This window comes from Cygnus olor, chromosome 12, assembly GCF_009769625.2.
Source record: "Cygnus olor isolate bCygOlo1 chromosome 12, bCygOlo1.pri.v2, whole genome shotgun sequence".
NCBI classification, from domain to species: domain Eukaryota; kingdom Metazoa; phylum Chordata; class Aves; order Anseriformes; family Anatidae; genus Cygnus; species Cygnus olor.
The window spans coordinates 15881542-15937843 of NC_049180.1; the positions used below are offsets into that span (position 1 = coordinate 15881542).

The 56302-nt window shown below is 47.2% G+C and overlaps 1 protein-coding gene and 2 long non-coding RNA genes across 6 annotated transcripts; 2 read left to right on the forward strand and 1 right to left on the reverse strand.

Moving 5' to 3' along the window:
• The first annotated feature begins 4156 nt into the window (after positions 1–4156).
• On the forward strand, positions 4157–5222 carry LOC121076726. Its single transcript, XR_005823686.1, has 2 exons — positions 4157–4408; positions 5060–5222. It is a non-coding gene; the product is annotated as an uncharacterized LOC121076726 (long non-coding RNA).
• Positions 5223–6954: 1732 nt separating this feature from the next.
• On the forward strand, positions 6955–10544 carry IRX3 (iroquois homeobox 3). The gene is made up of 4 exons (XM_040571294.1): positions 6955–7574; positions 7887–9039; positions 9423–9489; positions 10162–10544. Exons 1-4 carry the CDS (start codon positions 7344–7346, stop codon positions 10214–10216), a joined length of 1506 nt encoding a protein of 501 aa, XP_040427228.1. The 5' UTR covers positions 6955–7343; the 3' UTR covers positions 10217–10544.
• LOC121076725 lies at positions 10229–52293 on the reverse strand. Of its 4 annotated transcripts, none has more exons than XR_005823683.1 (5): positions 52173–52293; positions 50269–50378; positions 18722–18894; positions 15073–15152; positions 10229–13410 (listed from the first exon to the last, which is right to left on the reverse strand). It is a non-coding gene; the product is annotated as an uncharacterized LOC121076725 (long non-coding RNA). The 4 variants fall into 4 exon arrangements; XR_005823685.1 differs by having other exon boundaries at positions 10229–12774; positions 13261–15152; XR_005823682.1 differs by having other exon boundaries at positions 10229–15152.
• Between the last annotated feature and the right edge of the window lie 4009 nt (positions 52294–56302).

The window sequence follows — 56302 nt, forward strand, 5'->3', positions numbered from 1 at the left end:
CTGGGCCCTATTTGCGGCTCCACTTCCAGGCTGCACCGGTGCGGACCCCCCCGCACCGCCACGGGCCCCCCCTCCCGGTGAGCCGCCGCCGCTTGGTGCCCCCAGCCCCGGGGGACGCTCCCTGCTCTTTGCAGGGGGGCTCGTCCTCTTTTATTTTTTATTATTTTTTTTCCCCAACATTCGAGGAAATGGTTCAAAATTGCCTGAAAAACACCCTCCCGAAATGCCCCCTCGGCTGGGGGAGGCAGGGCCGAGTCCCCCCAGCTCAGCTCCCCCTGGCTTTGGGATGCCCGCAGCTGCGCAGGGCGAGGCAGCGCAGCCCCGACAGGGTGGCCCGGCCCGGCCCGGCCCGGCTCGGCCCGGCTCGTCCCGGCCCCAGCTTTCTCCCGCGTTATTGCAGAGCCAGCGCCTGCCGCCGAACAACAGATGCAGCCTCTAATGCAAATATTGCCATTTCCCTGCTGAATTAGCCTTGTCACTTAGCCCAGAAGCTGGCAGCGTTAAGCCAGCTTGCATTTTAATTTGGCCCTGAAGTTACTTATTTCATTATTGATCAAACATAATGCTGAATCAATGTTCATCTTGTTACCTGGGCCATTTCCATGTAATACAGTGATAGCACTGCCTGGAGTTACTCATTCCCATCCCAAAGTGACTTTACCATAAAATCAATGCTTGTTTGTTACTGATATAAGGCGGCATCCATGGGATGAAGAGCAAATAAAGCGGTAACGCGCTCCAAAAGTTTGGACGGGCTCCTCTGGCGAGCAAAGACTTGGATATCGAAATGCATTTTATCGGCATCGGCATCGCACTGCCCAGGCCGGTGGGACAGAAAATCTCCGGCTGCGAGGTGATGGGCTTTGATAGCGGAGGTGTTGCCATTTGTAAACGTTACCTGCGAGCTAGTGGGGAAATCGTTCCTAAAGCAGAGCATCATTACACGGCAGCTGTGGGCTGTAAGCTCTTCCGGGCAGGGACTGTTTGGGAAAAATAGTAATTAATACAATAGTAATTAATGATTGTGTCACAAGATTAGACTCCGCGCGGTGTTATCGTCAGTGCAGCTGCTGCTTCTTTTCTCTTCTCGTGTTTTCCCCTCCAGCTAATAACCCGAGTTACAAATTACACGAGGCTGTCCGCAGCCCCGCGTCTCCGAGCGGCGGCCGGAGAGCGTGGAAATACCCGGACCGGGAACTAAAGACATCTCCGGACCGGGAATTACAGACATCCCCGGACCGGGGACCGAATAGATCCCCGGAGCGGGAACTAAATAAGTAACCGGACCGGGAACCATATAAATCCTCGGACCGGGAACCAGATCCCGGGACTGGGAACCAGATCCCCGGACCGGGAACTAGAGCCCGGACCGGCACACAGCCCCGCTGCCGCCGCAGCCGCCCTGCCCGAGTTCTCCTCTCCCGTCCCCGGGTCCCTGCGGCCCCCCCCGCCTCACCCTGGGGCGGTGCCGCCGGGCCGGGGAGGGGGACGGCGGAGCCACCGTCCCGTCCCGTCCCGTCCCGTCCTGTCCCGTCCCGTCCTGTCCCGTCCCATCCCCATCCCCGGGAGCCGTCGGGGGGACGCTGCCGGTGCCGGTGCGGGGGGCGCGGCAGCACCGTGCGGGGTCTCCCCGCACCCCGCGGAGCAGCAGGAGGGCAGCGACCTCCCTGGCAGCCCCTCGGGGAGTCCGGGGGAGCCCTCCCGGGTCGGGGGCAGGCGGCGCACGGAGGCTGCGCCCCCTCTGCGGCACCGGTGGGGAGGGCAAAGGGTGAGGGCACCCTGCGGCAGCCCGGGGGGGGGCTTCACCTCCGGCCCCCCCGCTCCGAGCATCCCCCGTCGGAGGTCGGCGAGAAACAGCCGCACCGCCACCGCCGGGGCACGGCAGCCGCTCGTTGCGCCGGGCTATGGAAAGTCTGAGCGGGTGCGTGAAACATATTGGCATAAAATTAGGGAATTGCGCTAGCAGATTATAAATCACCCAAACGGTCAAACCACAATTATGAATCACGAATTCCTGTAAAGATTAATGTATCCTAAGATTCACAACAATTATGCATTTTTTGGACAAAAGCCTTCTCCCAACCTCTCATTCCCGAGCGCTGTGATTTTATTTATTTATTATTTTTTTCTGAAGTCTTTCCAAGTTTCGGTGGGGTTTCTAATGAACGATTTACCAAAGGAAAGGTTTTATTAACACCTCTGAAAACTCCAGAGTTTAAAGGGAGGGAGAGAGGGAGCGGATAGGAAGTTAGGTAACACAATATACTGACCTACTGGCACCGGTCCGAACGCAAACCAGCAAAGCACCACAATGGTGGGAAAAACTCGGCGAAATGGAAGGGAAAAAATACCTCCCGGGGGCCGGCTTTACCCGAGTGGGGCCGGGGCTGCTTCCCAGAGCTGCCCCCGCAGGCTCCAGCAGCCCCTAATGGCCCTTTTACCTTGGCTTACCCCCTTGCGGCACACGGAGCGGGCTGAGGTGCCTAAAAGGGGAGGAAGAGGACAGGGCTGGAGCAGAAAGGGGACGTTATGGGGAGGAAATAGGCTGGCGGGAGGTGTGCGGGACTTCAGGTCTCTCAGGCACTATTTTTCCCTTCTCGCCTCTGTGCAGAACTGGAGATAATAGTTGGGGCTGCAGGTAACGGAGCCTGTTCTTACTCAATTTCCCTAAATGGCCTGGAGAGCACTTAAAAGCCCGGAGAGCTTCTGGCCAGCATTTTCTTATTAACTAATTTCACTTCGATCCTATTAAAGTGTATGCTTTATAACCTTCAAATGAACCTCTCTCTCCCTCTCCCTCCCTCCCCATCTTCCCTCTCTCTCCTCAAACAAAGCCATTACCTCCTAATGACAGGGCAGAGCAGTTGCAGTGCCTGCCCCGGCCTCCCTGCCGGCCTGCCGGCCCCCAGCCCGGCTCCGCGCCCCCCGAGCGCGCCGCGGCCCGGCGGAGGTGCGCTCCCGTCCGCTTTGGGGGAAATCTCCGCAGTAATGGCTTTTAAATGGATACATATATTTACCATTTCAAACGGGCTCCGCCGTTTCCTGGTAACGCTCACCACAAATGGTAATAATAAAAGATGAAGTATTTTTTCTCACCTTAGGTCATTAGATTTACAGACAAGGTACTAAATCATCTGAGCTCCCCAAACCTTTAAGGGAAGGCGCGCACACACTCCGTCCCCTTCTCCTCTCCTCCCCCTTCTCGAGAAACCTGCAAAGGGAACGGAGACAAAACAGTCGTCGAGGCTCGAGGAATGTCTCCCTTGAGCGGTTTACTACTTCTACTACTACTACCAATAAAAAAGTTGACGTTGGTTGCAGAGCGCAGACTGTCAGTGGCCTCTTCCCAAAGCCCTAACATGAAGGGTCATTAATTGTGTTTTCTTTCCAAATCATATGTCACTGCAATTAACAGATTCTGATCAAGAGACTCCTTTCAGATTGATTCCATATGTGATAAGGAATGTGCAGCTTGTTATCTATCTGTCGCCTTGGAATTATGGAAAAGCTTCAAACGTGTAATTTGAAGAGTCTTTTACCCGGCTCTTTGATCTTTCCCTCTATTTTCCTTAACTCTTTTTGCACCGCAGCCCCTCTTCCAATTCCACTTGTTTGCTGCCCCCCTCCCCGCCGCTCCCACCCGTGCCCGGCCGCGGGGGCTTCCCCCAGCCCCCTGGGAGCCCCCCCCGGCCCCAGCCCCGCCGCTCGCAGCCCGCAGCCTCCGGAGCCCGTCCCCGGGTCCCCTCCGTCTCCGTGCCCCGGGGAGCGGGGGCAGCGGCACCCAGCGCCCGGAGCTGAGCCCCGGGGCCGGGCCGGGGGTTAGCGGGGTGGGGGGGGACACGGCTGGGGCCGGTGCCGCAGCCCCGGAGCTGGCCCCGGCCTCGGGGAAGCCTTGCTCCGGGGCCGGTTTGATCTCGGCGCCCGGCGGAGCGCTCCGGGAAGGGAGGGCGGCGAGGCCGGGGGGAGGGAGGGAAGGAAGGAGGGGAGGGAAGGAGGGGAGGCGGGCGGGGGTGTGTGTGTTTGGGGTAATAAATCAGGAGCCGCTCTCCCGGCTTTGACAGGTCCCGGCCAGAAGACACGTGTCTGTCCGGCCGAGGAGCGCTCCGCCGCCGCGGCTCCCCCCGGGGGCGGCCCCGCTCGCCCCCCGCCCCGCGGCCGTCGGGCCCCGCACGGCTCCTCCCGGCTCCTCCCGGCCTCCCGGAGGACGAGCCGGCCCCGGCCTCCCCGCCGCGGCTCCTTTCGCTTCGAGCCCGGCACAGCGGCTCCCGCTCGGCTTCCCTCTCCCGGCCGCTCGCTCCCTGCCCCCCCGCATCCAGCCCGGTCCTGGCCCCGGAGCCCCCCGCGGGCCGTGCCCGAGCCGTGCGGGACCATCCTCGCCGTGGACATTGCTCCGAGCACCCCCGGCCCGGTACGGCAGCGGGAGGACCGTCCGCTGCCCTCCCTCTCTCGCCCACCGTTTGCTGCTTTTTTCCGCTTCTTCTCTCCCCTTTTCAACCTCTCGGCCGAGCCCCGTGTCTCCGCACGTTGCTGCTCCAGCCCATTCGCTCCGGCGACGTTTCCTGCCCGTTCCTTTCCCATTAATAACCCATCCCTCATCCTCGCCCTGACCTGCATCCATTCGCACCCATAAATTTCTCGCCCGCCGTGCCTCCCTCCCGGCTGGCCTCTGCTCCGTCTCTGCGGCGGGGCCCGCGCCCCACATCACCCCACAACACCCTAACATCACCCCACAACACCCCACATCACCCCAAATCACCCCCCATCGCCCCGCATCCCCCCGCGCCCTGCCCGCCGCTCCGGCGGCTCCCCGGCAGGGTCGGGCTGCGATCGATCGCGCAGGGGATTCAAAACCTCTCCGGGTGACACCAGGCAGCGGGCGAGGAAACCAAACGCTCCTGCGAGCCGCTCAACGCCGTGGCACCGCCGGGCAGCTCCGAAAGGACGGGGCCGGGGCGTGGGGGGCCGCCGGTGTCCCCCAGCCCGCCGGGGGGGTCCTGAGCGCCGCCACCCCGCGGCGGGGGGCTCGCCCCATTGCCCACCTCGTCCCCTTTCCCCCCAGGAGGAGAGTTTTGGAAAGCTGCCGCCTGGCTCCGCCGAGCCCGTCACAGCGCCCGAGCCGAGCGAGCAGGGAAGTTGAAGCAAAATCGGGACGTGGTGCGGTCCCCGAAACGGGTTCGCTGCCCGTTTTCCTTTTGAATTAAAAAGAAATAAACATGTAACCGAATTTGGTGGTGTTATCTCCATTGCATTATGCTATCAAAACCCACTACGGGAGCAAGGTTGGCTAGAAGAAAATAAATTCCTCCAACCCAGACTTGTTTTTGCACTAGATTAGCAGATAAGAAATGCTATAAAGATGAACTTAATACGATTAGAGATGTTTCCTACAGATTTTCATATATTGATTCAGGGAATTTTAATTCTGGAGCTTGCTTTGCTATAATCCGCATTTATTACAAGCTGATACAGTTTTATTATAGCAAGCTATCAAGGTCGATTCCTTTAACTGCGTAATCTGACATGAATTTCATTTTTAAAGAAATGTAGTTATAAAAATCCATACTGTGGGCACAGTGGTTATATTGTACCTAAATCACATTCGAAAGGCAATAAATCCGCAGAGCGCTTCGGAGCAGAGGGGAACACGGCTAAACCGCCCTCCCAACTCCTCAAAGCCCTAAAAAAACTTTTTTAGGATTTAGTTTTAAAGAAACGCCGAGCTTTCCCCGGGGCGGATAAGCTCCCGCTCTCCACCAGCACAGCCCCCCAGGTTGCGGGAGCTTTTCCCCCTCGCCCCAGCCCCGGCCAGCCGCGCAGGGACGGCTCGGGACACATTTGCGCCCTGCCGGGACGCGCTGCGCTCGCAGCAGCCTCGCAGCGCGGCATCGCGGGTTGGGAGAGGCGGGGGGCGAGAGCGAAGGGTAATTTAAAACGTGTTGATCGTAAAAAAAAAAAATAAAAAAAAAAATGTTTATCCAGTAATTAAAACGTGGCCAGGCTCCCTCCCTGTAGCTCCTCATAGCACCGCGCCGCTGCTCCCTTTGCAAATGTTGCACGTACCAGGTACTTCCTTCCAAACCTTGTAGTGCTTCAGAACAGAGGGAATAAGCAAAATGATCATAAATTTCCTAATTAGAGATTTCGCACCAAGACAAAAAGGTGTTAATGAGTTTAATTCCAGTGCCTGTCATTGTCCCTTTTTTCACACCACTTATTTACTAATGGCCCAGAGGGCTGCTCCCGTCTCTCCTTTGTTAAGATTTTAATTTGCCTTCTTTTCTGCCTTTGATGTAAAATTGTGACCTACAACTCTTTGAAGTCCCTTATTAGGAGGAAAATTAACTTAGCTTTTCCACTGTATCTGCTCACTGTTAGCCCAGACAAAATGTAGAGAACTCCTTAAAGATTCAGTACATTAGGAAAAATTTCAAGGTAGCCCCGGAAATGCAAATTTCTTTCAGAATCCGAGAGTCTTTAAATCTGTGCTAGCAGAGGTAACCCTCTCCAGGGCCGGGGGGGTTGGGGGGGCGATGCAGGAATATCTTAATAAAGGAAACAAAATGAGCCCGGGCAAGGGAAGGATGTAAATTGGAAAACCTGAAAAGGGGTGGGTGGTGGTGGAAAGAGCCTTTATTTTTAAATGTCACAACTTTTTCCTGTCCCTCTCGTGTGCCACTCACAGCTGACACCCTGGCTTCCCATGCTCCGGGGGAGGGGGGGGTCCACGAAAGAAATTATATCTAAATCTATCTCTATATAATTAGAATACCGCGAGGCAGGGTTAAACCTTTGTAAAACACACAACTGATTGGCGATTGCTAAAACGAGATTTGAAAGCAACTCAAATAAAAGATCGCGACGTCAGTAAACAGATTTAGGAAAAAAAAAAAAAAGAAAAAAAAAAGAAGCCAGTGACAAACCCGGCGAGAGCGAGCTCTGGGCATGAGAGAGAGAGAGAGAGGCAGAGAGAGAGAGAGAGACTTAAAAGAAATAGGAGGGGCTTGCGAGAGACTAGAAATGTCAATCAGAGCCCGGAGTCCCAATAATCTCAGGCAATCTGTTAGGACCTGACCCGGGTCCACTCAGATCAATAGGAAAAGTGCGAGAAGAAAGAAGCGCTCGGCTCGCTTACCGCGGCGGCCGGAGCAGGAGGGACCCCGCGGCACCCCCGGCCGCCCCCCCGATGCCTGCCGGAGCCCGCGGCCGCCGCTGAAAGTGCGGCCGGGCGGCGAGGGCGAGCGCCGCGGCTCCCTGCTCCGCTGCTCCTTTCTCCCCTTTCTCTCCCTTTTTCCTTTCTTCCCCCCCCTCCTCCTTCCCCCCCCCTCCCCCCGCTGCCCCCCGTCATGGCTTTCCCCCAGCTGGGCTACCAGTACATCAGGCCCATTTACCCCGCCGAGCGCCCGGGGAGCGGCGGCGGCGGCGGCTCCCGGGGCGGCGCGGAGCTGGCCCCGTCCGGGCCCCTTTCCAACGTGCTCTCCTCCATGTACGGCTCGCCCTACGCCGCCGCCGCCGCCGCCCAGGGCTACGGAGCCTTCCTGCCCTACGCCGCCGAGCTGCCTATCTTCCCCCAGCTGGTAAGAAGCCCCCCCGGGGGCATGGGGGGGGGGGGGTTCCCGGGGTGCTGGGGGGGAAAGGGGAGCGCCGGGGATGCGCCCCCCGAAAATTCCGCGCTTAGGGTTTGACGGCTGCGGGGGGCTCCGGAGGGACCGCAGAGACCCGGGGGGGCCGCCGAGGGGGTGCCGAGCGGGGTGTCCCCCCCAAAACCCCGACCCCAACCCCGACCCCAAGCCGGCGGCTCCGCGGTACGGAGGGAGCGGGGCCGATCCGGCGCGGTGCGGAGCGTGGGCGCCGCCTGAGCACGGCCGCCCCTTCCCGTGTCGCTGCAGGGCGCCCAGTACGAGCTGAAGGAGAGCCCGGGGGTGCAGCACGCCGCCTTCCCCCCCCACCACCCCGCCTTCTACCCCTACGGACAGTACCAGTTCGGGGACCCGTCAAGGCCCAAGAACGCCACCCGGGAGAGCACCAGCACCCTCAAGGCCTGGCTCAACGAGCACCGCAAGAACCCCTACCCCACCAAGGGCGAGAAGATCATGCTGGCCATCATCACCAAGATGACCCTCACCCAGGTGTCCACCTGGTTCGCCAACGCGCGGCGGAGGCTCAAGAAGGAGAACAAGATGACCTGGGCCCCCCGCAGCAGGACCGACGAGGAGGGCAACTCCTACGGCAGCGACCACGAGGGGGAAGAGGACAAGAGGGAGGACGAGGAGGAGATCGACCTGGAGAACATCGACACCGAGAACATCGAGAGCACCAAGGACGAGCTGGAGGACGAGCTGCAGGACGCCGACCTCCTGCACTCCGACTCCAAGACGGACTCGGAGGGCTCTGAGGGCTTCGAGGACCTGCCCGCCCCCGAGGAGCGCTACCTCGAGGCCGCCGACGGGGAGCCGCACCGCCTCCGCCACCACCACCTCCGCCACCACCACCACCACCACCACCACCACCACCACCACAAGTGCGAGCTCCCCGCCGCCCCCCCGCCGCCCGCGGGCCTGGAGCCCCTGCAGCCTCCCCTCCGGCCTCCCCTCCAGCCTCCGCCGCGCCTCCACTCGCCGCCGTCCTCCGCCTCGTCCTCCGCCGCCTCCTCCCCGACGGACGGCGCTTTGGCCGGCACCGTGCCCAAGCCCAAAATCTGGTCCCTGGCCGAGACGGCCACCAGCCCGGACAACCCCCGCAAGTCCCCCGGGGGGGGCTCCCCGCCGGCCGCCGCCCCCCAGCCGCTGCCTCTGCCCCCCCCGCCGCCCCCGCCGCACAGACTCGTCCCCTCCTGCCCCTTGGGCAAATTCCCCAACTGGACCAACCGCGCCTTCCCGAGCCACCACCACCACCACCACCCGCCCCCGGCCCCGCACCCCCTGGCCTTACTGAACACTCCCCACCTGCTGGGGCTGGGGGCCGCCCCCGCCGCCCCCCCGGGCGCCGCCGCTTTCCCGCGAGCCGCGGACCAGGCGCAGAGCGCAGAGCCCCCCGGAGCAGGTGACCGCTGAGCGGGGATGCGCGGGGGATGCGCGGATGCTGCGCGGGGGCTGCGCGGGGGCTGCGCGGAGCGGGCGGCGGGCGCCTGCCGCTGGCCCCCGCTCCCCTGCCGGCCGTCGGGGGGCTCCGCGGGGCTGCGGGGGGGCTCCACGGCGGCACCGCGGGGGCTTCACGGCGGCCCGGGGCCGGCCCCGAGGCTTGCTCGCGGCTCGGAGTGTGTTTTTTTAATTTTTTGCTCCCCCGCCCTTTTGACGGTCGGAGCTTTGTCGGGTTCGCTACGGTGAGAGCTGGAGGCTAGTGGCTGAATGCAGGGCTGGAGGGAGGGGGGGATAAATCGGGGGCTAAAAAGGAACGTTTTTTTTTTTTTTTTCTTCTCTTTTTAGATCGATCTAGTGCCTTGGAAGTAGAGAAAAAGTTAATAAAGACAGCTTTCCAGCCAGTGCAGAGGCGGTAAGAGATTGCTTCCTCAGTCTCCTAAGGATATATGGAGGGAGTTGTAAATGGTTAGCCCGGGTCTCCGCTTCTTTGGTGCCCTTTCAGGGCGGCTCCTTGTTCTTGCCCCGAGTGCGCGGTGGGTTGTTCTGATTTTTCCCTTTTATACCCTTTTTTTTCTTTTTCTTTTCCGCTGTTCCTTCGGCCTCTGCGGCTCCCCGGCGCGGAGCGGAGCCGCGCTGGGTTCGCGCAGCCCCGGCCGGGCACGGAGGGAGCGCGGCGAGAGGCGGCCGGGGGGCGAAGGTCGGCCCGGGGGGTACAATCAGGCAGGGAAACGGCAGGGAAACGGCAGGTCCGAGAGGAGCGCAGGGAAATGGCAATTTCGAGAGAAACGCAGGGAAACGGCAAAGCCGAGAGCCGGCAGGAAAACTTCAGGAGCTGAGCCCCGCTGGCCGCAGCTCGGCGCAGCGCTCGCCGAAACCCATCGCGCTTCTCGGGAAGCCCCACGGGGGTTCAGAGCCAGGTCGATTTGCCGTGCCCCCCCTAGAACTTTTCACATTTAGAAATCTATTTTTTAAAATAGCGTCAACGACAAAACTAGCGCTACTCACCTTTAAAAACAGCGTGGCAGCCCAGCCTCTCTCGCAGTATTAAATACCTTTTTTTTTCTGTGTCATTTTGTTTCTCCAGGCCCCAGAACCAGCTCGATGCCGCTATGGTTCTATCAGCGTTGTCATCATCATAGCTAATTTTTTTATTGTGGTTGTAATGATTGTAAAAAGAAATCTCTGTATAGCTACGACTTGTAAGCATGTCCGTATATTAAAACTAAAAGGGGAAAAAAAAAAACACGCAAAAAAACCCCAACCCCGCTTCTGTACTATCATCGGGATTAGCTGAGTTTGTGAGGTTTTTTGGAAGTCCGGTGAGAACTAGGTGTTTCCATTTTTTTTGTTCGTTTGTTTTTGTACATACGGTTAAAAAAAACAAAACCTGTACATACGTGTGAACCAAATTGTACAAGAAAGTATCTATTTTTGGCTAATAAATAAACCGTTGCCACTTTGCCTACACTCTCGCTTGCCGCCTCTGCGGTGCTTTTGCCCGAGGCTGCTGCGGGGCGGGCACCCCCCGGGCCGAACCGAGCCGGGCTGAGCCGAGTCGAGCCGAGCCGAGCCGGGCCGGGCCGAGCCGAGCCGAGCCGGGCCGAGCCGAGCCGGGCCGAGCCGAGCCGGGCCGAGCCGAGCCGGGCCGAGCCGAGCCGAGCCCGGCCGCTCCCCGTGGCTCCAGCCTGGAGCCGCAGCTCCCCCTGGCGGGGGCGGCTGCCAGCGTTTGCCCCTTTCCCCCGAGCCCCCCGGCTGGGGGTTTTGTTGCCCCGTCCGACTCCACAGCTGGGTCCGGGGGGGCTTTGGGGTGCGTGCCCCCAGCCCTCCCCTCCGTCCGGCCCTGGGACCGGGGTAACGGCGGGGGTGGCAGTTAAATAAATAAATACCTGGCGCTTTTCTCGGCTTGCTGCCGCAGTCGGCGGAGGGGGAGGGAGCCGTGAGCGAGGAAGCAGGAGTTAAAATGAAGTTAAAGTACAAACAGAAGCACATAGCTGACATGCTTCAAGTTTAGACAGTACAAGATATGCAAATGCGCGGGGCTGCGCAGTATTGACATTTTGAGGCCATAGTGATAGGAATGTATTATTTATAGGATCGGGTTGCGCTAGGCCGATAAACTACATTTTCAACCTAGGCGTTTGTAAGCAGTGATATTTATATATATATATACGTTCACACTCCACAGCCGTGTGTCTGTGTGTCTGCTCGCCTTGTATATGCGTTTCGAGAGCTGGCGGTTACCGTGCTCCCCGGCGGGCCATGCGGTACAGCGGGGGACCCCCTCACGGATTTGCAGCCCCTGCTTTCCCCCCCCGTCCCCTTCCTTTTCACATATGTTCTGCCTGGCCCCGGCCAGCCCTGGAAACAGCGTTTGCCTCCTCGCAGCGCTGTCTTTCTGCCAGGAACTGTTCCCCTTCTTGCACTCCAACAGGCTCCCGAAACGAGGGGAAACTCTGTGGGTGGGTGGTTAGCAAACGGATTGTTTCTCATGTAAATTTTACCCAGTCTCTCTGCACTTTGTAGCCCTGCTTTTTCCTTAGCCAATTCTGGCTGAGAGGAGAAAAAAAAAAAAAGATTAATGGCATGTAAAATGGGAGGGGTTGGGGGGAGAGAAAGCTAGTGGCGAATTTCCACATCCCCTTCCTCTGGACATCCTGGTGGGTTTTCCATAGAAACTTTCACACAGTGGCCAGACAGACGCTTAAAAGGGGATGGAAGAAAATAATGAGACCGCGATGGGAAAACAATCGCATCCCCAGCTTTCCACCTCCACTAAAGGCTGCTCTGCCTCGGCGGCACAGCTGCTCGGCTCCCCGGCCCCACTGCCCCAGCTCGCGGGATGCTCGGGCGGCGGTGCTGGGCAAGGCACCCCCGTCGGCTTCTGGAAGTGCAAACTCGGCTCCCCCGAGGGAGAGAGCAGCCTTCGTGCCTGCCCAGCTTCCCTAACGGGGAGAAAATTCCCATTAATTTTGTGAGGAAACGTTTTGTTATGCGTGTTTCAACAAAACATTAAAAATCCTGCTCCTATTTTTTTTTTTTTTTAGAACTCACTCGCACAGCTTGACAGCCTCGCTGGAGCTGCAGCCAGGCCTGCCCGCCACAGCTCCGAGAGGCCTCCTGCTCCCTCCCTCTCTCTTGGCTGCTCTTTTCCTGTCTAATCAATTATCTCCCTAGCTAGTCCTTCTCAAAGGTGAGAGCTCATTATGCATATTCATAAATCACAGCTCCCAGCCCTGACACTGATTGATGTAATCATCTCCCGCTCGCTCCTTCCTGCACTGGAGGAAGCGCGGCGAGGAGGAGGCAGGAGGAGCAGGGGGGCTTGGAGCTGTCGGCCCCCTTGTGCCGGGGCTTGCTGCCCGCTCCTGGCCCGGCCCAGGCCACGGAGAAGCCAGGAAAAAGCCTTGTGAGCCGAGACCTGGCCATGAGGTGCCTCCAGCAGAGCTAGCTCTCACGCAGATGAAATTAGAGCAGCAAGGAAAGGATCCCCCCCACTACACGTGTACGGTTTTCACCACCAGGAATCAGAATGTGCATTAAAATAACCCCCCCAAATCCTTCACATCAGCTTTTATTTTCCTTGGATAGTTAAAGCTGAAAAGACGTGCTCTGGTACGGATCCTGACCGCAAGTGTTTAGGCATTCGATATCATAAACAGCTTTAACGTTATACCCGCGACTCTTCTCAGTAGCTGCGCTGTAAAAACGCAAAGAAAAAAGTTGCAAACGCTAGAAGTTACTGCTGCGAGGGCTGGAGGGCAAAAGGGCTCCTCCAGCTCAGCCCGCCGGCTTTGGAGATAGGAGAGTGTATCTCCTCCCTGAGCTGTTGCCCAAAGCGTGCTTGAGCACGGCAGCCCTCGAGATGCTGTGCAGATTGTGTGGTTTACCTGCACGGTTAATAGTTACACTCCTAAAATACCTCTTTTTATCACTTTGATCAGAACTATCAGCGTACTCAAGTAGTAATATAAAAATATATGCCCTGGAAATCATAACGAGATACAAATCAAAGGGAGTCCTAATCAAGTACTTTTGAGAGTGTTATCTTCCTTGTTAACAAATGGTAATAAGAAAATTAAGGCTTATAGCTTGCTTGCATTTTATCTAAGAGAACCAATAAAGATATCAGATGCTCTTTGTTTTATATGTTTGAATGTAAAGCGGAATAATGAAGAACATGTACCTTCTAAGGACGCGTTTGCTTCATGGCTATTAACCCTTTACAAGGCCAGTGAAATTTGGAATTTGCAGGAGGAGGAAGAGGCTGTGCTGCTCCCAGCTTTCTGTGACCAGCCTTTGCCACAGTCGAGACAACATCTTTTTTTATTAAATGCTGAAATTGGAACAAAGCAACAATGGCTGCTTGCTAACTATGCATGTCCAACAGGCCTCTTTACTATTCAGCAAATGGAAGATATTAAACAACATTTTGCTTAAAGGTACACTGAGGCCATTTCCATTAGGACATGGTGTCATTCATTTATTCACATGTTAAGTGGATGTCCTTGTGGCTAATGAGTAATAATCAACAGTGACTCCACTTTATTCCTTTGCTCCCAGCAATGTTAAATACTCTGATGGAGTCTCTTTGCTGACACACTAGAGAATATGGTTAAAAAGTGCTAAAGGACATTTTCAGCATACAGCAGCCACATACACACATGCTGGAAATAGCACTTTTATTGCAGCCCATTCTATTAGGCTTTGTTCCTGGTTAAGGCACAGCACATGGAGAACGCTGATATTTATTTGAAGATAGTTTGTGCTTCAAGAGCCAAGAACACTCTCAGTCTGAGGGGTGCTTGGCTATTGCTGGGAGATGAGCTCTTGTCCACCTGGTTTAGGAAAATCAAATGTACACTACAGTCCCTTCCCTGAGTTCTGTATAGGGCTTCACAGAGATGTGTAGTGGAGGAGTGATTTAGGACAAAACCTTTCCCACAAAATATCTGACTTTTTTTTTTTATATATATAAAATAAAGTAACTCTCCTACCAGCTAATTAATCCATTTTATTACATCAATCTCGGCAGCTAAGTAGGTTAATAAACTATATTAATATATATTTTTTCCTTTACATGATTGCTTACACTGGAGTCTACAGCTTGGTTGTCTCCCGTGTCAATGCCTAAAGTTTGAAAGGTATAAATGAATCATTCTTGGTCATGATTAAGCTTAAGTTAGAAATAAAATATGTCAATCAATCTGGTTGGAAATGTTCCTGCTGTCTAAGTTGGTTATGCAAAACACTCTAAGGTGTATAGGCATGCTCAATTAGGTCAAGGGATCTGATGGCACTCCTACCCACAAATGTGTGTCACTTGGATTCCTCATTATTTTTAGCAGTGGTGAAAATGCATGTCAGTAGGCCAGCTAGCCAGGCTAGAATAAAATTACTTACTGGGAACGCGTGAAAACGGGGTTTTAATACATTAATATTATACCTATTTTCAAGCAAAACAGTGGAAGAAAATACGTCTCTCTCTCTGCCTAGAAAATACATGACTCACTATTGAATTCCTCAGCCATCATTACTATAACTCACACTGGACTGTGCGGTACTCAAGATACCTTTGCAGTAAAATTTAAGTGCCTAAAACATAGATGTGATGTGAAATTAGATACAAGGAGTAAAACATCAATTTGCTCTGTTATAGTCTAACTAGCTTCCAAGAGAGTTAAAGCGCAAGCTTCACGAGGAGATTAGATCGTCCCTATTCCAAAATAATTTAATGAAAATGGGCACTGGAAATGGCTATTGAACAGCAGTGCTCGTGCCCAAGTTCTCAAATGGAGACTTCTGCAAGTGATTCCCAGAGAAGACAACGTCAGAAATTTATGCCTGATAGACAGGTTCCCTCTGGTGTACTAAATCAAACCCTAATGCTAATAGAAATATTTTCATATAATTTCAGAAAAAAAGAAAAAGGCCAGGATGAGCAAGTTTTAGCACTCACGCCTGCTCTCCTGGCATCCGGCGCAGTCCCTAAGATTACCTGTGTGGCTAAGTGAGCGGGGCTAAATCCTCTGGTCTTACACTTCTCATGCTGGCACTCCAAGGCACACCACGGAGACCCTGGGCACGAGGAAAGGGAAGAGAAACCGACTAGAAACACCTCCATGCTCCAGCCTCTTTCTGACATGCAAAAAATAAACTAAATGCAGGAAACTGGCAAATTAAAAGAAAAACGTTGCTGCCAAAAGCCAGAGGCAGAACTGGTACTACAGGTAAGGCTGGGGTTCCTTATGCGTGACTCTTAAACGTGGTTTCAAGGATGGCAGTGTCCCTTTAAGAACAGCACCATGCAGCCAATATTTTCTTTACTGCCAATGAAATTAATATATTCACTTCAGGAAGAATTCCCATTCTTTTCTTAGGATATCAAAATGGAGCCATCATCAGTCAGTTAGTTAAATAGGAGAAGCTGGAGAGTAAGTAAATGGAAGAGCTTTCAAATGCAGGGCTAAAAATGCCCAATGAATGTGTAGGGGGCTTCAATAAAAAGATTTTGACTTGTGTTTTCACCCCTTTCCCACTTTACTCATTGTTTACTGACACTGCTATGGACACAGCATTCAGGCGCTGCCCGCCCAAGCCCTGGGATGTAAAAATGTCATCTCTATTGTGCTCCCGGCCCGGCTTTGATGCTGCCGCGGCCCTTTGTGTGCGCCTCTAAATCCCTTTATAAGGCTGTCCTGATTGTCCGTACTGCACATCGCCACAAAAGCTCGTCTTATTGAGAAAATAAAAAAGTCAGAGAGGGGCCAAATGACGGGAGATTGGGCCTTCGCTGTAAAAGGCCTACTATTCTCATCCAGTGGGCAGGTTTCTCTCTAAGGAATCGCAAAGTTTGGATGGCGACCGCACCAGCAAACCAGGGCTCCTAGTGAAAAGGCAGTCCCCGTTTTAGGCACCTTCTTCTTTGATTTTATCTAGAATTACTAGGATTGTTTTCGTAAAGATCGGATTCTACCGAGAGCAAGTGTTAAATCCTAGAAGCCATTGTGGAGCCTGTTTTCCCTTTCCTGAAGGAAAACGACCACGTAGTACTTGTGCACGTTTCGTTTGGGACGTTCAGACGAACGGAGCGCAGGCAAATTCAAGGAATGCTGCAAAAAGCACTTATTGTTAGAGCAAAACAAGGCACAAACATGTCCCACCTGCCCCCCAGGACCACACGGCTTTGGAGGGGAGAACCTGAGCCTGTGGATTTACGCTGTTGGTCCAGCAGCCCTCGTGCAGTTGTTCTCCTTCCTAATGCTATTCTGATTTGTCCTGAATGTTAGGGGGCAGAGGGAGACAAAGGCTGGATAAGGTCTTATTCTTTAGGCATGGGCTATCGGCATGGGAGGACGGTGATTTCATGGCTTTTGTTACTGAGGTTAGGGACCGAATTCTCTCACTGAATTAGAATGGTAACAAGTGGGACTGGGGATCTCTGGGGCTTTTGTAGTGCACTCATCTGAGAGATTGCGCTTTTCTCAGCCCTTCAGATTTATTTTGCCAAAGTTACAGGGCAATTATGGAAATGCGCCCTTTGAAGCTCGGCCTATTTCTCTTTATTTTCTCTCCCCCCCACCCCGCCCTGCCAAAGCAAAGCCTCCCTCGCCTCCTTTCTTCAGCCGGGCGGCCGTCGCTGACAGTGGGGATTCGAGCGGCGACTCTGCTATTCTTTTGAACAGCGAGAAAAACTTTTAATAAATATATGCTAAAAAACAGACTTTGAAGCTTTTTGGGAGGGAAGTGTAAAATAACAGTGAGGTAACGACCTCCTGGAAGACGCTGTGTGTACGTGGCGTGCTGGAAGATGGGAGCCTTGCTATGAAAAGAGCCTCAGTGCAGCGGAGCGTGGCCGACAGCCGCAGCGTTTGGCCCCGCCATTGCCCTGCTGCCGCAGCACCGTGCTGTGCCGTGCCATGCTGTGCTGTGCCATGCCATGCCATGCAGCCCTCGGCAGGGCTCAGCTGCAGAGGGGCTGTGCTCCCTGCCCCTCGCGCCCCGCAGCCAGAGGCCCAGAGCAAACAGACCTGTACTTTCTCACCCTTGTACATTATTTATCGGCATCGTTCAGAATCTCAGTGCTGTGTGTGAACTAATAAGACATACTTTTCACTTTGCTTGATGGCCTAACGTTAAAGAAACGTGTCTGAAAACACATGGTCAGACCCAGAGAAAGGCTGGCTGTGACCAGGCTGCTTTTTGCCCCGAAATTCAGTTCTGCATCTCTCAGTTAAGTCCATGATTGGTTTCTTTATTCCTAGCAGACTCCTTTGCTCCTGTAAGATACATTGTTTTTTTTTTTTTTTTTTTTCCTGGGCCACTCTACAAACTCTATGGGCCAGATTCAGACTTGATGTAAGTGGAAGAAGATGCTGTTGGTCTCCCTGAAGCTTATATACACCTAACACAGGGCCTGCACCTGGCCTGAAATGTGGACTTTCTTATCAGCAACAAAACATGGTAGGAATAGCAATATTTGTCTTGAGGTTTGTAACTGCGGTGCAGTATCCTTTTCTGCTCTCTGCAGAGCTTATGAGGGATCCTAGGACCGCATCTATGTTAGCGTGGAGTATGAGACTGGTGTTTTCTGGATGTTAGAGCTTACCAATTTTGCAGCAGAAAGCTCCTCCTAATCAAGTATCTACTTGAAAGCATGGAAACACAGCTCAGACCTCTACACAAGTGTGTTCTCAATAAATGAATACTAATAACCCCTATCGCTTCCTTTTGCTTCTTTGAGCAGAGGAGTTGTTCCAATGGATTTCTCAGGACGGTTGCAGAAGGTCAAATGCTGCATCTATGGCATTCGGCACTAGTATAGAGGTCCCAGCAGACAAATTTTATGGGAATGGGCTCAGTGGAGTTGCAGTTAGATACCACAGGAAGAGAACCAACATTTATCCTCTTCACCTTCCTCCCGTAATTCCCTTTCACACATCTATGCTTCTTTCCCAACCTCACAAAGACCCTGTGGATGCCCTCCTACTCCTTGCACATTTCCCCAGTATATCATCACCTTGATTTTTTTGGAACTCACCCCACTGTTGGGAGCTACAAGGTCAGGGTAAAACCAGCAGCTGCGAAATTTGCCAGATCTGGATCCATCACCTAAAAGTCCTCCAGGAGCTCTGCACTACCTGATTCACTTCAAAGTGCAGCTGGGCATGGTGTGGTGCTCTCTTTTTGTTCACAGTAAGGAGAGGAGGTCTTGGGGAATACAGATCTAGGTTTAGGCCTCAGTACAAAACCTTCAAACAGATTCTGGGGCTGATATACTGCTCTACTCCAAGAACCTTCCTAACCTAACAAAAGTTAAGTGAAGAAGAGGCAAGCATGCTAATAATCTTGAGAAGCTGTCCCATTTGTAAATGTAACAAGGTGGGAAGTTGCTTCCTCTGAAAAATGGTAATATTCCTACTGACATGCAGACACGCCTTCAGTCTACCACCAAGTACCTCAAAGACAAGTGCAACCCCTGTCTGCAGCAGAGTGCAGTTTCAGGTATCCATGTTTCAGCTTGTAGCTATAAATAATTGCCACATGCAGCTCCCTGACATGGTGTGACATGGTGTGTGGGTTCCTCAGAGAGACTTTCTACTAGTTTAGGTTTATACCCCAATAAGTAAAAAGACTTTGAATCTTACTTGCTAACAGAGTTTGCCAAGCACAGAGTTCGGCAGCTTCCTCAGGTAAAGACCCTTGAGTGGTTGTGCTTCTCCTCTGCAGCAGCTCCAGCCCAGCAGAGGTTTTGGGGTGTGTGTTTCGTCAATCTGGCCTCGAGGCTGCAGAGACGTGATCACCATGACGAAGTCTGTACCTGCAAGCAAAGGTCACAGATTTGGAATTCGTTGGATATTTAGATATTCCAGATGTCTGCTCTTACAAGGAATAATTCTGGCTCATCTGGGCTAAGTTTTAACCTCTGGGCCTTATGTTTACTCTGTAGTGCAAGCAAAACTGCAGGTCAGCGTTGTGACAGTGTCTAGAAGGTTTGGAAATAGAGGGATAGCCATTATGAACAATAATTATAAACTCATTTATGGTACGAAAGGTGGTATCTCCCTACTACTCGCACAAATGGACTTTAGGTGTAGGTCCCTACCATCTGACTGTCAGTGGGAAGTGTCTATCTCATAAGGTTCTGACCTGGTTATCTCCTAACCCCGAGCAATTAATCACCAGCATTTAATACCAAGCAGCAGTGCACAGGAGCAGCCCATTCAAAATAATGTCTTCTACTTTTCTACAACTATCAGACCTATAGCTTTCCTCAACGTGGAACCACTACTTTGGAAGACAAACTGGCACACAACTAGCCTCCTTCTGAAGGCAACCCACCACTACCACCACTTCCATTCTCTTAAAAAAGTACAAAAACCAACCCAAACCCATGAAAACCGACCAGCTTGTGCAGGAAAGCCATCAAACACCAAGGGCTCGGTTACCAGCCGTGCTGCACACCCAGGTAGAGGAGTAGAGGAGTGCAGAAAGGGTCCCCCTTCACCCTCCCCGTGGTTATCATCCTTGCCAGCATCTGGGGGTGTGGGAGAGGGCAGTGAGAGAATGGATGGACCAGGAGCTGCAAGCGGGCAGGGCTGGGGACATCCCACTGCTTCAGTTTTAGGCAAGGGGAACGGCTTTGTCTTCAGTGGGCTGCACAAAGTTGGAGTAAGGTAGCGAAGGATCAGGCCCCATCGCCTCTTTGTAGTATTGGAATTTTGTTTTGAAGTGCAATAAAAATACAGGTGGCGGAGGAGATAATGCACTGTACCGTTCCTCTGGGACACTCGGGGAGATGCTAAAGAATTCCAAAATAGGGAGCGTGGTCTTTTCCTAGCATTGATCACAAACGTTAGTTCAAGAAAACACCCAGAAGTAGTAAATATGCAAATTTGTTACGAAAGGAGAACCTACAAGTACCTGCTACGTTAAAGAATTTCTTTAAGGATATTTGATCCTCATGCAGCATTTATCAGATTCTGGGTTTATTCTGGGCATTCAGTTTAAAAAAAAACGGGAGGGGGATCCCTTTTAAACCTCTTGTCTTTCTCCTCTGCTCCAGCACTTGTACGCGAGCTATCTCACTTCTGCTAAGATACGAGAAGTGTGTTTACAGTGTAATATAAATTTGGGCTGGAGAATACCAATTTCACATAAATTAGACGGCAGAGCACTGTTACGCTATTTTGTTGTCTAAATTATATGGAAATTGGTCTTATGCAAGGAGTAAGTCCTCACAGAACAGGGCCCTCAGGCTTTTGGTTTAATTATCATAAGCTTCCATTTAATTAAACTTATTAAATGGTTTGGTGTAAGAGCAGACTATCATTTTGCAGAAGCTTTCTGGAAGAGAAAAAAATATTTATGCCCTAGCTGCTTGGGGACGAAATAAAACTTCTCTTTAGAGATGTTTCCTTAGGTATAGGGGTGAGGGTCACCCATGTCATGCTCCCCAGCAGTGCAGTAGCAGGGTGCCTTCAGACTTAGGGTGCCCAGAGGTATTTCAGCCTCTTCTTTCCTACAGGGAAAGTAAATTCAGATTTTTCTTGCAGCTGGTATGTCAGTTTATGGGCTAGAAATTATAGGACAACATCAATACAAAGAGAATTAGATGTGAACCAACCATACATACCTGGAAATTGAAAGAAGGTCCTAAACCATCAGAATAAGGATGTTCTCTGACAGTAAAACACACCCAAAACTACCAAACCCAAATAACCCCAAAACAAAAAGCCACCAACCCCAAACAAGTCAATACTTGCTTTCAGATCAGCTTGATAAGTGTTGGGCATTACCAGACACAGAGCCTACGTTAACAGGAGACGAGGCTCGATGCCACAAGAAGCCTCCTCCAGCCTTTTGTTCGTAGTCAACCCCTTCCACAACAGTATGGAGCTAACAGGCTTCAGCCCAAACGCACTGGCCACCTTCATACACAGCTCTTGTCCATGCTATGCATCAGTTCAACCAGAAAAGACCTCATCTGAGACTTACATCTTATAAAAATCCTCCTTTGGATGAATTTGACTCTTGGTGACTTCCTACAGAACCCCGTAGGGGCCAAGCCCACAGCACACTCACTGACTTTGCCAACTTTACAGAATAAGCACCTCTTATTTTATTCTGCAACACAACAACTCTGTCTGGGTTGCAAAGCTGTCTTATTGATACTATTAAAGGAAATTCAATGTTGTGGAAGAGCGCTATGTCTCAGTGCTTGTGGTACTGGGTACTGACTCCTTTAAAAAAGGATAATTAGAAGAATAATTAGCTAAACACATGAAATTGAGATGCTTCTTCAGGGACACGCGAGAAGCTCATTAATAAGAGGAATGACGGCCAGTGTGTGTCAAGGACCTAATAAATATATTTAAGGACAAATAGGTAGAAAAAGAAAGTACACATTACTAATGTTGATAGAAAGCCTTAACTGCCTAATGAATTTCAGAAATTGGTTGAGAATAGTTAATCTGCGTGATAACATGACCTTCGGGGTTAGTTAGATCTGTGAATTCTTATCCCCCCCAGGGACTTAGCAAGTTTCCAGAGATTCACATCAAATTCGTACAAGGAAAAGGCATTCACAGTTGGGAGATTTCATGCAGGTTTTGCTTCTGAATGCTCATGTTACACAAAACCTGATATTCCAAGATAATAGAGAGAGCAAAACTCAGCACTAGCCTCACTGTTAATTACAATTTTCACTTTCTAACAAACAACCACACACATTTGGATTTATTATGGGATCACATATAACTCTAGATGAAAGGAAATGTTTTACCATAACAATAGTTGATTCTTAGTTGCTTCTCTATGCTAAATTAAACTCTGTATATACGCTGAAAAGCAAATGCATCATCTGGTATTTTCTTCATTGGAACCGGCATTTCTTACACACCCTTTACAAAGATTTCATGGGAAACACGCAGAAAAACCCACCTAACTTTTATAGACCAGAGCTATGAAGTGCTTAGTAATTGCAGTCTCATCAGTGCTTTAAGGAACCCTGCCAGCGGGAAGGCAAACCAAATATTTTAGAGAGCTCCAAAGCAAATGCAGCCCTTGCAACCTGAGCAGCGGGGCGAGTGGCAGAGCTCTTCGCCCCGAGCCAGCAGGCAGCAGTGCTGTTCCTAGCTGTCCCTTCACCAGCAGGGCACCCTCAGGGTCCCTGCCTGTCTGTGGTTGTTGGTAATGCTGTGTCCCCTCAGGAGGCAGTTTTTACACCCCCTCAGAGGACTACTAGACTGGAATTTCCAAAAGAATTCAGGGCAGTTAGGCACCCAAATCCCACCAAAATCTCCTTTGAAAACTCTCAGCTGTAGCTGATAGCGACACATTGCAGCAGCAGTTTTTTTTCTTTTGAAGAATGGGATGGATTTTCTTCTTCTTAATATGGATGTAAAGGTGCAGAAGGGGGCAAAACCAGAAGGACCCTGAGCCTACAGATTAGAAGGAGGTATGCGTCCCCATTTGCGTGTAGGGTCTATGGCTTGTGAGCTGCACTCAACGCCCAACCTGCGCTTTTGTCCAGACCCTAAGTCAGGGCTTGTGTTCCTGCGCAGCAATCTTTAAAGGTCTTAAAAGAGGTAAGTGAGACCAGAGAGTGAGGATCCTGGAAATAAAAAGCAGATACACGTTTTGTGCATGTATCTCTGACTGCATACCTCCGGCTTGCCCTCGGAAAAAAAGCAAGATTTGTTTGTAACAGTGACATTAATATAAATGGTGTTGAAAGTATACTTTTCAGCTGATATTGCAAAAGTGAATGCTCACCACATACTTGTGCATAGGAGGTCCTGCTGAAAATACTTATATATAATTTAACAAAAAAGAAGCTTTTGTACTAAGAAATTATGGCTTAAAGCTTTCTTATTTGGGAAAATTCCAGCCTTTGTGCTCATATCCCAGTTATTACAGTAAAGACTTCCAAATGGGAGATATTTTAGAAGAAAACAGTACCAGAGTGATAAGGGTACTGTGCTTATTTTTCTTCAAGCAGTGGTATGCTTTTAGTTTGAGAAGGAATTTTAAAAGGTTCTAGATGAGATGGTACAAATCAAACATATTCTTATAATATTTATATAAAATATGTCAAGAAAAAGGAATAACAGGGGCTATTAAAAACACTGCCTGAGAAACAGAACAATAGCAGGGCCAGAATACATCTTATTGATCATAGCTGTAGAGCTAAAAATGTATGAACAGGTCTGTAGCGCAGGACAAAGACAAAAATCCTTGAAACGATTTTAGAAACAAGCCTTTTAGCAAATACGAACAACATCTCATTGGTTCTCCTTCTAACTGCCCATTAAATAGGGGCTTTGGGGAAGATGTACACCTAGAGGATGTGTGTGGGCTGCCATTGCTATACATATGAGCACCAGCCAAACCAAGGTGATGCCTCTTGGTATGGAATTAGTGTTTGCTACTACAGCATCTCTTCCTTCAGTGATATTAACATACAAATAACATTAATGGAAAGAAAATTTATTAGCAATGACAGAAAGGCAAGGAAGATTGGTGAGTAAGATCCAAGGGTATGAGGGCAAAGATCAAAAACCATCAGAGTCTATCATGTGTCTGTGCCTGGATACCTACAAGAGAAAGTGAAGCTTCAAAAAGATGAGAAGAAAGCCGATGATGGGGTGACAGAAGCAGCTCCTCTCCAGGACAGTGACAGAGCAGTAATTATAGACAACAATGACATGTGATGGAGAGCTCTACCCCACAACTTTACAGGAGAGGCAAAACGTGTATTGGCATGCTATGATGTGAGGGATAGGGAATGAAAGGAAAAGTGAAGTTCATCTTCTGCCACAGCAACATCATCATGCTTTCACTATCAGCAACGAGGAGAACCTACAGGAGGAAAAGCAAGTGTACGTGTCCCTCCACAGAAGACGAGTGGGGCACCCCAGACCCAAACATGTGGCAGCTGAGTAAGTTGGGTCACAAGTCTGTGATGGATGCTGTTGACAACAATCCCGAGAAGCGTTACTTAGTATTTATTTCATTTTGGGATATGGATATTTACAGCGCTTCTTGTAGGCTGAAGAGACTGTCAGCCCAAAAGACTGCCGCAGAAACCATTTGGCCCATGGCCGCTCCCACCGCAGCACCAGGAGTAAGGAACAACTGCTGATGGCAAAGCCCAGCCAACCCATGGCCCCTTTCCACAGTTACCAGCTCCTGACACCCAGGACTTGGTTCTGCGGCTTGTGACCGGGTGTATTTTTGTTCCGCGGAGAGGTTAAGGGATGGCTGGGTGTGAGAACAATGAAGTCAAAAACCTGTTTCAAACCATATGGCGGCGGTGCCTTGGAGCTGACTCTAGCCACAGGGTCAGTCTGGTTGGAATCAAAGCGCCATCGCTTCCCTGGGTTTTACTGCCTCATCACAAGCAGAGGTTGTTTTCATTTTGTTCAAAGTGGAAGTCAAACAAAATAAAGAGATTCCACATTTCACCGGTAATAAAACACCAGAAAAGGTACCAGTTAAAAAAATGCAGCTTCAGTAAATAACAGCATGTTTCCAGGACTTGCACCCTTTTAGTCCAAGGAACGAGCAATTAATTTATTGGATAAATTCAAAGTCATAATCTTAATTGCTATCTCCAGTCGAGTCCAACTGACAGCAACCAAGCCACTGCAAAACTATTTGATATTATTTTCCATTAAAATATTTCTCATCCATTTGGCTCTAACTATTACAATTTCATTTACCTGCATTATCTTGTTCAGAATAATCGCTTACACAAACCTCCCAGTCAAAACCGCCCGACTTTTTGTTTATAGCATACTGGTACCCACGGCCCCACTCAGGGCCTGACTACTGCTGTAGGATGGCACCTCCTCCTGAAGGATGACTTAGGAAGATGCTGAGCACTGGGACACAGCTGTGCTGTGCTGTAAGCTCAGGGCTCACGGGCTGCACCACGCAGGTGACCGGCCAGGGCACAGTGGCTCCGATGCTGCTCTTGTGCGTGGTTCTGAGAACTGGGGCCACACGTGAGCACAAGATGTAACCAGAGATCCCCACTGTCAGCTCTGCACAGTAACCCAGAGAGTGCTGTCAGGGTCTGAAAGGAAATAAATGCAGAAATTTATCCTGTCTGCATGCACACATGCCCACATGTGCGCTCCCTCTCACACACACACACACTACAAGGACCAATAAAAGATCAAAAGCAAATAAATGAAGCAAATTAACGAAAATGAAGTGGAAGACTGTAATCACACCCAACCATGCGAAAAAAAAAAGGCAAAAAAGCGCTCTGAACTAATTAGTATGTAATACACTACTTCAGACAGATGTTCAAATAGGAACAAAAGGAAATAAGTAGGAAAACCATACAATGCTGGCTTGAGAACTTTCAGGAATATGAAAAAAATACATGGAGGATAATTTCCCATTTAGCCTGGAGCAGAAATACGGCCAGATTCGGATCCATTGAAGACACTCTTCGCATCGCCCTCAATAAAACCAAGGACAGCTGAGGAACACGTTCCCGACCGAAGCCCAGCCTCGGGGCTGCGGGACACCGGCTCAGGCAGCCGCCAGCTCAGCTTTCATAGCAGTTTTCGTTCTGTCCTCTGTAACTATTATTGCCCACAACTTTTTCACTGTGAAAATCACAAGTGTTTTCTTCGACATGCTCGGATTTTGGAACACGTGAAGTCAGTTGTGATCACAAACAGATGAAGGAACCTCTGCCAGGATGTGAGCTGTGCGGTGTCGGGAAGGGCTGCAGCAGCGAGCGTGGCGCTGAGCTCCTTTGGCGCACGACCTCCTGCTCCCCCAAGCCTCCCAGATTCCCAGCCTGCCCTCATCTACTCACTCAAAAATAATTAAAACTTGCATGGTACGGAGGCAGGCAGCACAGCCACCAGTAAGTCACAGTGGTTTCGCATCCTTCTTGTTTTCTGGCATCGGAATGCTTCAGTGTTATCGTAGCCATGTAACTGCTTTCAGTCTGATGCTTTAAGACGAGCTGTATGGGACGCGGACTGATGCCAGTAACTGTGAAATTCTCACTGTGATTTTGCCATTTCAGAACTGCATTCTCGGATATTAGAAATGCATGTTGTAAGACGTAAAACACACAACAGGTTAATAAAACAAGCATTGTTTTGATCATCTTGATGGCGCCTGATACTGTTAAGAACAGGAGGATGACTAATAATGTGGCTTTTGGAGTGGGATCTGTTGTTAAAACATCAAGCACAATACCTTGCCAGAAAAAGTCACATTTTTGAAAATTCATTGCTTTTTTTCAGTCTCAGTAAAAGGGCCACAGGAGCCAGCTGTGCGTTGACTCCCATATCCTCCTTTGGTCTGGCTCGTCCCTTGACCCGCGGCACCGCCAGGTCTCTTCTGCACATTTGGTGTGTCCTGTCTCTGCTCACCTCCTGCACAAGCAGCCTCTGGTCTGCTGCTCTCTACAAGTCAGGTCTCAAGCAGGTGGTCATCCTTCAGCCAGAAGATGCTTAAACAGCTGGAACCTCCCCCTCAAAAACGCATCCAACAATTATCTTTTTTGTACCTAGCTGTTTTCAGATTGTCTCATTTCTGATGTGGTTTCACTGGCTGACTTTATGCAACCATCTGCAATACCTCATCTAAAGGTCAGCAACCTTTACATGTTCATCTTCCTGAAGGTCCGTGTTTGTTACACGGACCATTCTTAAAGACAAATAAATCTTGAGCAGTTTCATTTTTTTTTTTTTTTTATAGACTATCCTCTATTTCCCCTTACTGCCTTGAAATCCTGTGTTGTCCCACAGGGAAAGGCTTTCTCATTAGCACAAAAATCTGCATTACCCACCTAGTTGCTGCTTAGTTTAAGTCCTGCTCAGCTCTTTCCTGCTGCAGGGATGCGTTGCCCCAGACATGCTGATGTACAGCCTGAATTATTTACTAGTACCAGGGAGGGCACTCCTGGCTCAACAAGCCCTTCGTTTCCCAGAGGAGCAGGGCATCAATGAGCCCTGGATTACTATTTGATCTCCAGGTTGTCTTTTACCTGAGGTCTTGGCCACCACAGTTCTCCCTGCCCCCTTCTCAGGAAGGATCTAGAAGGCGCCAGGATACACCAACGCCTTCTGCCCGTTGTTGCCTGTGACCCTGAAGCCACTACACACCGTGCTGTTGGACAGAACCAGGCAGGGTTTTAGAGCTGGCTGAATGACTGCTTGTCCAAACAATAAAAGCAGTTCTAAACTCATTCTGACAGATTAAACAGAATGCCTTCTGGAAGTAAACAAAGCAGCTGAAGACTTTCCCATCAAATTATATGAATTTGTCTGCAATCTGTTCAGGTGCAAGACCAAGTGTGCTGTCCTACCTGCACTGAAGAATTTCTGAAGAAATCCACACCCTGGGTGGTGGAGTTTGCACGTGGTGAAAAGTCAGGCCATGAAACTGAAACCTCATTTCTCTATATCTCAGTTACATCTGTTAGCAGGAGAAAGAGCGAACTGCTTCTCAGTAATTTCATGTCCTACTAGAAGTCCAGGCCTTACTTCTCTACTGCTGTGCCTTAAAATTGCTCATTACACCAGCAAATCAACCAGGAGCAGAATTCTGCCATTGCTTTGTCACAAACGAGAGGGAGAGGCACCAGAGATTTGGACCGCTGCAAATTGTTTTGTGTTTTACTTCTCAAGGCAAGAGAAGAAACTAGCCCTTGCTGAGCAGTATATGCTGCTGCAGCAGGATTGTCTCTTGTTCCTGACCTACCTTGTTTATAAAGTTATACATTTACTCTTGAAGTCAGTGGAGCTATCAGGGATTTGAACTTCATGTAATTAGGAAAAAGCATCAGGTCATGAAAATGCAGAGCATGTCCCACTGAGCGAGGCAAACGGGACTTGGTGGTCTTGGCTGGAAGCAAAAACACAGAACCAGAGAAAGTGTACTCAGCAATAAACTGCAAAAACTGCTGCTGGTTGTGATTCCCATTTGACAGGCATTACAGAGCTATTGTACGTCATGTAATTAATTTCGTCTTTCTTGTTCCCTTTTACTGTCTGCCCAACTCCTTTCCCATCCATACTAATGCTGTTCTCCGAGCTTGTACTATGGCCTTTGTCCTGAGGGAGGCCTCTGCTGCCTCCGTAGGATTGTTCTTAACATTTCTCATCCATTAGGCCTAAATACAAACAAGACAACTCATTTAAATTAGAAAACACTTATTATTAAAACAGCAAATATGGAATAATTTAAGTATCAAATATTGAATGCATTGTGTCTTTCCCCCATTTCACGCAGTGCACCAGGGTAATACTGACATGCTCTTAAAGCGAATATGCTTACAGAGACTCAGCCTCTGGTCTAGCAGCAATAGTACAGAGTGGAAGCTAAAATCTGTTCAACAGAATTGCAGTGGATAGAGAAAGATGCCCATGAACCTCCATTTACCCTCAAATTGAATATATTCTTTCCCAATATCATCAATTCCTTTGGGAAAAAAAAATCTACTTAATTGATTACATCTTATTTGCGTGACACAACAACAAAGCCTGGAATTGTTTTTTTAATATGCCAAAATATTTTTGTAATTGCCCCTAAAAATTGGCAATTTTCTAATGCTGTATTAGATAATAAGATAATACCCCTTACCAGCTGAATATACAGCCAGGGCCAAACAGCCCTGGAACAGTATTTATTTTAATTAAAAACAAGTTCTTTGTAAAAGTTTTACTCTTCGCAAACAATTTAAACTGAACGTGCACCTCCGAGTTTACCTTTCTTCTGATGTCAAGAAAGTCCTTGCAGCAACATTGTCATTAGCCAGCTACGTTTGTGATATTAGGGACATATGATGGCAATTAGAGGCAGAGCCTCCAAAAATCCTGTACTATACCCAGGCATTGCTATAGCTATTTTAAGCAGATTTATACTTAGGGCATCAAAGAATGTCACAGAGAGAAGAAAATATGGTAACTGTTGCTTTAAATTATAGCTATCATTACTTCAAAAGGATATTCAATCAGAAACCACTGCAGACTTAAACTATTTATGTCTTCTGACACTGAAAGGAAAGTAGGCAGTTTCAGCCTGTCATCTCTTAATTCTTTTTTTTTTTTTTTTTTTTTTTAATAAAAGAAAAGTACTGCTTGGTCTGTAAGAAACAAGTTATAAGTCCAGAAGGAATGAGTCAGAACAGGTCTCCTGCTTGGTTTTGACCTTTCCGTGCCTGTCAGCCTCATTAAGTACTGCAGGTTCTTTGCTAGTTATTTTACAAAGCCATTGGAAAAATGAGCCCAAACCGTACAGCGACACTGCGCCGGTCACTGGCAGTAACGCCCGGCAGCGTCTGCCCAGCAGAACAGCTCCTATGCCAAGCAGTCACAGGCACGGCTCCTTGGCTCACACCACAGCTCTTCCCTACAAAGCAGAAAGAAGAAGTGAAACCACAGTTGCTCACAGAGTGAATTCGGAACAAAATCATCAGATTTTTATATAATAGCCTATATATATATATATATATATATATAGCCTATATAATATATATATATATTATATATATAATATATAATAATATATATATATATATATATATATAATATATAATAGCCAGGGGATTAGCAACCTCTTCTAGCAACAAGAGCACACCTCCACTAGTAACACGTTTAAAAGCAAGGATCTTTCATTTCAGCACAACATTTGTTTAGAGTTTGGCCATAGGACTGTCTGCAAAAAATAGCAGAAATTTCAGAAGTTAAAATAAAAATAAGAAGCCATTTTAGTTATATGCACCTTCAACCCTTTTCTCTCCTGATGTACTTAGGGCGCTGAGCAAACAGTGGCAAAGAAGTGTCAAATAAAAAAGAAGAAACACCTAAAAATAAATGAAAACGAGAGAAAATGAAATGAAGAGAGAGGAGAAAAGCATGTGTTCTCCATGCAAAAAAACCCTCCCTTGCAAAATGAGCACCTCTATCCCCAGGTGCAGGGAAGAAGAAAGAAGCCCAGGTCCAAAATGAGGAGGGCACCGGGTGCAGGTGGGCTGCAGGCAGCGTCACGGTCCTGGGTATGGGAGCACGGGGAGCTGCACAGGGCAGACGTAGCCAGCTCCCAGCTATGCTCACCGTGTCCGTGCCTTACGACACAGTCTCAATTACAACACATTCATTACACAGACACATTCGTGAGGCAAGAGCAAATGTGCCCGAACCAAGACTCGGGGCTCTGCTGCAGTTTCCAGGCCGTAGGAGCATTTCTGAATACACAAGACCTGAAATTGAGAAAAATGTCCAACAAAGCAAAGCGAACAACTCAGTAAAATGCACATGGCTGCTCTTTTTGTCGCTGGCATTTTAAATGTATTTTGAAATGTGTACAGAACATTTTTCAGTTTGCTGTTGTGCAAATTTTCTTAACCTTTCCTTGGTAGGATGTGTTTAGGAAAAAAAGAACACCCCTTTACATGTGTCTGCTCTCCTTTCTAATCACACAGTATCAAGTGACCAGCAGACAGTTTGTGCTGTTCAGAGCTTTGTACCGATCATCATGGTGTAAAATCAAGTTACCCAGCCCACATCGAAATAAAGAAGCAGCCTACGGCTGATATCCATTCTCAGCAAAATTCCGTACAGTAGTTTGCTCAGGCACAGAGTCCAGCACAGCATTTCCCCACCGAGATTCACGTGCTTTTGGGTCAGAAACGTCACTCCAGCTATTTGTTTTTGCTGAATGAACAGGAGAGAGCATGAAGACTGGGCAGCAAGAGGGAATATAATAATAATAATAATAATAATAAACAACACTGAGCACCTAGAGAAAATTAAAGCCATAATGATGAGACAAAATATATTTAATGGAGAAGATGTAGCTGAAGAACAAGCATGTAAATGACACTGAAAACAGGAAGAAAAGATCAAAACCCTCCTAGATGCTCCACTTCAGGGGCCACCGTGTCTCCCTGAGGGGCCCGCCGTACTTCCCAGGTGTCACCAACCTCATCCCTGCCGCAGCCACTGTCCCCGGAGGCAGAGACGTGGCGGGACCGTGGGCATGGCCGGTCCGTATGGCAAGTGGTATAGAAAGAGAGAGGTCGCTGACACTCAGCCATGTGTCTGTTCATTCCAGGTAACTACCACTTTAAGCAAATTGTTTCATGGATTGGAATGTAGCAATAACTGATCTAATTAGCGTAGGCTGTAATTTAGAGGGTTCATTATGTCACAGACATTATGACTCCTGGGTATTACTAAAGGACTCATTTGTAGTACTTGAAATGAATTTCTCTGAACACATATAATGTCACCCATATAACTGGTGTGCAGCTTTAAGACGATCTGACATATTTAAAATCTCTGACTTGGAGAAGGATTAAGTTTCCAGACAGTAATAAACAAATCAGCAAATAGTACAGATTTACTTCTTGCTACGAGAAAAAAAATGATTTAATGGCTATTTCAGGTTGAAATGGCAAGTAAACTCTGTGACAGAACTACAAAGGAAACTAATAAATCATTCCAGAGGAAATATATCTAGTGATTAACCACACACACGGACCTGACAACGACTTTGCATTTCCACATACAATATCTGTTTACTTCATCCGAGATGGAAAAAGTTTAATGGCTCCTTCGGAGAAGTCAGTTATTTATTATTTCAGCTCTAAAAGCTCCCGTGGGCCTTCCTGCAGAGGAAAGCAAGCTAGCACTTCACATGAAACTATGAAATACTTAACGAGGCAAATGCATAAAGGTGCAGGAGCAGGTTTCGGTAGTAGAAACTGAGTTACTATTAAAGCTGAAATTGGAAATCTGAATATGTAACACACACAACCTCTATTAGTGGCTTTCCTTCAGGGGACTCTCACGCGATGTTTCCTAGTTCTTTGCTTTTATGACCTAAAAAGTTCAGCCTCACAGATACAAATCTGCTTGTGCTTTTTAGTTACGCCGCGTCTGATATAAAAAAAGAGAATTCTCCTGGAGAGCACTTCCGTGTGTGCTCAATGTTAGCCAGTCCTTGGAGCCCCCTGCCTGAGTTTCTTAAATCAATAGTAAAGCCTCTGTTAATTTCATTTGCTCATCATCCACACTCAAGGGGAAAATGCTGTCACGACACTGACACCAGTAACTTCTGAAGTGTCCCATTCTTAGCACCCCCATCTCCAGAGCTGATCTACAATTAACTGAAACTAATTGATATTTACTTTCTTATGATTTGCTTTGGTCCCGACTTCTTTATGGGAGTTAGAACTCACGTATTGTTTGTTTTCCTTTAGAAAGCTACACACCTAACTGGGTGACCTATTCCCATTACTTCCTAATACAAACAGGGGTTCAATATCTCTTAAATTGTTTTTAAAAATCTCAGACATAAATTTAATTTCCAGAAACAAATTAGATTCCTCTTCCCTTACAAAACCTTCCTTAATGGTGTTACCACGAGTATCCTTTTTGGCTGCCAAGGTATCAAACGTGTTTCTAAGTGGGTACTGAACCAGCTACAAAGACTGACTGTATTTAGTCCTTAATTAAATGCTGACAGATTTTCTTCAGTAGCATTATGCTCAGAAATAATAATAATAAAAAACATAATTAAATGATGCTCCTATGCTGGCAACGATCAGCAGTCTTGCATGCAAGGTGTGGTAGCAGAGTAAGCCAAGGATTACTTCTCAGTTTTAGTTTCCATATTAAAGTTCTTAGAGCTGATGAGCAACCTTATTCTGTATGCGTGAAACATAAACCAAGCAATTGCCCTAAGGATGCAGTGGATTTATAAAAGTCCATTAATCTGATTAATAATTGGATTGCTGACAAGTTAAGTGTCTCAGTGCTGTTAAAACTAAGTATATTTTAAACGCATCTGACTTCCTCCCATTATCTGTCATCTCACTGAGGAAGGAGGCAAATAAAAAGGTTGTTATCACTAGATGCATGGAAGCCCCTGTAGCATGCTACCTTAGCGGGCAGAGGAAAGCCCCAAAACGAAGAGCTGGTGAACTGCACCCGGTTTTGGAACACAGTAAGAAACCATGTCAGCAGAAAACTAGGGCTACGAAGGTTGGTTGTTAAAACTCCTGTTCTAAGTGGATATATTTCCAATGCTAGTGAACGTCTACAATTTGCACACATATATCTAAAATATTCCTTCTTGTGGACATGTTCTACATGATGGCTTGGCAGAAACCAAGAGATCCAGACTCTGATCTTAACTTTGCTGCTGACCTGCCCTGTGCCCTGGATAAATCATTCCCCTGTTCTGTTTCTTTTCTTGCTTTTGCCTGTCTTGCCTCCTTAGAGCAAAAGTTCTTTGTATGAGGAGCCAATCTGCACTTACTTTTAGTCCAACACGTCAAGGCCCTGATCTCTGATGAAGTCTGTAGGTACTCTTGAAAATTTTAAAAACAGTGGTGAGGAACAGGCGATATTGACATTCACAATCCTTTCCATCCCAGGAAAACACCAGCATCGGCACAGTTACACCTAACATATTTCCTCGTGGATTTTGGCCATGAGTTAGGGGCTGGTCGTGACTCAGTGGGGTGCAGGTGAGAAAATACACCTCCATAGTCGTTACTGCTCCCTGCTGAAGGTCTAATTTATCTTAAATAATGGAGTTATTTCTTCATATTGAAAGCACCTAAGACCACAAACTTAAGTAACTGAAGAGCAAAAGGAAATTGTATCACCAACCCAGGCTGAAGGGAAGTGAGCTGTTCTTTGCCTTTGATTCCCTCCCCTAGCACTAGACTGAACACAAAGAGCAAACTGCTACTCACGCTACAGCATGGCATAGCTGCTGGTTAAGACAGTCTCAGGATGTGAATTTGAACCCATCCAGCTAAGTAGATGCCACATCTCACCCACATCAGAGGAGCATTTGAATGATCAGTCTACTTTATACAAAACTGGGCACGCTTCTACCTCCTTCTGAGGCTGTTTCACGGAGGACTAACCCTGCTGTGCTACTTTGGGCCTCAAACCCAGGAGATTTAAATCCCGACCTCACTTAGGATCCCTGTTAGGCATGCAGGCTCCCAGGAAGGGTGCAGCTCCAGAAGGGCTCTCCTTAGCACCTCCTAAATTTTCCGTACTCAGCGTGCTGGCTCCTGTGAGTCCTGCTCACACTTCCCTCAAATTGGCTGACTTGGCTGAATCCCTCTACAGCCTCGTCTCACCAGGAAGACATGCTCAGGCACAGACTTTGTGAAGGTGATACATCAGAATGTAAGGAAGCCAATCCTACCCTCCAGCTTGGGGCTGGCCAATCTGTGACACTTGAGCTTCATCATGTTGATAAGCAGCTTAAGTACAGCTCCCATGATTAAACTACATCATGTCTGGCACCAGGACTGTGCTGGTGGAAAACCTGGATAGCTCAGACCTTCAGTCGTAGGAAGCTGTAAGTCAGCAGGAACTGCCAAAAATGGCATTTCAGGACTACACTGCAACGAGGCTGCGTGCTCAATCCAGCCCCATCAGGTGCTGTGAAACTGAAACATCCCTGGCAGCTTCCACCACCTTACACCTGGAGAACTCCTGTCTGTGTCTTGGAGGTATGTAGGTGCCCAGTGCCTCCGAGCTAGAGGAAAAGTTTGGTGTGTAACCTCTAATTTTTTGGTGTGTACAGTGGGAGCGATGGACCGCTTCCTCACCATCACCTCCCTCCTTTTCAGCAGTACACGTGCCTCCTTCAATGTAAGAGCTTCCTTTCCTGGAAACTTTAGCTGTGACAGCTGCCCCAAGATACCTGGGTAAATGAATGTGCACACTGCCTTGCTAGGACAGACTCATTATAAAAAATCCGTGCCACTTTTGAGTTGATCCACGTAAAAAGCAAAGGAAAGGTGGTGGCGGTTTTGGTAAACAGGCTTTATTAAAGAAACTACCGTGGGCTGAAAAATGCTGACTAAAGCTAAGACAGTATGAAAAGATGTAAGAAACTAAGTTTTCCTTTCCTCCCTTTAACTTTCCTCCCTTTTTTCAAAGTAAGCTTGACCTAGACTGTGACTCCTAGAAGTCACCTGCTGGGCGCACATCAGAAATCTATCAGTAACTAGAGAAAGAGGAATACATCTCAGACCATGGAAAAGAAACCCAAATGAAAGCCTTGCCATTAAGAATATTAATATCAGGACTGTCTGAGTTCAGACACTTACAGACTGGAAGGCTCAGTTGCTACTCATAGTTTGTGTAAGCAGGAATATCAGCAATTCATCCTGTGAAAACCAGTACTTCAGCCGGCAGAGCGCGATGACAGGAGTGTGAGAGAAATAGAGGTCTTTTGGCTCAGATTACAAGTCAAAGGCTAGAAGAAAAGCCTACAATTTTTTTTTTTTTTATTTAAAAAAAACACAAAATGAAATAGAAGGGAAAACAACAACAACGCAACGTGACAGTGATGTGTATAATGATCTCTGGCAGCCTACGATAAAGATCACAGCCCTTGGGACTGGTGGAGCCTGGAGCTAGCGGACCCCTGCTTTGGGGAGAAACTAGAAGTGTGCAGGAAAAAAGTTCAGTTCTCATATTAAAAAGGAAGAAGAGGTATGTTGCTAAACACATTCCTCCTGAAGAAACCTTTGAAAATATAAACGTATGAAGACATCTGAGTTACTCCTGCGTCCCTGAGCGAGCGCTGCCCTCTCCCCTCTCCCGTGAGACCAGAAGCAGGTTTGGGTTAGTTCCGTCAATTTTTCTGGTACAAGTCACTGTGCCGATGGTATTGTCCTGCTGAAGTCACTTTATGTGTGTGTGTTTGTTTTGAAAACAAACTTGTGCATAAGCTTTAGAATGATCATATACTGAACAAGGTCTGTCTAAACTCCTGCTGCCACTATCCTACCCCCAGCTCTCCCTCGGTCTGGGGAGCGAGCCTGCTCTCTCTGGGAGAAGAACATCTGGAAGATAATTGAATAAAAAGGCGGTTCTGTCCTAAGAAAATATCCAGAAACTCCTCAAAGTCCACAGACGGCTTTGTTCTTTCTGTTGATTTTAGACGGAAGGTGTGAAATATGACAACTAAATGGCAGCACTGCTGAAAAATCGAAGTTATTTACGGTCCTTTCTGTTGGATCAGCTTCTCTGAACAATCCCTTGTGTATCTGCACTAATGTTTGGACTGGTGCAGTGCAAGGCAAGAGCAGGACGGGAAAAGCTTGCTTTTTTGGGATGCAATTTAAGCACACGTCAAACCGTGCCCTGGTTGCTGCTGAATCCTGAGCTCTTAGGAAAATCCAGTCCTTCAACTGGGTGCTGAACAAAGACAAGCCACGCTCCTGGTTAGCTTAAAAGCCTGGTACTAAAAATCACCAGTTTGGTGTGTTTGAACAGAGAAAAACACACCACAGTCAAATGCTGAGTGGGTGGAAAGAGCAGGGCGCAGCGGTCCTGTGAATCACTTCCTCCCCTAAGGCCTTGCTGTCTTTAGGAGTACAGGTGTGTGTTTCTAAAAGCACATGTTGCCCATCACAATATTTTAACAAGCGCTATGCAAAGCAGTAGCGATTTTAACAGGCATTTGCTGGTCAAGATAAACCCTAAGCTCCCCCCTCTGGGTTATCGCAGTCAGCTAACGTGTTAAAATTGTAGCTGCTTAGTCCAAGACAGGATTTTAACACGAGTTAAAAATAAAGTCCTTTTTGTACGGGCATGGCTTAAAAGAGAAGAGTCTAAATCCCTTCTTCCAGCAAGAAGAATAGAAAGAAGCAGTAGAAAAAGAGGATTAGAGGCAGCATATGCGCTCTGCCCTCCCTGTTTCCTTCCCGAGCTTTTATTTTGGTCTGCTCCACTTCATCGAACCACCAGATGCTGCTCCCATTAATTTCTACATTACCTTTCGAATCAGGCCCATGTTCAGCAGAGAGCTGGAGCCTAGGCCCTGATGGGGCCCGAGCACAGCTTTCGGCTGCCAAGTGCCCGCTGGCGCACGAGCAGCGTTGTGCACAGCAAACACTTCTCAATACGGTGGTTTCCATTAGCTCAGAACCTGCCATCTTTTAAAAAGCGTTAGAAACAGAGGGTGCTCTCACATCCATCCAGCTCTGACGCTGGGAATGCATCAGAGAAGCTTACTGGCATTTCCGATGGTGTAAGTTACAGCAGAATTTGCCCCAGACACATGAGAGCAAAGTTTCTGCCCGTTGCAGTGCGACTCCATCCAAGCTCGCACTGAGTTTGGAGCTGAATGCCTGGCACCAAATCACGCACCAAGTCAATTGTACGCACACCTCTCTAGAGGCAACACAAGCCTGAGCTGAAACATGGTAGGAAATAAAATGTCATTTAACTGGAGAGAGGAAAGAGCCATGTGAAAGTAAGAATTCAAGGGGCACTCCTTTCTGCTGTCATTTGTCATGTATGACACAGGAATGTTGACATCATCCTCTGATAAATGACACTGGCACCTGCATCAGAGAGATATTCTTCAGCAAAATAGAAGTTTGAAAATCCAGCAGCAGGGCACTACTGGTAGGTTCCAGGAGCTTGCGAGAAAGGAAAGATAGATGATGGCAATTTTCTCCCAAAGAGAAACATAAGACTTTTTAAGAACCATTCTCTTTTGCTTCCCCTTCTGCTCCCTCTGGGCTTTGGGAAATGATTCTGTTTTCTAAATCTAATAGCGGCTTAGACACAAGCTATACGTTATCCAAGAACTAACCTGTGGCATTCGTGCCACCAGCCAGCGTAAGGGGATCAGTGTCATGCAGAGAGCTCCAGAAGGTGCACCTGGGACAGGCAGCTGCAAAGAGGCCAGTCTCGCTTTCCCTGTCCCAGGCCAGAGGTGTGAACGAAGAGCACAAATCCTCCCAGAACCTCACGCTTTGCATCCACAGCTTGCAATGAAGAGACTGTCTCTAAGGAAGAGCAGACACTTGTCTCCATTACACTCCTGCAAGGTATTTGGACAGCTGCACGCTTGGCTTGTGGCAGAAGACGGTTCTCCAGTGACTTCTGCACAGCCACACAAGGCCTGCCACAGCATGGCTTGACTTCAGCAGGCAAGGGTGCCTAAAGGAAATTTTTTACCATGTCTTCGTAAGACAGATACTTTGCAGGCTTCACGTTCTGAAAAGCTGGAGAATAGTTGATTAACGGTATTTGTGAGGGAAAGTCTTGCTACTCTTAAGAAAGAAAAGCAAATAGATGTTTGTCAGATTTTCCACTTGGTTGGCTCACAGAATTCATATGCAGTTTGATTTTTTTTTTAATTGTATAATTTATTTATCCCAGAAGAGAAAAAAAAGAAACAAAACTATTTGATTTGGAACAGCAGGTTGAGAAGGCGAGTACGTGAGCTCTGTGACCAAGGTAGCCTGGTTCATCCTCAGGAAACCTGCATTCGCTGCCAACAGCCTCACTTGCTACTGTCTAGTCCCGGTTTGCTCTAACTCGCTAACTACTGTCCGGTCCATTTATCATTTGCCATCCCTGGGGATTACTGTGCAGTGATATGGACTAATAGCCCAGCAATATGCCAAGACGTATCCTTTTCATCCAGCGCAGCCAGCACTGTCTTCCAGACCTCTTAGTACATGAGGGAGACTGGAATCTGGATGAAGAACAGCTGGCTTAAAACAAACCCTGACAAGCCAATACCGGCTGAAAGGAGAAAACACTGTAAGAATGAAGCAGTACACAGGCTCACCTTCATTTGCAGGGCTCTTTGTCTAGGACGGTTAAAATATGATGCTGCTTTTTGGACTTAGTGTATCCATCTTTGGTACTGAGCACTCAAGCAGAAGCAATCACCGCGCACCTGACTCTCCTGCTGGGATAACAACCCCATGTTCGTGTCTTCGGTATTTTCAGGTTGGATTATTTTAACCTGGGTTACATGACAAATTCACCACGAAAACACCACTTTCATCTTGTAACACAGAGGAAAAAAATACCAAACAACCAAAACTCAGAGGGCATAGAGCACTGATGTGCTCTTCAGGCTGCTTTGGACTGGAGACTCTCCAGTTAAGCTCCAGCCCCGTGACCAGCGAATCCCAACCAGCTGGGCACGCTGCCTTCCCCTTCAGAAAGCCCTGGATTTTCTGCATCACAGTAAAAGGGGAACGATAACCCCAGCTGCTGATCCCTTGACTTGATGGGGTTAGATCAGCACCATTTGGAAAGGCTGCTTGGCAAAAGGCAATTAATTTTGTCTCATCATTTAACACGTGAATGTCTGTGGTCATCACAGGAGGCAGTGACAATTCTCACACGCAAGCATATTCCAAACCGTAAGTGCTCAGGCTCAGAGGAGCAACTTTCAACAGCCTGTTCTTTAAAGAAAGCAGTAACTTCAGGGACTGAGGGAGGATCTGAATTCTTACGAAGGAGGGAGAGGCAGGGGATTGGTTATTATTGTACGCGTTTTCTTCAACAAAATAGAGACATTTATTATCCTTACAGTCTTGATACTCCTAACAGCTTTTCTGTAGCAGCCTATTACTTGATTAGTTTCTACTGTTTAGAGCACAGCAATGATGACATAATTTCGGTGTAATGAAGATGAATTCTGTCTCAGAATGTCAGAAGGCACCACATCACCCATTAAGTGTAATGATTTCAAAATACCCTAAAGAAAATTCTTCTGGGCTGGTTGAGGAAAATGCACACACACACGTCTGATTTTGATTAAAATACGAGTTATTGAAATGCTCCGTTCAGTCCAAAACTAGAATCAACTGTTCAGCCCCATAGATCGAAACACAGAGAAGGGGAAAAAAAAATTCTCCTAGGACTCTCCATATTCTCTGTGTGCTAGCCAGACAATGACCTAAGAGCAGCAGTGACTTTGGGGCTGTTTGTTTTTCTGCTCTGAGCCCAGCTGAGTGACTCAGAGCTAACCTGGTGTTTCACCCATGTTCTGCTGGCCCAAGCCACGCTGTACTAACAGCTCTGTCCTAAAGGAGGCTGCTCACAGCAGGCCTCCGTAAAGAGATAACGTGAAGATGGTTGCAAACAAGTTTATGGCTACAAATGAGGCGACCACAAATCTCCATATATTATCTATGTAAATGCGAGTACAAAACGGCTGGGCAGGAGTCCCGAAAGTGCCTCCCTGAGAGGTGGTGCCAGGCCAGATCCTCGGCAGCTCGCTAACAGCTTTGCCTGTCAGGCTCCTGGCTCCTGGTCAGGAGGGCAGAATCAGGCCCTCAGCACCGACAAAATCCGCGCTGGATCTCTTATGACCTCTCATCAGAAAGTACACTCAGACACAAATGCAAAATGCAGAAGATCCAGAGGACTGGGGGTAGAAGGAGGGAAGCTGAAGGAAAATATGCTATAAATATGAACTGGGTCATATAAAAAGATTAAGTACAAAAGACAGCTTTCTTGTAATGTCCAGCTGTTTCTCCTAAATATTTCTAGCAAACCTACATATGCAGAATTTCAGAAACGTATCAAGAGGGAATATTAGTACTTCACTTAGGAAAAAAAAAAGAAAAAAACACAACTCTGTAGGATTGCTAGTATTTTTGAAGCTCTAGCGCTGAGATCTGTCAGGACAGGACAGGAGTTATTTCAACAGTACTAAATAGCTCTCCCACTGCTTTGCTGTGGATTGATCCATTTTCACCCTTTCTTGCCTTTCTGCAGTCAAACACAGATGTAAAACAGATTAAGGCTCTGTAGAAATAAAATAAAATAAAAAAAGACACCAAGGACTTTTTTTTTTTTTGACTTCCCCTACAATAAAGTGCAGGGAGAGGTGAATAAAGCCACACAAGAGACAGTAACAAAATGACAAACGTCCTGACTGATAGTTTATCGAGATGACAACTCAGTGAGTTTTTAGACATCTCTGGCATGAAGACTATTTTTGTCTTTCCACAAGTTAAAACGTATGTACGATGAAGACAACTGCCTGCCTATCTGTTGAAGCTTGTTTCTCCCCATTACCTCTCTCTGGCAGAGTCGTACCTGACTGCAAAATATTCCTCCTGCATTTTAATGTACTTCAGAACAACAGTTGACAATGCTTGAAAAGAAACCAAAGCACACTAACAAACCATTATCAATATATTATTTATACGGGATCCAAAATCTGAGAAACCTTGCTAACAAGTCAATTTTCAGCCACAGATCTCGAGCACGGAAAAGCATCATTATCCATGCCCGGCTGGTGAGGAAATGGCAACTTGCCCACACTCACAAGGAGAAGGGCTGGGTTCTCCACTGCCTCTTGTGCAGTTCTTACCAGTGTAAGAGGCTTTCACTCTGACTCAGCAGCATGTTTTTCTCCATCTCTTTCAGTGCAGAGCTCCATGCAAGGTCCAGGACTGATCCCTGGGCTCCCAGATCCGTCCCTGACCTCCGGCTCCAGGTCCTTTGCCTCCCAGCCCAGAGCACTGTCAACTGGTCCTCACTGCACACAGCTTCCGGGCTCTGGAATGCCTCAGATTTAACTTCAGACACAATAAGCATTACAAATTATAGAGCACGGTGGGAATAAAAGAGATGGGTTGCCCCCTCTGACTATCTATCACTGCTTCCCATGTCTCTGGGCGAAAGCAAAGCAAAGCTTTCTCAACAGCTGAAAGACAAAAATAGGTTGTATGTATTTTTAAATGTTATACTTTCCCACTCTTAGGCTAATAAAAGTCAGAAAACAGAGAAAGCATTGATTTTATACTTTCCCAAGTCACTAGTAAAAGAAAGCCCCTACGCAATTTATATTTTCCAATGACAAAATATCGAAGCTGGATGAGGCAGTTAAAATACCATTTTTCAGCTGAGAATCTCAAAGTGCTTAAAAACAAAGCACTTCTCTCGCAGGCAAGATTTGCTCTCTCTTTTTTTAATCTGTAGTAAGTTTAGGCACGAAACAATTAAACAGTCTGCTGCACTGTCATGTGGTGTCATGCGGCAAGTGGGAGTCAGACCGTATATTTGTCTTGAGGTTTAAAAAGTGAAACTTACTGAATGAAAACTGGATGGCTCTGAAACGAAGAGAATCCTCATACTGAACCTGACCCTGTCACATGATCGTAAGATCCCAGAGATGCCAATTGAAAATGAAGAAAATTTGTTACGATAATGCCAAGAGTCAGAACAATGCTGGATATTTCTGGGAGTTCTGGTTTGTGTCTTCTCAGCCAACTCCCGGCATTTGTCAGGGACAGTTGAACGCTGGAGGCATGGCTGCCATCAGTTTGAGATAAAGGATCTGAGAGTGACGGCTACAGATCCAGCAGAGAGTACACTGAGTTACAGATGCATTTGTCTAGGAGTTCATTATTATTAAATTGTGGAAAAGCCCTGAATACATACCCAGATACACAGATAAACACTCACACACAGACATTTTAGAACAAGGCTTCCCTGACAGCATTTTGATGTCAGTCTAAGGAAATATGTTGGCAACTCCTCCACACAAAATCTCTTTTCCACAAACAGCATATTCTGCCAGTACGAAATTCATCATCCAGCCATGAAAAGGACACAGGGCCAAGGGGCTTGAGTGACACACCAAAAACCTCAAAACACATGTCTGAGCTGCCACATGACTTGGATAACACTCCTCACGTACGGCAACAAAACCGAAGCTCTACAAGCTGCATCTTCCTGATGTTTCGCAACATCCTGTAAGCTGGGTGCTCAGGGAAACGGGAACGGGTGCTACAAGCGGTTTGGCCACCGCAATGAGAGACCCTCTCATTAGAAGTTAAAAAAACAAAACCAAAACAACAACAAACACAAACAGTTGAGGTAGATGGTGGATATGGGGGAAGTAAGCGAAGCTGTTGATTCAACACTGAATGCCTAAATAAAACTTCATCTCACCCGCTGGTCAGTGGGAATAAGGTACTGCTGAAGTCATCTAGCTGGTGACTTCAGAGTATGTCCTCTCTGAAATGGGGGTAGCTCCAAAGACAATATGTTAATAATATAAGGGAAAAGGGCCACTGTGGGGGAATATCTTAATAAAGCAGGAAAAAAAAAAGACCTTCATGGAACATCGATTTAGTTGGTTTTCCTGGATTCAAATGGAAAGATAAATCTCATGCCTAAGACAAACGGATTTGTGAAAGAGAATTGCCAACGTCTTCTATCCTCAGTTTCTTATAGCTTGTCCCACTTTTCAGCACTGGGAGACCAATTCAGAAATTGTTCATGAAATTAATACTAACGAGCACTGAGATGTTGTATCATTCGTCCTGGTAGGTAACTCCCGAGAAGGCGGTGATTGCTGCAGGCTCTGGGGTCCTGCTACAGGTCCCTAGAAAATAAATAGCCACAAACCCAAACTAGGAATCTAAAAACTGCACATGAGGGAATTCAGCTCTGTTTTCAAAGCTCAGCTTAATTAAAATTGTTGGTAGTTTTATGACTAATTTAAGACTTTGTCTTATTTTGTGCTGAAAGACAAACCATCTGTGGTTTGTCTGAACAGGAGCAAATATGGGACCACAGTACAATTTCATGAAAAAATTGCTGGTCAATTTAACATAAGTTCTATGGCATTTAAAGGCAGGAAGTATCTTTGTGAAAATGCCCTTTTTACCTGATCAGAAAAATCAATATCAACTGAAGAGGGATAGTATTTATCTTTTAAATAACAGCATGAGATTCTTGCAAAGCAGTTCTAGCTTACTAATGTGTGACTGTTTCATCTCCCACCACAAAGAAATACATCTGTGTGTGGGATAAGCAGTCTCCTTGCGTACCTGATGCATCTCGCCCATGGCCAGGTTATCTGCACACGAGTTCGTGGAGAAGGCTCACGCAGCTAGAAACAACCCCCAGCCCAGGACTTACCCCTCCTTGTGCTCCTGTTGGCCATACCTGGGCTATATATCTGTATGACCAGAAATTCACCTCCTTAGACAGAAATTGTTCATTTCACATTGTATAATTTCATTCCCTCCAGTTTTTTGCTCAATACACAGCAATGCTTTCTCACTCATGGCCCTCCAGCGCCGCCCATCCCTAGCAGGGCACCTGAGCTTGTGCAGAGGTGCTGGGGCAGCACCCCACCCAGAGGGCACTTGCTCTTTTTGCAGCAGCCATCTCCATCGCTGCAGCTTGGGAGATTCTGTAAGAGAGTCTACAGCTCTCATGGAAAGCTCCAGCAATTCCTGTGGCAATATTTCAGGGGTAAACTCTCCTTTGATATTGTTGGAAAATCCTTGCCAAGCTGACACTATGTATTAAAGGGTTCACAATAACAGAAGGCTGAAATTAAATTGAACAGGATATTAATACCTTGTAGTTGAGGAAATGGTATTTCCTTTTGATTTCACTCTGCTTTGTAAATTAGCCAAAACCTGCTTCCCTGCACAAATGGAACCAGCTCACGGGAGTCCTGCCACCCAGCACCCAGCCGTGGCAACTGCCCCACATGCCTCAGCTGCTGGAAATCCTCTGCAGAAACCTGGCAAGTCTAAAACAATCAGCCCTACCTCATTCCACATCCCCTCCAGATCTTTTATCTCCCCTATAGGTCTCCACAGAAGCAAGCATTTGCTGGCTCATGATTAACGCGTCCGAACAGCCCACAGATGTGAAAAGGCTTAAAACATAGGAAAGGTTTTTCATGGTCCTATTTCAGGAAAGCTCTTTCTTTCTGCAGTGCCCTAAGATCTTTTTCCTATTCTCTTTTACCACTACAGAGAGTACTGGAGCACATGGACCCAAGTACTGTGCACGAGGGGTCCCCTAGGCTAGGGCTGCTGGACAGGCAGAGCTCCCCACTGAAATTTGCTCCTTGGTTTGAAGGGAGCCAAGCTGAAATATATGGACGAGTTCAATAACAACAATAACTTAGAGGCAAAAGTATTTCCATAAGGATTAAAAGTGTTTTCTGTCGCATGCCATGGTTTGGTGCCTCAAGGACACTGCTCCCACAAGAACCTTCCTGACCTGCTGGGACTCACTAGGGGTGCGCAGCATGGAGCACAAAGTGCCTGCCACAGGTGGCCAATAAGACATTTATGTTAAAGTGCACGTAGGGTGAAATGGGGGACTGTCTTGAAAAAAGGATCTACCCCCTGGAGCCTGCTCAGCATCCACCTGGCGCTGTGCCTTATGGTGGGACCCCACGTGCAGCACAGGGGTCTGCTGCCCAGCCTTTGTATCCTGTTCAACCTATGCAGCAGCCTACAGGAGAGAACAAGGGCTGGGTGTCATCCCTTCATCCTACAAGGCTGAAAACGTAATAATGGAAGGACCACATCAGGAATAACATGCCAGCATCTCTCTGCTAACGGGATCCTTGCTAAAAATCCATATATTGCCCCACAAGGTGCATGCAGATATACGTATTTAACAGAAACCCATCTGTATGTATGTTCTTTAGGGACTGTTTTTAAAAACATTAGGTTGCAGTATTTGCACATTATCCAGGCTCAATTTAATTCAGCTTTCTGAGTGCTGGCATGGCGCAAATTAGTTGGTCTGCATGCCAGCAGCCATCGCTAGTGTAGCAGCAGAGCCAAATTGGGGAAACATTAAGAAGTACATTTTGCGTCCATAATTGTGTGTTTACAAATGAGGCATTTGAATATTATATAGTTAGTCCTGTGCAACACTGAAGTGGGAGTCATAAGAGTAAGAAAAGTTGGCTTCCCGGTATGAAACTCTGGCCAAGAACATCATTTAATCCAGACAAGGAAAGAGATCGATCAATTATGCCAGTAAGTTTGAAACAGCACTATAAAAAGAAAAAGTGACATGGCATAGGTTTGTGGTTCCCAGCTAATGGAGCTAAAGCCTAGCATCAGATGGTTTGTATTTTACATTATTGTCAAACAAAAATAAATCATCAAAAACATGGCAGAATCAAGCCTAACTGGCAGGACATACCATAAAAAAAACAGCTAGTGGTTGAAGTGAAAATTAAGAAGTGCTGTTCCTTCTCCCCAAAATGCCAGGGCTAACCAGAAGAAGCAGATCGCTCTCCCAGGGTTTGCAATTCTTTCCCTTTTTTTCCTGCAAGCAAGCGGCTGTTACGCCATAGTGAGTTCTGCTCCAGTGAGATTTTGCTTGCCGATACTCAGAGATTAGCATATTAAGTACATTATGTCCCGTATTTACGTAACTATTGTGTTATGGCATAGTTAACATTTTGCCAGCATTCCTATTGTAAAGCCCAGTTTCAGAGGCGGGAGTTGTGATTAAGGATTATCTCCAGATGACCATCTTTACAGGGGTTGTGGAAAGGGGAGATTACATATTTCTTTTTAAAATATATATTTCAGATCTCCAAAAGAAACAATCAGCTGCCAAAGACACAGCAACCTCATCAATACTGGAAGGGAAGAAGTATTCTTCCAGGAAGAACTGATCTTTCAAATGGGAGAACCAACAGGCAGATGCTCAAGTGACTGTCATCCTTTACATTATCACCAACCCCAAATATTCACGTATTGTGACCTGAGTCCCAGAATCGGAAACTTGTCTTAAAAATCATAGGGCCTAGAGATTACAAGTTTAGAGATTTATGGGAGGAACATTTTATGTTCCTTCTGTTTTTTGAAGCTATTGGCTTCAACATTATCAAGCTTTTCTTGACCGTGGTATGAGAGACGCATTTATTAATTATTAATTAAAGAATCCACCATCCTCTGAGTCTGGGAGATAGACCTACGTACAGGAGAGCCGTGATACTTCATGATAAAGCCAGGCAAGTTGCCAGCCCTGTATCATACTTTGTTCTTCTGACACAGAGTAACCTAGAATATAAGTAGCCGTTTCATCAAACAATTTCTAGCCTGTATTTTATATATATACACATACGTAAAATACGTAATACATATATCCAGCATTATAATTTTCTTTTCACAAGTGCTCCTGACTGGCTGCTATGCTCTCTCTCTGTACCAGCACGACTTGAGGTGACGTCTCCGTGCACACCTGGAGTTCTGTGCTGCCCCTTGCCTGCCATGGCTCTTTTGTCGATTAAAACAACCATCAAGCCATAGACTATGGACCAGCAGCAGTGGGCTGCACTTGCCTTCACCATGGACTGAGGCAGGGGGCCAGGAATCAAAGCAAACCCTGCAGGCAGCATTTGCCCGGCTGAGCCCTGCGCGAGCACAGCGGGTATCCCTGCCTGCCCGTGCTCATTGCAGGACTGCTGCTGTGTCAGCACCAGCAACTGTCTTGCAGCAGCTAAAGCACAGCACTGGCCTGAAGCACCTGTGCTTGTTCTCTTCCCATCTTTGCTACAGATGGGACAGGCAATTAATTTAGCTTGAAATAGCCACACCAAACACCCAAACAAGTTTTACTTTCGATTGCTAGCCCAGACAAACACCCGGCTCCAGCTGACTTGGCACAGCACCAGCTCACGTTCTGAGCACAGGACATTCAGATGCATTGCAGGGGCAGACTCCCAAATGCAGTCAGGTGTCTGAAAGAGCAGGAAAATGTCTACATGCATTCAAAAAACAATTACTGTTTTCATCTTCAGACACTAATTCTGGCATATAAGAATCAGTGCCTCTCGGCGAGTCTCAAACTCTTAAGTGCCTTCATTGCTTTGTTGAAAATGAATCTAAAGGCCAGATCTTAAAAGCCATTTCCAGCCTTAACCCTCATCTGGTCCTAAGCCAGTGAAGAGCTCTGAGACTTTTCCCCACTCCCTCTTCTAACTAGAAAGGAGAAAAGGAGAGGAGGGTTACATATTCTACAATGAAAAACCAGACTCTGCTCTGCCGGCACAGGACTCCCAAGGAACACTGCAGTTGTCCAGCACCACAGGGGTACTCCACACACCCCAGATGCCCCCGTGCTGTCACTCAGAAAAAGGAATGAACCAAATATTTTCTCATAACTTTTCACAGAAAAGTTATTTCTTCAGAATATAAATAAATAAATTCTATGTCAAAACAGGTTTTGTTTTAAAAAGATTTGGCTCACATCACATACCTGATTTTTGTCACGAAGAACTGTTTATGCATAAATTACATTGTGGTCTGCAAATAGGTGGTTATAGCAGGAATAAAAACTCATACAGACCATTAACTGTAATGACAGACTGGGGCTGACACACACACACACACGTTTATTGACAAATTACGGCATTTACCAATTTCTACAGTTCTGAATTTGGGAAGTCTGTACCATATGTGGAGCCAAAGGCTAAGGGCAATATTTCACCACCAAGGTAACTTTCTTAACCTGTGAGTTTACCTGGCAGTAGATCATCCTAAAATAGATCATGTTGCAAGCCTACATCAATGAGCAGCGCTTTCAATCCCCAAGATTACCGTAGGTTACATACATTGCGCTACGCAGGTGGAGGGAAAAACCTTTAATACAGTGAAGAGCCTCACCTTGCTAAAGTAAACACCTGCCTTGTTTTGACTGAAGAACAGCGATCCAACCAACTCAGAGCAAACTTGGCCCTTCTCCACACTTATGAAACTTCAGCGAGTGTATCCTTCCAGCATATTATGGAAATATTAGTATTTGCCGCAACGAAAAATACTTTTTTTGGCATCTTTATTTCCCGTCCCTATTCTAAGACAAACACTGACAGCTGATGGTATTCAGGAACACTGCCATATGTTCTCTTAGAAACGGGATTCTGAAATATGGCTGTTATCCACCAATTGGCATCTTTGCTAATTAGCATAAGATTACTCAAATACACTCATTTCTCCCCCAAGGGACGACCCCTCTGAAGAATTCTTATCTGATGCATCAGGATCTTCTAAGTGCTTACCCACTCTCATGGTTTCTGATTTAATGGTTAACACAAGGAACCAGACAACTATTCTAGGGAGCAAAGTCAAACTGCTCAAACTGTCTATCTGCCATTGCTATTTCTCCCAGACAAGCAATGCAAACAGCACTCACAGGGTTAATATCTGAATGCCTTTTCTAATAAAACCAGCTTCCAGTTTTTCAGTCTTTTGTGCAAGTTTAATAAAATAAATTTTGAATATCAATGGAGCACATTCTATTTTTCTTGGCATGTCTGTGCCTTGCTGTGTCCTTCTATTTCAGGAGTCATGCCATAGGGAGAGCACTTTTCCACAGTCCATTGAAGTTGTGCCATAAGGGCTGGAGATGATTTGCTAAAATGCTCCAAAGGTATTCAAATTTCTTTAAAGAAGAAATTCAATTTATGTGCATTTATATTGCAGTGTCTGTCAGGAAGAAAGGTTATAATCACCAGCATATTTTAGATTTACATTTTCTTCTATACATGAGGTAATGGTATTAGAGGTAAACTATGAGGTTTAAAGTTGAATTCGATGTATGGTACTATTTTCATTGCTGGTAAAGCATGTTTTTGAAGTTCCTGAGGAAAGCATATGTTAGCATATGTTACTGAAATATCAAGAACAGGATGCTGGGTGGCTTAGAGGATAAACTATTTGTCTTTCTTCTCCGCATTCTTACATAAAGTATGGCTGGATTGCATGAGCAAAATGAATAGAGGATTCTCAGCCCGTGAATTAGTTCACATCATGAAGTTGGGGCACGGTTGTGAAGCTCAACTATCAGTAGGCGCTTTTCTGAATAAACTCGATCCAAACGGGCCTTTACTCCTACCACTGAGAAAGGGAGAAAGAGGGCTTCAGAGTTTTGTGCTATTGCTTATGTAACCCTCAGAAGAACAAATATTCATCAAAAATTAAAAGGAAACCACATGGCTGTGGAAAGCTCTTTGCCTCATCTTACTCAGAAAATTTACTTCATTTAAATTTCCTGCGACTGTATTAAATATTTGGATGTTGATATTTTCACCAAGTAGAAAACATTATCACAATTTTTATCAAGTTGGAATCCTTGTAAGCATATGTTAAAGTTATCTGATAATTAAATTGCCACTCTTATCTCATTTAGGACCCCACTAATTATAGCCAAAGTACTTCAGCAGAATATACTGCAGCTGATTTTGGAACTGCAGCTGAGTGCCCTCTTTTAAATAAACGCTCATGGCTGGTCAGCAGATTTATTGTACAATTTCACTGCTACCCCTACACTCTCTGTCAGTAAGGAAGCACCAAAGCTATCATAATGGTTTTTGCACAGCAAGCTAATTGTATTTTAAGCCTACTTCCAAATGAATTCCCTATAGCTATTCAACTTCGCAAACAGTCATTTAAGCAGCGCTCTTTGGGGAAGCGTGCGTGCACACACACGGGCACTATTTGCTTCATAAATTCCAACAGATAAAAATCCTGTTTCATTTCTCATAGTGTTTGTTTTTAATACATTATAACTAGATACTGGGCCAGATATGACAACAACAGATGTTTGCTGAGTACCTGACTGGCTCTACACAAGATTGGGCTTCAGTCCTGCCGTCAGATTCACAAGCTCAGACCCTCACACGTGGCTTTTTCCATGAGCAACGAGTATCAAGAGGCAGAAATGTCTGGGGACAAGAAAGAAATCTCAAGAGAGGGGGTCTTTGAGTAGTATAATTGTCTATGGTCTATCTGTGACTCAGCCTAATTCACTGAATACTTCAGTCCTTTTCCTTCCCTCCAACTTCTCCTGACTATGAAATCTGATGTGAAACATTGCCAGAAAATGGAATACCCTGGGATGCCCTTCTTTAGATGCCTTTGTGGAAAGATTCATATGGTACTTAATACCATATCAAGTATGGAAATTTCACTTGGAAGCAAAAAGATGCTTCCAAGGGTCCAACACAGGATATGGGCATCTCCTGAGAGGCAGTCCCTTGAGTGTCACCTCAAAATCAATAATTGGTTGGTTGGAAGGCCTTCACTGATATGCCTGGACCATGAACTGAACGCACATTTTCAGGCTAAAGTCCTACCCAAGCCTTCTTCTTGACCATATTCCCACCAACTAAAACCAAACAAACCCAAAAAACTCATTAATGGGAAAACACAAATGACGGGGGCACAAGCAGTATGCATCAAGGCTGTTACTGAAGGACTAAGATAGCAGAAAAACACACTTAGGATACACATTGTGCATTGGACAAGGAATTACTACCAACCAGACAACTAGAGCATCTGAAACCAGCAGAACTACCTATAGAACAGGGCAGGAAACACAGGCATGTTTCTTCCATTAATTTTCACAGCCTGAGCTTTGAATCTCTCTGTGCTCAGCTGTGGAGGGCTTGTTCTGAATTTTTTGCGTTCTGCCCCATCCTAAATGGAAGGGATAGTTCAGAAGTGCATTATCATTTATTTAGGATCTGAGGACTTCTCTTGTCCATTCCGACTTTCCAGTTATTTTCCAGAGCAGCTTAAGTCTGTTTTTTTCTTTTGTTTCTCCTCTGCAGTGAAACCAGCCATCATTAAGAAGACCAATAAACTGCACCTACCATAAAAGTTTTTCATAAAAATAAAGGATAAATTTCCAAAAGTGTATGCTTAGAATCAAAGTTAAAAATCAATCACCAAATTGTTACCAGATTGCTATTTACATTTCGATTCATTCATCTGAAGGCCATTTGTTTAACATCAGAAAATTAAAGCCTTGCGCATGATTTACCTGCCCTAGACTTGCCCGGGAACTCTTCCAACTTGCACTCTATTTTTGTGCAAAAAACAGTGGCAGGAATATTCATGCACAATAGGTGGTTCCCTACAGCACTCTTGATAGCTTGCATTATCTGGGTGACTTGGTGCTCTTCCCACCGCTGTTAACCGTTACTAGAAGACGTTCCCCGAAGTCTAGCCCTGTTCAAAACAAATCCATTCACTGGACCAAACTGGGCCTTGTGTACATGTTTCAGTCTCCAGCCCACCACACAAAATATCAGCAGTGGTTAAAAAAAACCCAGCACAAAGCTCCCTATGGCTCAGTTGTCCACAGCAATGCTCATTTCTATGTACAGTTTTCTAAGAGTGCAATTCCAAAATGGATTTCCAGCCAACTTCAGGAGTTTCCATCACCACCGAGCTGACAACTCCCAGCCCAGGCAGCAGCTCAGTTACTAAACTCATCCATGCATGGTGCTGAGGCCAACGCTGCATCACTGAAATGATTTAAATTAAAACAAACTAACAAAACAAAACCAACTCACAGGACAAGCATTTTACTATCACAGGAAACATATTGTGGCCTGAATACGAAACATGCTGACACCCTGTATGGCTTGGTGACAGAATCACAGAATGGGCAAGGTTGGTAGGGACCTCTGAAGCTCATCCAGTCGAACCCCCTGCCAAGCAGGATCACTTACAGCACATTGCGCAGGACGGCATCCAGGTGGGTGTTGAATATCTCCAGAGAAGGAGACTCCACAACCTCTCCAGGCAACCTGCTCCGGTGCTCTGCCACCAAACGTGCTGTGTGTGTGCACAGAGTGTGTCACAGCATGTGTCACAGCGCTCTGTGACATCAACAGTGGTGACACCACCAGGTGGTGATCACTGATGACCAGGTTTTCTGCTGGGATCCCTGCGAAAGGGGCAGAGCTGGCACACGCAGGCAGCGGTAAGGTGCAGATCTAGGAATACACTTCTGCACAAAGAGGATTGAAGTGGGAAGGAGATGAAGCTTCAAATGGCAACATAAGATGGAAAAGAAATATTAAGAAAAAGGAAAGATGAGCACAGAAGAAAGGAGAGGACAGCATACACAGTACTAGATAATAAGTGTCAATGCAAGAACTCTGCTGACTCCTGCATTTGATTCAGTTTTGAGTAAAATGAGATTATTATAGGTGAATAGAGAGTTTGAACTAAAACAAAGTTGTGCTTTAGCCAGAACCGTTGTTTTAGCTATTGCTGAATAATGAATACAAACCCCAGAAATCCCTTACCAGGCTTCTCTACATTCCTTGCAATGAGCATCTGTAACACTGCTAGAAATTAGGGCTGATTTTCAGCTGGTAGGCACAGAGATGGTCCTGAAACACCAGAAAGGAAAGAGCAGAGCGCTGGGCCCCAATACTACCGCTGCCTGGGAATTTTCCAAGGAGATGTTTTTCCATGAGAAAACACCAGCTGGTAGAAAAAGAAACGTCCTGTGGAAGCGTATCAGTTTTAAAGTAGGAGGAGCTCAAACTTTTGAGATGCAGAGCAGGGAACATGAAATTTTGGGCTCTTGCTTGGTGCCATGTGCACTGCACAGGTCTCAAGGCTTTCTGTCGGTGTGCTCAGCCCTCAGCTGCTTCAGATTCAGCAAAAAACACAGCCTGAGGGCAGCCAGGAGCTGGGTGTTTCCTGCAGCCACAGGAAGAGCAAGGAGTGACTGGAAGCCAGGATGTATAGCTGAGCAGTCCCCTTCATTTTGAGAATGCTGTGCTGATCTTATTTTTGTAAATTTATTTCTACCAGGAAATATCAGTATCTCTACATTTAATTCCAGTGAGAAATAAAACCCTTAGCATGTTCTTGTTTCCTCCAGCTGTAGGTACTGAAAAAGAAAAGCAACAGGAGATGAGCTGTACTATTGGGAAAGGAAGTTTTCAGAGGCTCAGCAGGCTTGTAAAGGCTGGCTCTGCATTCAGAGATTTGGAGATGGGGTTTTGGTTCCGTTTTTACAGCTCTTCCTATTTCAGTGCTGTTGAACTTTTTCCTTTCACAATACTAGTGCGTGCTCAGCTAAACAAGCACCAAGGTGCCGTGAGCTGTCCCAGCTTACCCAGGGCAGCTCCTGTCTGTTCTACACTCACTGGCAGGCTCCCATTCGTACTGGTGCAGCCGGTGTGCCAGGAGCGCTGTGCCCTTCCTGCCCTCCCTTGGCGAGTGCTGGCCACAGCCCCGAGTCCTCACTGGAGAAGAAATGGAGTGGCACCGGGAGCAAGAAGGGTGCTAGGGGAAGAGAGGTGTGTGGGAAAAGGAGCGAACGATCAAAATTTTGGGCAGTTGGGGTGGGTGGAGCAGGGTTTGTCACTTGACAGAGCCCATCCTTACTGGAATGTAAGTTATCAACATATGGTAGCAACACGCTCTCTTTCTTCTGCTAAACATGCAAAGTATTCCTGAGAAGTGCACTTTATTTTTAAAATGGATCACTTGCCACCTTCTCGCAGCCCCTAGCACCCAAGCCCCTCACAGGCTCCCCAGACGTGCTCCTGCAGCCCAGCAGCGGGTTCTCCCAGCCCATGATAACCCTCTGCCCTTGCTGAGCTCCCCAGGCACTGCGCAGCTCAGGTCTCGTGCGGGACATGGTCTGAACGCTCCTTCCAAGTCGAGAGGAAATGGCAAAATAAGCCATGGCAATAAATCTCCACACTCGTCTGCTGTCCTAATCTACAAGGCATACATTCCAGTTACTGACAAGCCTACCTGAAATCAAAGACCTAGGAAAAAATTTTAGGAGCCTTGAAGAATTTTCCAAAGGCAAATCAATTAAAAGAAAAGCCCATTTGAAATTCAAAACAGTCCTGCACGTTTGGATCCACTGAAAGATATTACATAAGAAATCACAACCAAAGTCAGCTCAGTGAGTAGCACAGACACTTGTCTGCACTGCTTCACTGCATCTCTGCACATGGTACTTCAAAAAGCACGGTAATTTGCAAAAGTAATTTTGTAAAAGCTTCCATACATCTCCTGTTAAGAGCAATTTGGCTAGTATCTGTTGCTAGCTGCGAGCATGCTTTTAGATATTAGATGGATGAGTGCAGACTAGCAGGAGAAAAAAACAGAGAGGATAAATACTTGGCAGTTCTCTAACAACTTGCACTACAGGATCGCAAAGTGATTTACAAATATCAATTAATTAAGCCTCAAAGAGCCCCAGTGAGATAGGTAAGTATCACTACTCTCATTTCACTAATGCGTAAACTGAGACACTGAGAGAAGCAGTCTGTCACCCAAGGTCACGCAGCGAGCATCTGGCACAGCCGGGGACAGGAACCCAGAGCTCTGACTGACTTTGCTCCTCGCCTACCAGACCACTATATCTCTCTCTCTCTTAACGCTGCTTAAAGCTTCTCTTGCACTTGATATTAGCAAATGCAATGTCCTGCAAACCCAGTGGAGTTCCCTTCTGTGTCTGGGAGCACAAGAGGGGCTTGCTGGTGCCAGGCCACATGCTGCTGCTGCGTAAAGCAGGTCTCCTCACCCAGGGCTGCCAGTTTCTACAACCCAGTCTGTTTCTCTTGTCCAGCCCCAGACCAGTCATGGGGGCAAAGGCTGGAGACAGAATGGAAATAAAACAGCCTTCAGGGCTGGAAGCAGACAGGTACTGACGGCTTCTGTGCGGCAGCCCTGGGACATGCTGCACTGCTCGCAGCATGCGGTCACTCAGCCATGAGCAGAAGTACCACTCGTGGTGTAACATGGCTCAGCTGAGGGAGGGAACCGATGTCAGATGCACAGACAGCACTTCTCAGGCTAGGCAGACATGCCTAGGACTCACACCATACCGAATAAAAGCCAGAACATCGGCCTTGGTAACACCATAAGCTTGAAAGCTGCACACGCTTCTATTTTAAACCAGCATTTCTTAAAACTAAAAACAAACGAACAAAAACCACTTTTGATGCCTAGGGTTACTACTGAGTACATTACCAGAGATCAGTTCACCAGGATTTAGGGCATTACCTGAAAAATCAGAATGGTGTCTAGAAATGTGTATTTGTAACTTACGATATCTGCTTGATACACTTGCACCGGGATGGGACATCATGTGCAAAATATTTCAGAAAACACATGACTCCAAAACGTTTGGTGCTGTCAGCTGAAATAAACAGCTCTGAATAGGCCTGAGCATAGGCACATCCATGTATCTACATGTGTAGATAACCAACACTGACCCTTCACAAGCAAAGAGATGAAGGACAGAAAAGCTGTGCACCACTGCCCCATAATCATCACGTCTGGATGCATTGGTGGGACAAATGAGTGAGAAAGCCTCTGAACTGCCCTCATTCATACAAACGTGCTCTGTCTGGTAACGAAGCTGACTAGCTGGCTGCTGAGACCTGCCAGCTGACTACAGGAAAAGCAAAACAACACAACAGCCACGCAGCTACCTGCGGGATGGTCACACGGGCAGGAAGCAATTCGTTGTCCACTGACCATAGATAAGAAAAGAGCCCACATTGCCCATTTAGGTGTTTAAGATGGAAAACAAAAATCCCTGAAGAAAGGGGAATACTTGCTGTTTGCCTAGCTTGCTTTCCTGTGGAGAGAGCTGCAAGGACTGCCAGAGGAACGGGTGCCTTCTTTCACGTGGCTCCATCACTACAGCCAGATTGCCCTGCTAGGAAGAGCAGTTCCCTTTTGAAGGGGGAGAACTGGAGAGCGTTCCCTGTGATTTTGCTGCTGAGGAAGGCCCCTCACGCAGCTGCTATAGCATCACTTGGGGAATGGCTCTGGGAGTGGAACCACAAAGGCTGCAGAAATTATGTTCTCC

Excerpts from the sequence above, each read along its gene's own strand:
- IRX3 (XM_040571294.1), top strand. The coding sequence starts at position 7,344 with ATGGCTTTCCCCCAGCTGGGCTACCAGTACATCAGGCCCATTTACCCC. Across the intron at positions 9,040-9,422 it reads CGCAGAGCCCCCCGGAGCAG|ATCGATCTAGTGCCTTGGAA; the intron begins GTGACCGCTGAG and ends TTCTCTTTTTAG. Across the intron at positions 9,490-10,161 it reads TTCCAGCCAGTGCAGAGGCG|GCCCCAGAACCAGCTCGATG; the intron begins GTAAGAGATTGC and ends TTGTTTCTCCAG.